Source organism: Oncorhynchus clarkii, unplaced genomic scaffold (assembly GCF_045791955.1).
Source record: "Oncorhynchus clarkii lewisi isolate Uvic-CL-2024 unplaced genomic scaffold, UVic_Ocla_1.0 unplaced_contig_11688_pilon_pilon, whole genome shotgun sequence".
Classification (NCBI taxonomy): domain Eukaryota; kingdom Metazoa; phylum Chordata; class Actinopteri; order Salmoniformes; family Salmonidae; genus Oncorhynchus; species Oncorhynchus clarkii.
This window is the reverse complement of record NW_027258788.1, coordinates 1-54,245: the sequence shown is the minus strand read 5'-3', so window position 1 is coordinate 54,245 and position 54,245 is coordinate 1. Positions and strand designations below refer to the sequence as shown.

Here is a 54,245-nt window from a genome sequence, read left to right as displayed (position 1 = left end):
CATGGACAACCCTATTATACCACATGCACAACCCTATTATACCACATGGACAACCCTATTAAAACACATGGACAACCCTATTATACCACATGGACAACCCTATTACACCACATGGACAACCCTATTAAAACACATGGACAACCTTATTAAAACACATGGACAACCCTATTACACCACATGGACAACCCTATTACACCACATGGACAATCCTATTACACCACATGGACAACCTTATTAAAACACATGGACAACCCTATTAAAGCACATGGACAACCCTAATACAACACAGGAACAACCACAATACAACACACGTTTAAATACGAGCTTACATGAATGCATCAACACATACACATTCACACATACACACACTGCATTGTTGGGAATGGCCCGTCAGTAAGCATTTCACCTTTTGTCGACACCTGTTGTTTACCAAGCATGTGGCAAAAAAGATTGGATTTGATTTGATTTGAAGCACCCAAACAAACACTCAGATGTAAGGCTTAGTACACACACACACACACACACATACACACACACCATTCATATACACACACCTACTCTATATACCAGCCTAGATACAGTACATGGAGTCATCAGACACACATTCCCATGTGAATTCTGAAGCATCCACTGGGAGTGATAAGTAATACAATTTCAGAGTGTGGCTGTGTCTGCTGGGCTGAAGGTCAGACTAGCCACCTCTCTGAGGCTCATTTGGAGCCGTTCACCGTGACCAAACAGGAAGCTAAGCCTGAGCACGCTTTAGTAATATTATATCAAGATGAGGAGGGAATGCTGCTGACAGCTGTGACCGCCTATTAATTATCCTTTCCTAAAACTGTGACTGTGTGTGTGTGTCATTCTCGCTCTGTGAGAAAGCGAAAGAGCATCATGCCTGTTTGCGTGTCACAATGCTCAATCATTCGCATCAAATCTGTTCTTCCCATAAATATACAGTATTTTACCAGGATAGTTGACTGAGAACACATTCACATTTATAGCAAAAACCTGTGGAATAGTTCGAGGGGAGAGGAGGGGCGAGAAATGAGACAATTGGAAGCTAGGGATGATTAGGTGACCATGATGGTATGAGAGCCAGATTGGGAATTTAGCCAGGACACCGGGGTTAACATCCCTACTCTTATGATAAGTTTCATGAGATCTTTAGTGACCACAGAGAGTCAGGATACCCGTTTAACAGCACCCTTTTGACCATAGAAAATAGTGCCTCCGACTGGCCCTCCAACACTAAGAGAGAATGGAACACTAAGGGAGAATGGAACAATAAGGGGGAATACAATACTAAGGGGGAATACAATACTAAGGTAGAATGGAACACTAAGGGAGAATGGAACGCTACGGGGAGAATGGAAAACTAAGGGGAGAATGGAACACTAAGGGGAGAATGGAACACTAAGGGGAGAATGGAACACTTAGGGAAAATGGAACAGTAAGGGAGAATGGAACACTAAGGGAGAATTGAACACACAGGGAGAATGGAACACTAAGGGGAGAATGGAACACTAAGGGGAGAATTGAACACTAAGGGAGAATGGAACGCTAAGGGGAGAATGGAACACTAAGGGGAGAATGGAACACTAAGGGAAAATGGAACAGTAAGGGAGATTGGAACACTAAGGGAGAATGGAACACTCAGGGAGAATGGAACACCAAGGGGAGAATGGAACACTTAGGGAGAATGGAACACTAAGGGAGAATGGAACACTCAGGGAGAATGGAACACCAAGTGGAGAATGGAACACTTAGGGAGAATGGAACACTAAGGGAGAATGGAACACTAATGGAGAATACAATGCTAAGGTTCAACAAGAGCAAGTTCTATATACTGTCCATCTGTCTGTCCCTTCTCTCTCTCCTTCTTTCGCTCCCTTCCTCCTTCTCTCCCTCCTATCTCCTTATCTCCTCTCCTTCCCTCCTCCTCCCATCTCCCCTGGTCCTTCTGATAGTGAGCGGGGCCTCAGCTCAGCGTGAATAAGATGTTGGGTGCATGGTAATTGAATAGGTATTGATTGCACTGCAGCGTGGCATACGAGAGGCAAATGAAGGCCCAAGGAACAGAATGAGGCACCACCGACCGACTGACTGTGCCGCTCATCCCACCTTCCGCAGGAAACACACAAACCCAGTACGTCTTACAACACACTGACCAGCTCACAGAGACAAGTAATTGTAGATGACGTTGTATTGATACGCTACATCACCAAAAGTATGTGGACACCTGCTCGTCGAACATCTAATTCCAAAATCATGGTCATTAATATGGAGTGGTCCCCCTTTAACTGCTTTAACAGCCTCCAGTCTTCTGGGAAGGCTTTCCACTAGATGTTGGAACATTGCTGGGACTTGCTTACATTCAGCCACAAGAGCATTAGTGAGGTTGGGCACTGAGGTCAGGCACTGATGTTGGGCAACATCAGTCGGGCTTCAAAATCATCCCAAGGGTGTTCGATGGGGTTGAGGTCAGGGCTCTGTGCAGGCCAGTCAAGTTCTTCCACACCGATCTCGACAAACCATTTCTGTATGGACCTCGCTTTATGCACGGCATTGTCATGCTGAACCAGGAAAGGGCCTTTCCTAAAAGGTTGCCACAAAGTTAAAAGCACAGTATCGTCTAGAATGTCATTGTATGCTGTAGCGTTAATATTTCCCTTCACTGGAACTAAGGGGCCTAGCCCTAAACATGAAAAACAACCCCAGACCATTATTTATCCTCCACCAAACTTTACAGTTGGCACTGCATTCGGGCAGGTAATTTTCTCCTGGCATCCGCCAAACACAGATTCGTCCGTCGGACTGCCAGGGTATTTGGAAATAGCCAAGGGATGGTTTTTGAGCACCTTCAAACTATTTACCTAATACATTTGAATATTTGTAGCTACTTTTTAAGGAAATACCTGCAATTAACTTGTGCAATACAAAATCATGGTGGTCCCCAGTCACGTGTCACATCATTATGAAGCTCATGGTGGTCCCCAGTCACGTTTCACATCATTATGAAGCTCATGGAGGTCCCCAGTCACGTGTCACATCATTATGAAGCTCATGGTGGTCCCCAGTCACGTTTCACATCATTATGAAGCTCATGGAGGTCCCCAGTCACGTGTCACATCATTATGAAGCTCATGGTGGTCCCCAGTCACGTGTCACATCATTATGAAGCTCATGGTGGTCCCCAGTCACGTGTCACATCATTATGAAGATCATGGTGGTCCCCAGTCACCTGTCACATCATTTTCAAGCTCATGGTGGTCCCCAGTCACGTGTTACATCATTATGAAGCTCATGGTGGTCCCCAGTCACGTGTCACATCATTATGAAGCTCATGGTGGTCCCCAGTCACCTGTCACATCATTATGAAGCTCATGGTGGTCCCCAGTCACCTGTCACATCATTATGAAGCTCATGGTGGTCCCCAGTCACGTGTCACATGGTATTTGTTTACAAGCACACAACAACAAGAGACCGGAGCCTTGTCACTCACTGTTGTGCAGCATGCACCAAGTGATCTAGTTACAGTATGGAATTCACTACTATATGTTTTCCTGCTAGATATCTTACAACTATTAAGTTAACTGTTTCAAATGTGCTAAATGCTCTGCAGTTGGGCATTTGATTTGCTAAGTGGTTAGCTTCTTTCAAAATCAAGCATTCACTTGGTAACAGCAGAGAATCCCCTTCTGGATCAAGAGCCTTGCTGGCTAATATTTGTTTTGTGCATGCAGAATACTGTGAGTAGCATTTTGTTGTTACTTGTATACCAGTGGTGGTCGGTGCTGTTTAAGATGAGTGAGGATAATATATTTTTTTTATGAGCATAGCATTATTTCTATTACAGCATATTGGATGACTGTCATTCATATTCCATTCACCCAGCTCAATGTAAAATGGATAGGTTTAGGCTACTTACTACATGATACAAACGTTTTCCTAATACCCATCATGAGGTTTTACAACCTAGCCTATGAATGAAAGTTTACAACATAGGGGCACAGGTCGAGATAAATTTGAGTAATCAAGGTGACAGACATCGACACATTCAATACCACCGTGCACAATCTTGCTTGCATCTAGCTGATCTAAGGTGTAATCATTAGTCCAACAGTTCAAACAAGAGTTTATATTGGTCAAATTCTGGTATGTTCCATTTGCATCTGTTTAATATTTTCTTTTCAACAGAATTGGCGGAATGAATACACCCTTGATCACATGCAAACACAGTTCACTTTCATAGCAGCCAGATCATTGTATAATTGCTTCTTGCATCTACGCACTCTCCTCCGCTCACCTTTTCCCTTTGCTTGTGGACTTCAGTGCACAATGCATCAGCTGTCTGTGAACAGGCGAAAAACCTTTCCAAGCCAAACCTTCATATCATAACCGCTACACACCACTTACATCGTTGTCACCATATTAGCTAACGTCAAGTCAACAACATAGCTAATAGAACTAACGCATTAGTAAACCCCCTACAATCATGCAGTAGTACAGTGTACTTAGCAGTTAAACCGGTGGGCCCCTGTGACAATAAATTAATAAAACCAAAAGATTACCTTGACTTGGAAGAGTTCCAGTGTTGGATAGCCATAGCCAGCTAGCTAACATAGCATCCCTCTCTGTTTCAGCCGGGTGAGTAGGCTAAACTAGTTAGCTTGCGGCATTTGCTAGCTAAGTGAAAGGGGGGAAATGAAATATAGCCAGCTCTTTCTCTCTCTCTCTCTCTCTTGCTTCTCCTTTATTTTTAATGAAATGTATTTGTTCAAAACTGTTCAACTATTGTCTTTCTCTCTCTTTGAGTCAACTACTCACCACATTTTAAATACTGCAGTGCTTGCTAGCTGTAGCTTATGCTTTCACTGCTAGTTTCATTCTCTGATCATTTGATTAGGTGGACAACATGTCAGTTCATGCTGCAAGAGCTCTGATAGGTTTGAGGATGTCCTCTGGAAGTTGTCATAATTACTGAGTAAGACTATGGAATCCCAAGTCTCATAGGTTTTGTATTGAAGTCAATATACTAGAGGAGGACGGAAACTAGCTGTCCTCTGGCTACACCATGGTGCTCACCTACAGAGTGCTGTTGAGGCTACTGTAGACCTTCAATGCAAAATGATGTGTTTTAATCAATTATTTGTGACATGAATATATTCAGTATAGTTTCATCATTTTTTCACTATTTTTCCATACACTTGTTAGCATTACTAAACATTAGATTACATAGTGTTAGTGAGGTTTGAAAACAGCACCCCTTGTGTTCAGTGTCGGTATTACCAAATATCCCGGTATGGCACAAGGTCGGTATGAAGGTATGACAATGTGGATACCGCCGAAGCCTACTAGGTACTGTAGGGAAGGTTAAGATTGACTCTATTGGTCTTGGACACACCATGTCTATATATTAGTAATCAGCACGAATGAGTGAAGGCAGAGGGAAAGCATCTCCTAATGGTACACATATCTTCAGACAGAACAGCCTCCATTACCCTGTAATGGATCAGAGGCACTGTCATATTTCACTGTGATGTTGCCATTAGACTGCCATACAGGGCTGCCATACAGTATCAGTGTGCTCTGTAAAGGAGGATGGAGATGTCTGCTAAGGAACAATAACCTATTGTCTTGTCAGCATCTCGTTGCTATGCACATGCCAAACCCTCCTGTACCCCAGGGAACTCAAGGAGTTAAAAACACCATAGAAATACTGCTGCATGAGGAGGAGCTTGGATTTCATTTGAGGCGTGGCCTCGCTATCTATTGCAGTGCCAACATATGACATCATCATATATAGGATAATATTGTTTGTACTTTATTTTACGATACTGTTTTCACTGGTATTCACATGGTAATAATGTAGGTATTTTCATGCAATTATTCAGAGAATGAATCGTAACTGTATTGAAAAATCGTGAATGAATCAGATTAACAATTTAAAGGTGTAGCATCACACTTCATTCACAAAAGAGGATTTTTTAGTTGTACTCTAGCTAGGTAGTGGAGACAGAGGGCGTGTGGGCTCTAATTGCCCGTATTTAGTAGAGATCTGTAACCAGCATAACTGACCGTCTCTCCCCAAGACAGACCATTCCTGCTGGCCCCTCTGCTGTTTCATTCATTCATTGCAGGGGGAGGATTGTAGCTACAGTCCTAATGCGATGTGGACAGACAGGCAGTGTGCAGGCAGGCCAGCCAAGCTGATGCTGAGCCCCTGGCCACGCATGTGTGACAGAGACGCATAAGCTGCAGTCAGCGTCCTGAGAGGTGAACCAGGGAGAGGCAGCTAAGCGGGCCGCGTAGCCAATGCGGGGCGAGCACTGGTTGTCATGGGAACACATTGATTATTTAACAATTTGGACGAAGCCTGTGCCCTACGCTTGCCAAGGTTTAGTGGGAGTCTTTGTAGCTTTGCAGTCCCGAGCCAACTCAGTGCTGTAAGGTGCAGTGCTGTTTTGAGATAATACATGAGGAAACAAGAATCATAGATTAATAGATGGACAGATGGAAGGAAGGAAGGAGGGATGGATGGATGGTTAAGAGAGGGAGGGAGGGAGGGAGGGAGGGAGGTGTGGATGGAGAGAGGGAGGGATGGATGTATGGAATAAAGGGTGGATGGATGGAACAAGGGATGATGGATGGATGAAAATAGGGAGTGAAGGAAGGAAGGAAGGACGGGTGGATGGAGGGAACGAGAGATGTATGGAGGGAGGACAGAAGGGAGGATGGATGGATGGAAGGAGAGATGAATAAATCGATAGATAACAATTTGGAGGACACTAATGTGAACACATGGATGTATACAGATAGACATGGGGGGTTTTGTATAGTATGTTTGTCATTTGGGATTGGTTGGTTGTAATAGTTGTACAGTCAGTCCTGTTGGGAGAGCAGCCTGAGCAGGGTGTGTGTGTATGTGTTTGTCTTTATGTGTGTGTGTCCTCTCCAAGCCTGAGCTGCAGGTGGACAAAAGTGAACAGAGACAGATGGCTGGGAAAACAGCATTTAATGATGACTGTTTGAATTAAAAGGAAATTACGGGATTTTATGATAATCTTATCCAGATTTGGTTAATTCCCCCCATGCAGCTCAGTCACACCCTTATACCACATTTGGACGGTCGCCAACCTTTTTAACCGGCGTCCTCCCCTGTTACCCTCTGCCCTTTCACCTCATTCGCCAGCCATCCCCATTTAACCTCCACAATCCCTGATGCACACACACACACATATTTACACACACACACACACACACACACACACACACACACACACACACACACACACACACACACACACACACACACACACACACACACACACACACACACACACACACAGCACTGTACCCAGGCATTGTAAATGTGTGTTTATCTTGACCTCTGTGAGCCTAGAGATCAGACTGTGTAAGCTTCTCTCTCAAGGACGTGGCCTGTACAGGGCTCTCTTAGTCCCAGCAGAAAGAACAAGCTGTCTGCTATCTATGTCATAAAGCTGTGTGCGGCCAGGCCCACGCTGTTGCCCTGGCCCCACGGCCCCACACTGTTGCCCTGGCCCCAAGCTGTTGCCCTGGCCCCACGGCCCCACGCTGTCGCCCTTGCCCCACGGCCCTGGCCCCATGCTGCTGCCCTGGCCCCACGCTGTTGCCCTGGCCCCACGCTGTTTCCCTGGCCCCACGCTGTTGCCCTGGCCCCACGGCCCCACGCTGTTTCCCTGGCCCCACGCTGTTGCCCTGGCCCCACGGCCCCACGCAGTTTCCCAGGCCCCACGCTGTTGCCCTGGCCCCACGCTGTTGCCCTGGCCCCACGACCCCACGCTGTCGCCCTTGCCCCACGGCCCCAGGCTGTTGCCCTGGCCCCACGGCCCCACGCGGTTGCCCTGGCCCCACGCTGCTGCCCTGGCCCCACGCTGTTGCCCTGGCCCCACGCGGTTTCCCTGGCCCCACGCTGCTGCCCTGGCTCCACGCTGCTGCCCTGGCCCCACGCTGCTGCCCTGGCCCCACGCTGCTGCCCTGGCCCCACGCTGTTGCCCTGGCCCCACGCTGTTGCCCTGGTCCCACGCTGCTGCCCTGGCCCCACGCTGCTGCCCTGGCCCCACGCTGCTTCCCTGGCCCCACGCTGCTGCCCTGGCCCCATGCTGTTGCCCTGGCCCCACGCTGTTGCCCTGGCCCCACGCTGCTGCCCTGGCCCCACGCTGTTGCCCTGGCCCCACGGCCCCAAGCGGTTGCCCTGGCCCCACGCTGCTGCCCTGGCCCCACGCTGTTGCCCTGGCCCCACGCTTCTGCCCTGGCCCCACGCTGTTGCCCTGGCCCCACGCTGTTGCCCTGGCCCCACGGCCCCACGCTGTTGCCCTGGCCCCACGCTGCTGCCCTGGCCCCACGCTGTTGCCCTGGCCCCACGGCCCCACGCAGTTGCCCTGGCCCCACGCTGCTGCCCTGGCCCCATGCTGTTGCCCTTGCCCCACGGCCCCACGCGGTTGCCCTGGCCCCACGCTGCTGCCCTGGCCCCACGCTGCTGCCCTGGCCCCACGCTGTTGCCCTGGCCCGACGGCCCCACGCTCATCAGCCCTCTCCTCCTCCAGCCCAACTCCCACTTCAGAGACAACACACCACTCTATGGCGGAGTTAGGATTACACAGACAGATTATCTTCCCCTTTCTTTTTGTTAGCTTGTTAAGGGTGATACAGATACTGGGATTACCCACTTCAATCCCAGACAAGGATGCCATTTTTATTTTCAGACAGACAGTTTTGAAACCCTATGAGGTTTATAGTGCTATTTTGATGTTTATTTATTTTTATCATTGATTAGCCAGCTAGGAAGTAACCTCTCTGCTGCTTTTGATAAACTAATTTGTTCCTGCTGTTGTGCTTGTCTTTTGTGGTCCCTTGGCTGTGGCACTGGATTCAGTTCGCTAGTTTAGTCCAGTACAGTGACAGAGCAGAAATAGTCCCCACTGTGGCCCTCAGGCTTCGTCTCTCCACTGGGACCTATTGGCTGTGGGGGATGAATAGACCTCTTAAAAGCCTGGGTGTCTCCCCACAGTCTATGGTGTTGTGGCACACTGTGCATATCTAAAACACACACGCATACTTCTAAAAGCATGTAAAGGGAGCTGCTGCTACCTTAAACCTTTTGGTTTCGGTCTGATAAGAACATGTCTGCCCTGTATTTTTATGATAAACAGGAAATGCCTAAATGTGTGCAGGTCATGAAAGACGTGCACACACAAGCACTGTCGCGAGCATCTGTTCATCCGTATGCAGGTTACAAGCCATGATTGTGCCAGGTGAGGGACGTTTGTGCCGAGTGAGGGACGTCACAGCTCGCCATGAAACTATACTGCAGATCTGAGGAAACGGTCACGTCTACAGTACGTAGCTTTAACGCTGGATTTTAAGAGGCGTTTGCGTGATAAGAGAAGTCACTGAGTGAAAATGAAATAACGAAGCTCTGGAACGACAACGAGACAAACTGGGGTTTAACAGCTTGCATGTTGGATAATGAATGATGCCAATCGAAGGGAGTGAGGCTTAAATACACACACATACAGCTCTAATTGTATGTCTGTGTATTTATATACCATGGCCCAGCATCAAAGGACATAACTCAAGCTGTGTAATAAATTGTGTGGTTCTTTTCTCTCAGGCTGTGACCTGTTATATTGAAGTGTTGCACCGCGCGTGCACCTCCTGTGAGTCCTGTGTGAAAGAATTGCCATTTAGGAATAAAAGAGCCGTGTACGTAAGGGAAAAAACGTTTCAAAACTTGTCTCAAGTGAACCTTCGATGCCGTCACTAAGGTGGAGAGACGCTACGGAAATAAATGAACGAACGAGAGTCTGTGCCACGAAAGCAATCAGCCCGTAGCTGCAACGACCCCTTGACACATTTAAAGTAGTTAGGTCATATGTAATATCACAGGCCATAGGCTGCCACATCACGCTGCCAAAACATGGAGAGTGCATGTGTGCTCATCGTGTGTGGCGATAGAGGTTGGTGGAACAAGATTAGAATCAATGGGGATCCATAGGAGTGGCTCCACATCAAAAAGCCCTAAGAATCTGGTAATGTGTGAATAGTGAATACTAGAGGGAGACAGTAAGGGGAGGCAGGGGGATGTGGAGGTAGTGAGGGACCAGTAGCTCCTTTCTGCTGGACTTCAGGCAGCCTTGGTCCATCCCCTTACCCCCACAGCTCAATCAGATCAATAGAGAGAACAGCCAGTGGTCCAGCATTCCAGACTTATAAGGAGAGGCCATTACGCTCTGTGTCCAGTCCAGTCTACTGGTACTGTGTCCTGCTCCTCCTCTGTCTTCTTCTCTACTGAGAGCTGCTAGTCTTTCTGTAACATTTAACTGAGAACAGCATTCACATCAGATCCTTGCGAGGGGACGTTTTCGAAGAAGAAATGATGTTGATAACTGCCGCTGTGAGATGCATGTCTTTGCAGTGCCCTCTCACTGCCCCCTCCACAGGACCAGAACATCTCCTCTGATACAACATGCATGAGATGTTGAGAAATGAACGCCAGCCACTAGGGGGCGTAATGGAGCCTGAACAGCCGGATTGAGATCTATTTCGGATCAAATCCAGGAATGGATCAGTTTTTGTGTCTTACTGACCTTATAGGCCAGCCATATTCAACAGGGGGACTGCGGTCCGGATCCAGACCCAGAATGAGGTCAATACGGGCCACGGGGTCACGATTTCTTTTTGAACTCAGTCAGATCTCAACCCCTGGTATTATATGAACACACATAAGACATGGCAAAATGTTTAAAATTGCAGGAAATTAGCTTTAAAGGGTAACTCTCAACTCCGATTTCAGCCTTGCCCAACCTCTTCAACAAGAAAAAAAATGCTTTCAAGTGAGAAGTTGTGGGTGGGGGGGAATTGCTCATAAATATTCATTTTGGGTGTGGTTAAATGTAGTAGATCCCAACACTTTCTCACTAAAACATACTTACCAGAAGTCCACTGTCAGACTCAGATAATAAAATGATGTGCATCGTGAGCATATACGTCTCACATTGGTAAGCCGCCGAGTTCCTGCCATCTATTGCCACTTGCAGTGTAAGTTGGAATCCCCCGTGTAGATTTACATTTAGTGCGGTATTGTGTTGGGAAGAAAAGTGCAATCATCATCTTGAAAATGAATATTAGTAGCTCAATTCAATCCAACCTGCACTGCAGTATTTACGCAGTAGCTCTTTTTTTGGCAGATTGGTCGTGGGTACTGTATAAAAACAAGTATGCTTTCACTTTTCAGAATTAGAAGTGTGGGCACGGGATGAATATTGTAAATTAACGATTTGAGAAACAAAAAAGATAACTAACCCATGTGGGATTAGAATTCTCAACCATTGAACTATGAGCCTATTGCACCACAATTCATAGCCATTAAGAAATAATACGAGTTGACATGACCACCGTTGTCGTGTACATCTAGAAGGGAGTGTATTTCATACTGAACCCCTCCCTTGAGATGACGTAAACATCATGATGTCAATGGTAGAGTTCAACTACTAGGGGCAAAAAGAGCTAGATTTACTACTAACAGACCAAAATATATCACTTTTGCAATGAACTGTCGAAATGAAGACCAGATTGACGTGTTTCACAATAACTAATAACTTAAACATCTGGTTTTCCCTGGAAGAAATCGCATTGCTAGAGGCGTTACTACAGACCCGGGTTCATTCCCAAAGGACGGCGCACAATTGGCCCAGCGTCGTCCGCGTTATGGTAGGCCATCAAAACATAGACGTGGGGTTGGATGCCAGACTTCAAGTTGTCATTTCCAGCGATTTAGAACAGGTAGTGAAAGTAGCGGACAGGAAAAGATGATTGTGATATCCTAGGTGATGGCCCAATGGTCCCAACACACACACAGTTTGTTCAAATGGAGTCTAACACAGGAAGCAGGCAATAATAACACCACTGGTCTCTTTTCCCCCACTTCTCATTCTCAGTCCTCACACCTACTGTAGCCATCATCCACCCATCCCCAGCGAGACACACACAACGACTGTTCCCATGGTATTCACTTACTGGGTCCTAGCTGCCACACACACACACTGAGGTAATGTTGTATCTCTTCATCTATCTTTGCAGGCGAACCCTCCCCCTGTCATCGTCAACGCAGACTCACTGGATGCAGGCCCTTATGTAAGTATCCATTCTGTTGTCTCTCTGTGTGGATGGAGTATCTATTCTGTTGTCTCTCTGTGTGGATGGAGTATCTATTCTGTTGTCTCTCTGTGTGGATGGAGTATCCATTCTGTTGTCTCTCTGTGTGGATGGAGTATCTATTCTGTTGTCTCTCTGTGTGGATGGAGTATCCATTCTGTTGTCTCTCTGTGTGGATGGAGTATCTGTTCTGTTGTCTCTCTGTGTGGATGGAGTATCTATTCTGTTGTCTCTCTGTGTGGATGGAGTATCCATTCTGTTGTCTCTCTGTGTGGATGGAGTATATATTCTGTTGTCTCTCTGTGTGGATGGAGTATCCATTCTGTTGTCTCTCTGTGTGGATGGAGTATCTATTCTGTTGTCGCTCTGTGTGGATGGAGTATCCATTCTGTTGTCTCTCTGTGTGGATGGAATATCTGTTCTGTTGTCTCTCTGTGTGGATGGAGTATCTATTCTGTTGTCTCTCTGTGTGGATGGAGTATCCATTCTGTTGTCTCTCTGTGTGGATGGAGTATATATTCTGTTGTCTCTCTGTGTGGATGGAGTATCCATTCTGTTGTCTCTCTGTGTGGATGGAGTATCTATTCTGTTGTCTCTCTGTGTGGATGGAGTATATATTCTGTTGTCTCTCTATGTGGATGGAGTATCCATTCTGTTGTCTCTCTGTGTGGATGGAGTATCTATTCTGTTGTCTCTCTGTGTGGATGGAGTATCCATTCTGTTGTCTCTCTGTGTGGATGGAGTATATATTCTGTTGTCTCTCTATGTGGATGGAGTATCCATTCTGTTGTCTCTCTGTGTGGATGGAGTATATATTCTGTTGTCTCTCTATGTGGATGGAGTATCCATTCTGTTGTCTCTCTGTGTGGATGGAGTATCTATTCTGTTGTCTCTCTGTGTGGATGGAGTATCCATTCTGTTGTCTCTCTGTGTGGATGGAGTATCCATTCTGTTGTCTCTCTGTGTGGATGGAGTATCTATTCTGTTGTCTCTCTGTGTGGATGGAGTATCCATTCTGTTGTCTCTCTGTGTGGATGGAGTATCCATTCTGTTGTCTCTCTGTGTGGATGGAGTATCTATTCTGTTGTCTCTCTGTGTGGATGGAGTATCTATTCGGTTGTCTCTATGTGTGGATGGAGTATCCATTCTGTTGTCTCTCTGTGTGGATGGAGTATCTATTCTGTTGTCTCTATGTGTGGATGGAGTATCTATTCTGTTGTCCCTCTATGTGGATGGAGTATCTATTCTGTTGTCTCTCTGTGTGGATGGAGTATCTATTCTGTTGTCTCTCTGTGTGGATGGAGTATCTATTCTGTTGTCTCTCTGTGTGGATGGAGTATCCATTCTGTTGTCTCTATGTGTGGATGGAGTATCTATTCTGTTGTTTAAATGTGTGGATGGAGTATCTATTCTGTTGTCTCTATGTGTGGATGGAGTATCTATTCTGTTGTCTCTATGTGTGGATGGAGTATCTATTCTGTTGTCTCTCTGTGTGGATGGAGTATCTATTCTGTTGTCTCTCTGTGTGGATGGAGTATCCATTCTGTTGTCTCTATGTGTGGATGGAGTATCTATTCTGTTGTTTAAATGTGTGGATGGAGTATCTATTCTGTTGTCTCTATGTGTGGATGGAGTATCTATTCGGTTGTCTCTATGTGTGGATGGAGTATCTATTCTGTTGTCTCTCTGTGTGGATGGAGTATCTATTCTGTTGTCTCTGTGTGGATGGAGTATAAATTCTGTTGTCTCTCTGTGTGGATGGAGTATCTATTCGGTTGTCTCTATGTGTGGATGGAGTATCTATTCTGTTGTCTCTCTGTGTGGATGGAGTATCTATTCTGTTGTCTCTCTGTGTGGATGGAGTATCCATTCGGTTGTCTCTATGTGTGGATGGAGTATCCATTCTGTTGTCTCTCTGTGTGGATGGAGTATCTATTCGGTTGTTTAAATGTGTGGATGGAGTGCCTATTCTGTTGTCTCTCTATGTGGATGGAATATCTATTCTGTTGTCTCTCTGTGTGGATGGAGTATCTATTCGGTTGTCTCTATGTGTGGATGGAGTATCTATTCTGTTGTCTCTCTGTGTGGATGGAGTATCTATTCTGTTGTCTCTCTGTGTGGATGGAGTATCTATTCTGTTGTCTCTCTGTGTGGATGGAGTATCTATTCTGTTGTCTCTCTATGTGGATGGAGTATCTATTCTGTTGTCTCTCTATGTGGATGGAATATCTATTCTGTTGTCTCTCTATGTGGATGGAGTATCTATTCTGTTGTCTCTCTGTGTGGATGGAGTATCTATTCTGTTGTTTAAATGTGTGGATGGAGTGCCTATTCTGTTGTCTCTCTGTGTGGATGGAGTATATATTCTGTTGTCTCTCTGTGTGGATGGAGTATATATTCTGTTGTCTCTCTGTGTGGATGGAGTATCTATTCGGTTGTCTCTATGTGTGGATGGAGTATCTATTCGGTTGTCTCTATGTGTGGATGGAGTATCTATTCGGTTGTCTCTATGTGGATGGAGTATCTATTCTGTTGTTTAAATGTGTGGATGGAGTGTCTATTCTGTTGTCTCTCTGTGTGGATGGAGTATCTATTCGGTTGTCTCTATGTGTGGATGGAGTATCTATTCGGTTGTCTCTATGTGTGGATGGAGTATCTATTCGGTTGTCTCTATGTGTGGATGGAGTATCTATTCTGTTGTTTAAATGTGTGGATGGAGTATCTATTCTGTTGTTTAAATGTGTGGATGGAGTGCCTATTCTGTTGTCTCTCTATGTGGATGGAGTATATATTCTGTTGTCTCTATGTGGATGGAGTATCTATTCGGTTGTCTCTATGTGTGGATGGAGTATCTATTCTGTTGTTTAAATGTGTGGATGGAGTATCTATTCTGTTGTTTAAATGTGTGGATGGAGTGCCTATTCTATTGTTTAACTGTGTGGATGGAGTATCAATTATGTTGTTTAACTGTGTGGATGGAGTATCTATTCTGTGGTTTAACTGTGTGTATGGAGTATCTATTCTATTGTTTAACTGTGTGGATGGAGTATCAATTATGTTGTTTAACTGTGTGGATGGAGTATATATTCTGTTGTTTAACTGTGTGGATGGAGTATATATTCTGTTGTTTAACTGTGTGGATGGAGTATATATTCTGTTGTCTCTCTGTGTGGATGGAGTATCTATTCTGTTGCCTCTGTGTGGATGGAGTATCTATTCTGTTGCCTCTGTGTGGATGGAGTATCTATTCTGTTGTCTCTCTGTGTGGAGGGAGTATATATTCTGTTGCCGGTCTGTGTGGATGGAGTATCAATTCTGTTGCCCTCTCTGTGTGGATGGAGTATCAATTCTGTTGTTTAACTGTGTGGATGGAGTATAAATTCTGTTGTTTAACTGTGTGGGTGGAGTATCAATTCTGTTGTTTAACTGTGTGGGTGGAGTATCTATTCTGTTGTTTAACTGTGTGGATGGAGTATATATTCTGTTGTCTCGCTGAGTCAATGGAGTATCTATTCTGTTGCCTTTCTGTGTGGATGGAGTATCTATTCTGTTGTTTAACTGTGTGGATGGAGTATCTATTCTGTTGTTTAACTGTGTGGATGGAGTATATATTCTGTTGTTTAACTGTGTCGATGGAGTATTTATTCTGTTGCCGGTCTGTGTGGATGGAGTATCAATTCTGTTGCCTCTGTGTGGATGGAGTATCTATTCTGTTGTCTCTCTGTGCGGATGGAGTATCTATTCTGTTGTCTCTCTGTGTGGATGGAGCATCTATTCGGTTGCCTCTGTGTGGATGGAGTATCTATTATGTTGCCTCTGTGTGGATGGAGTATCTATTCTGTTGTCTCTGTGTGGATGGAGTATCTATTCTGTTGCCTCTGTGTGGATGGAGTATCTATTATGTTGTCTCTCTGTGTGGATGGAGTATCTATTCTGTTGTCTCTCTGTGTGGATGGAGTATCAATTCGGTTACCTCTGTGTGGATGGAGTGTTTATTCTGTTGTCTCTCTGTGTGGATGAAGTATCTATTCTGTTGTTTAACTGTGTGGATGGAGTATATATTCTGTTGTTTAACTGTGTGGATGGAGTATATATTTTGTTGCCTTTCTGTGTGGATGGAGTATCTATTCTGTTGTTTAACTGTGTGGATGGAGTATCTATTCTGTTGTCTCTCTGAGTCAATGGAGTATCTATTTTGTTGCCTTTCTGTGTGGATGGAGTATCTATTCTGTTGTTTAACTGTGTGGATGGAGTATCTATTCTGTTGCCTCTCTGTGTGGATGGAGTATCTATTCTGTTGTTTAACTGTGTGGATGGAGTATATATTCTGTTGTCTCTCTGTGTGGATGGAGTATATATTCTGTTGTCTCTCTGTGTCGATGGAGTATCTATTTTGTTTCCGGTCTGTGTGGATGGAGTATCAATTCTGTTGCCTCTCTGTGTGGATGGAGTATCAATTCTGTTGTTTAACTGTGTGGATGGAGTATCTATTCTGTTGCCTTTCTGTGTGGATGGAGTATCTATTCTGTTGTTTAACTGTGTGGATGGAGTATCTATTCTGTTGTTTAACTGTGTGGATGGAGTATATGTTCTGTTGTTTAACTGTGTCGATGGAGTATCTATTATGTTGCCCGTCTGTGTGGATGGAGTATCAATTATGTTGCCTCTGTGTGGATGGAGTATCTATTCTGTTGTCTCTCTGTGCGGATGGAGTATCTATTCTGTTGTCTCTCTGTGTGGATGGAGTATCTATTCTGTTGTTTAACTGTGTGGATGGAGTATCTGTTCTGTTGTCTCTCTGTGTGGATGGAGTATCTATTCTGTTGCCTCTCTGTGTGGATGGAGTATCTATTCTGTTGCCTCTCTGTGTGGATGGAGTGTCTATTCTGTTGCCTCTCTGTGTGGATTGAGTGTCTATTCTGTTGTTTAACTGTGTGGATGGAGTATCTATTCTGTTGTTTAACTGTGTGGATGGAGTATCTGTTCTGTTGTCTCTCTGTGTGGATGGAGTATCTATTCTGTTGCCTCTCTGTGTGGATGGAGTGTCTATTCTGTTGTGTCTCTGTGTTGATGGTGTGTCTATTCGGTTGTCTCTGTGTGGATGGAGTATCTATTATGTTGCCTCTGTGTGGATGGAGAATCTATTCTGTTGTCTCTGTGTGGATGGAGTATCTATTCTGTTGCCTCTGTGTGGATGGAGTATCTATTCTGTTGTCTCTCTGTGTGGATGGAGTATCTATTCTGTTGTCTCTCTGTGTGGATGGAGTATATATTCTGTTGCCTCTGTGTGGATGGAGTATCTATTTTGTTGCCTCTGTGTGGATGGAGTATCTATTCTGTTGTCTCTCTGTGTGGATTGAGTATATATTCTGTTGCCTCTCTGTGTGGATGGAGTATCTATTCTGTTGCCGGTCTGTGTGGATGTATAATCTATTCTGTTGCCTCTCTGTGTGGGTGGAGTATCTATTTTGTTGCCTCTCTGTGTGGGTGGAGTATCTATTTTGTTGTCTCTCTGTGTGGATATAATTTCTATTCTGTTGTCTCTCTGTGGATGGAGTATATATTCTGTTGTCTCTCTGTGTGGATGGAGTATCAATTCTGTTGTCTTTCTGTGTGGATGGAGTATCAATTCTGTTGTCTCTCTGTGTGGGTGGAGTATCTATTTTGCTGTCTCTGTGTGGATGGAATATCTATTCTGTTGTCTCTCTGTGTGGATGGAGTATATATTCTGTTGTCTCTCTGTGTGGATGGAATATCTATTCTGTTGTCTCTCTGTGGATGGAGTATCTAGTCTGTTGTCTCTCTGTGTGGATGGAATATCTATTCTGTTGTCTCTCTGTGTGGATGGAGTATCTATTCTGTTGCCTCTCTGTGTGGATGGAGTATCTATTCTGTTGTCTCTCTGTGTGGATGGAGTATATATTCTGTTCTGTCTCTCTGTGTGGATGGAATATCTATTCTGTTGTCTCTGTGGATGGAGTATCTATTCTGTTGTCTCTCTGTGTGGATGGAATATCTATTCTGTTGTCTCTCTGTGTGGATGGAGTGTCTATTCTGTTGCCTCTCTGTGTGGATGGAGTATCTATTCTGTTGTCTCTCTGTGTGGATTCAGTACATATTCTGTTGCCTCTCTGTGTGGATGGAGTATCTATTCTGTTGTCTCTCTGTGTGGATGGAGTATCTATTATGTTGTTTTACTGTGTGGATGGAGTATCTATTCTGTTGTCTCTCTGTGTGGATGGAGTATCTATTCTGTTGCCTCTCTGTGTGGATGGAGTGTCTATTCTGTTGTCTCTCTGTGTGGATGGAGTATCTATTCTGTTGTCTCTCAGTGTGGATGGAATATCTATTCTGTTGTCTCTGTGGATGGAGTATCTATTCTGTTGTCTCTCTGTGTGGATGGAATATCTATTCTGTTGTCTCTCTGTGTGGATGGAGTGTCTATTCTGTTGCCTCTCTGTGTGGATGGAGTATCTATTCTGTTGTCTCTCTGTGTGGATTGAGTATCTATTCTGTTGCCTCTCTGTGTGGATGGAGTGTCTATTCTGTTGTCTCTCTGTGTGGATGGAGTATCTATTCTGTTGTTTAACTGTGTGGATGGAGTATCTGTTCTGTTGTCTCTCTGTGTGGATGGAGTATCTATTCTGTTGCCTCTCTGTGTGGATGGAGTATCTATTCTGTTGCCTCTCTGTGTGGATGGAGTGTCTATTCTGTTGCCTCTCTGTGTGGATTGAGTGTCTATTCTGTTGTTTCTGTGTGGATTGAGTATCTATTCTGTTGTTTAACTGTGTGGATGGAGTATCTGTTCTGTTGTCTCTCTGTGTGGATGGAGTATCTATTCTGTTGCCTATCTGTGTGGATGGAGTGTCTATTCTGTTGTGTCTCTGTGTGGATGGTGTGTCTATTCTGTTGTCTCTGTGTGGATGGAGTATCTATTATGTTGCCTCTGTGTGGATGGAGAATCTATTCTGTTGTCTCTGTGTGGATGGAGTATCTATTCTGTTGCCTCTGTGTGGATGGAGTATCTATTCTGTTGTCTCTCTGTGTGGATGGAGTATCTATTCTGTTGTCTGTGTGGATGGAGTATCTATTCCTCTGTGTGGATGGAGTATCTATTCTGTTGTGGAGTATCTCTGTTGTCTGTGTGGATTGAGTATATATTCTGTTGCCTCTCTGTGTGGATGGAGTATCTATTCTGTTGCCGGTCTGTGTGGATGTATAATCTATTCTGTTGCCTCTCTGTGTGGGTGGAGTATCTATTTTGTTGCCTCTCTGTGTGGGTGGAGTATCTATTTTGTTGTCTCTCTGTGTGGATATAATTTCTATTCTGTTGTCTCTGTGTGGATGGAGTATCTATTCTGTTGTCTCTCTGTGTGGATGGAGTATCAATTCTGTTGTCTTTCTGTGTGGATGGAGTATCTATTGTTGCCTCTGTTGCTGTCTCTGTGTGGATGGAGTATCTATTCTGTTGTCTCTCTGTGTGGATGGAGTATATATTCTGTTGTCTCTCTGTGTGGATGGAGTATCTATTTTGTTGCCTCTGTGTGGATGGAGTATCTATTCTGTTGTCTCTCTGTGTGGATTGAGTATATATTCTGTTGCCTCTCTGTGTGGATGGAGTATCTATTCTGTTGCCGGTCTGTGTGGATGTATAATATATTCTGTTGCCTCTCTGTGTGGGTGGAGTATCTATTTTGTTGCCTCTCTGTGTGGATGTTGTCTCTCTGTGTGGATATAATTTCTATTCTGTTGTCTCTGTGGTGGAGTATCTATTCTGTTGTCTCTCTGTGTGGATGGAATATCTATTCTGTTGTCTCTCTGTGTGGATGGAGTATATATTCTGTTGTCTCTCTGTGTGGATGGAGTATCTATTCTGTTGTCTCTCTGTGTGGATGGAGTATCTATTCTGTTGTCTCTGTGTGGATGGAGTATCTATTCTGTTGTCTCTCTGTGTGGATGGAATATCTATTCTGTTGTCTCTCTGTGTGGATGGAGTATATATTCTGTTGTCTCTCTGTGTGGATGGAATATCTATTCTGTTGTCTCTCTGTGTGGATGGAGTATCTATTCTGTTGTCTCTCTGTGTGGATGGAGTATCTATTCTGTTGTCTCTCTGTGTGGATGGATATCTATTCTGTTGTCTCTGTGTGGATGGAGTATCTATTCTGTTGTCTCTCTGTGTGGATGGAGTATCTATTCTGTTGTCTCTCTGTGTGGATGGAGTATCTATTCTGTTGCCTCTCTGTGTGGATGGAGTATCTATTCTGTTGTCTCTCTGTGTGGATTGAGTATCTATTCTGTTGTCTCTCTGTGTGGATGGAGTGTCTATTCTGTTGCCTCTCTGTGTGGATGGAGTATCTATTCTGTTGTCTCTCTGTGTGGATGGAGTATCTATTCTGTTGTCTCTCTGTGTGGATGGAGTGTCTTTTCTGTTGTGTCTCTGTGTGGATGGTGTGTTTATTCTGTTGTCTCTGTGTGGATGGAGTATCTATTCTGTTGCCTCTGTGTGGATGGAGTATCTATTCTGTTGTCTCTCTGTGTGGATGGAGTATCTATTCTGTTGTCTCTCTGTGTGGATGGAGTATCTATTCTGTTGTCTCTGTGTGGATGGAGTATCTATTTTGTTGCCTCTGTGTGGATGGAGTATCTATTCTGTTGTCTCTCTGTGTGGATTGAGTATATATTCTGTTGTCTCTCTGTGTGGATGGAGTATCTATTCTGTTGCCGGTCTGTGTGGATGTATAATCTATTCTGTTGCCTCTCTGTGTGGGTGGAGTATCTATTTTGTTGCCTCTCTGTGTGGGTGGAGTATCTATTTTGTTGTCTCTCTGTGTGGATATAATTTCTATTCTGTTGTCTCTCTGTGGATGGAGTATATATTCTGTTGTCTCTCTGTGTGGATGGAGTATCAATTCTGTTGTCTTTCTGTGTGGATGGAGTATCAATTCTGTTGTCTCTGTGTGGGTGGAGTATCTATTTTGCTGTCTCTGTGTGGATGGAATATCTATTCTGTTGTCTCTCTGTGTGGATGGAGTATATATTCTGTTGTCTCTCTGTGTGGATGGAATATATATTCTGTTGTCTCTCTGTGGATGGAATATCTATTCTGTTGTCTCTCTGTGTGGATGGAATATCTATTCTGTTGTCTCTCTGTGTGGATGGATTATCTATTCTGTTGCCTCTCTGTGTGGATGGAGTATATATTCTGTTGTCTCTCTGTGTGGATGGAGTATATATTCTGTTGTCTCTCTGTGTGGATGGAATATCTATTCTGTTGTCTCTGTGGATGGAGTATCTATTCTGTTGTCTCTCTGTGTGGATGGAATATCTATTCTGTTGTCTCTCTGTGTGGATGGAGTGTCTATTCTGTTGCCTCTCTGTGTGGATGGAGTATCTATTCTGTTGTCTCTCTGTGTGGATTCAGTATCTATTCTGTTGCCTCTCTGTGTGGATGGAGTGTCTATTCTGTTGTCTCTCTGTGTGGATGGAGTATCTATTCTGTTGTTTTACTGTGTGGATGGAGTATCTATTCTGTTGTCTCTCTGTGTGGATGGAGTATCTATTCTGTTGCCTCTCTGTGTGGATGGAGTGTCTATTCTGTTGTCTCTCTGTGTGGATGGAGTATCTATTCTGTTGTCTCTCAGTGTGGATGGAATATCTATTCTGTTGTCTCTGTGGATGGAGTATCTATTCTGTTGTCTCTCTGTGTGGATGGAATATCTATTCTGTTGTCTCTCTGTGTGGATGGAGTGTCTATTCTGTTGCCTCTCTGTGTGGATGGAGTATCTATTCTGTTGTCTCTCTGTGTGGATTGAGTATCTATTCTGTTGCCTCTCTGTGTGGATGGAGTGTCTATTCTGTTGTCTCTCTGTGTGGATGGAGTATCTATTCTGTTGTTTAACTGTGTGGATGGATTATCTATTCTGTTGTCTCTCTGTGTGGATGGAGTGTCTTTTCTGTTGTCTCTCTGTGTGGATGGAGTGTCTATTCTGTTGCCTCTCTGTGTGGATGGAGTATCTATTCTGTTGTCTCTCTGTGTGGATTCAGTATCTATTCTGTTGCCTCTCTGTGTGGATGGAGTGTCTATTCTGTTGTCTCTCTGTGTGGATGGAGTATCTATTCTGTTGTTTTACTGTGTGGATGGAGTATCTATTCTGTTGTCTCTCTGTGTGGATGGAGTATCTATTCTGTTGCCTCTCTGTGTGGATGGAGTGTCTATTCTGTTGTCTCTCTGTGTGGATGGAGTATCTATTCTGTTGTCTCTCAGTGTGGATGGAATATCTATTCTGTTGTCTCTGTGGATGGAGTATCTATTCTGTTGTCTCTCTGTGTGGATGGAATATCTATTCTGTTGTCTCTCTGTGTGGATGGAGTGTCTATTCTGTTGCCTCTCTGTGTGGATGGAGTATCTATTCTGTTGTCTCTCTGTGTGGATTGAGTATCTATTCTGTTGCCTCTCTGTGTGGATGGAGTGTCTATTCTGTTGTCTCTCTGTGTGGATGGAGTATCTATTCTGTTGTTTAACTGTGTGGATGGATTATCTATTCTGTTGTCTCTCTGTGTGGATGGAGTATCTATTCTGTTGCCTCTCTGTGTGGATGGAGTGTCTTTTCTGTTGTGTCTCTGTGTGGATGGTGTGTTTATTCTGTTGTCTCTCTGTGTGGATGCAGTATCTATTCTGTTGCCTCTCTGTGTGGATGGAGTGTCTATTCTGTTGTCTCTCTGTGTGGATGGAGTATCTATTCTGTTGTTTAACTGTGTGGATGGAGTATCTATTATGTTGTCTCTCTGTGTGGATGGAGTATCTATTCTGTTGCCTCTCTGTGTGGATGGAGTGTCTATTCTGTTGTCTCTCTGCGTGGATTGAGTATATATTCTGTTGTCTCTCTGTGTGGATGGAATATCTATTCTGTTGTCTCTGTGGATGGAGTATCTATTCTGTTGTCTCTCTGTGTGGATGGAGTATCTATTCTGTCGTCTCTCTGTGTGGATGGAATATCTATTCTGTTGTCTCTCTGTGTGGATGGAGTATCTATTCTGTTGCCTCTCTGTGTGGATGGAGTATATATTCTGTTGTCTCTCTGTGTGGATGGAGTATATATTATGTTGTCTCTCTGTGTGGATGGAATATCTATTCTGTTGTCTCTGTGGATGGAGTATCTATTCTGTTGTCTCTCTGTGTGGATGGAATATCTATTCTGTTGTCTCTCTGTGTGGATGGAGTGTCTATTCTGTTGCCTCTCTGTGTGGATGGAGTATCTATTCTGTTGTCTCTCTGTGTGGATGGAGTGTCTATTCTGTTGTCTCTCTGTGTGGATGGTGTGTCTATTCTGTTGTCTCTCTGTGTGGATGGAGTATCTATTCTGTTGTCTCTGTGTGGATGGTGTGTCTATTCTGTTGTCTCTCTGTGTGGATGGTGTGTCTATTCTGTTGTCTCTCTGTCTGGATGGAGTGTCTATTCTGTTGTCTCTCTGTGTGGATGGTGTGTCTATTTTGTTGTCTCTCTGTGTGGATGGTGTTGCTATTCTGTTGTCTCTCTGTGTGGATGGAGTATCTATTATGTTTTTCTCTCTTTGTAAATGGATGTGTCTCACAGTTGCAGCATCCTGCTGTGTTCACCATGTGGATCTATTTCATGATTTCTATTGACACTGCCACTACAGCATGAATATGATGCAGTTATGCATTTAGTATGATAATGCAACATATTTAAATATCATATTTGTGTGTTCATTGCAAAAAATCTGGATATAATTGCCCAAACCAGTAATGCTATGTTTTATTTACAGGTACAGGGCCTTCAGAAAGTATTCACACCCCTTGACCTTTTCCACATTGTTTGTCTCTGGCCTACAACACACAATACCCCATAATGGCAAAGTGGAATTATGTTTGTAGAAATGTTTACCAATTCGTTAAAAATTTAAAGTTGAAATGTCTTGAGTTAATACTTGTTCAACCCCTTTGTTATGGCAAGCCTAAATAAGTTCAGGATTTCACCATGAGGCCAGTGGTGACTTTAAAACAGTTGCAGACTTTAATGGCTGTGATGGGAGAAAACTGAGGAACGCCAACATTGTAGTTACTCCACAATTCCAGCCTAAATGACAGAGTGAAAAAAAGGAAGCCTGTACAGAATAAAAAATATTCCAAAACATGCATCCTGTTTGCAACAAAGCACACAAGTGAAATGGCAAAAAATGTGGCAAAGCAATTATAAAGTGTAATTTTTGGGGGCAAATCCAATACAACACAATACTACTACCACTCTTCATATTTTCAAGTATATGGTATCAAACACATAGAAACCATGTTTGATGAGTTTGATAGCGTTCTATTTGTTCCGTTCCAGCCATTACTATGAGCCCGTCCTCCTCAATGCCACCAGCCTCCTGTGACAGAGCTTGATGGATGTGTCAGTATCGCTTATTGTGTGTAGATGGGTGAGAGAAAACAAATGCATTTAATCCATTTTGAATCCAGCCTGTAACACAACAAAATGTGGAATAAGTCAAGGGGTATGAATACTTTCTGAAGGCACTGTAACAGCCATAATGAAGGAAACACCAACATAGCATGTCTTAGTAGGGCGTTGGGCCAACACAAGCTGCCAGAAAAGCTTCAATCCACCTTGGCATAGATTCTACAGGTGTCTGGAACTCTATTGGAGGGGTGTGACACCATTCTTCCATGAGAAATTCCATCATTTGGTGTTTTGTTGATGGTGTTGGAAAATGCAGTCTCAGACTCCGCTCCAGAATCTCCCATAACTGTTCAAATGGGTTGAGATCTGGTGACTGAGACACACATCCTTTAAACTCCCTATGCTACTTTGAGACCCCTCTTTCAAAGTCACTGAGATCTCGTATTTAGCCATGGTAGGCCAAATAATGGCCTGCCCAGAATTTTTATACATGACCAGCAAGATGGGATGTTAATTGCTTAATTAACTCAGGAATCACACCTGTGTGGAATAGAGGTCGACCGATTAGGATTTTTCAACGCCAATACCGATAATTGGAGGACCAAAAAAAGCCGATACCGATTAATTGGCACATTTTTTTAATGTATTTGTAATAATGACAATTACAACAATACTGAATGAACACTTATTTTAACTTAATATAATACATCAATAAAATCAATTTAGCCTCAAATAAATAATGAAACATGTTCAATTTGGTTTAAATAATGTAAAAGCAAAGTGTTGGAGAAGAAAGTAAAAGTGCAATATGTGCCATGTAAGAAAGCTAACGTTTAAGTTCCTTGCTCAGAACATGAGAACATATGAAAGCTGGTGGTTCCTTTTAACAGGAGTCTTCAATATTCCCAGGTAAGAAGTTTTGGGTTGTAGTTATTATAGGAATTATAGGACTATTTCTCTCTATACCATTTGTATTTCATTAACCTTTGACTATTGGATGTTCTTATAGGAACTTTAGTATTGCCAGTGTAACAGTATAGCTTCCGTACCTCTCCTCGCTCCTACCTGGGCTCGAACCAGGAACACAACGACAACAGCCACCCTCGAAGCAGAGTTACCCATGCAGAGCAAGGGGAATAACTACTCCAAGTCTCAGACCGAGTGACGTTTGAAACGCTATTAGCGCCCACCCCGCTAACTAGCTAGCCATTTCACATCGGTTACACCAGCCTAATCTCGGGAGTTGATAGGCTTGAAGTCATTAACAGCTGCTGGCAAACGCACGAAAGTGCCGTTTGAATAAATGCTTACAAGCCTGCTGGTGCCTACCATCGCTCAGTCAGACTGCTCTATCAAATCATAGATTTAGTTATAACATGATAACACACAGAAATACGCGCCTTAGGTCATTAACATGGTCAAATCCAGAAACCATCATCTCGAAAACAAGATGTTTATTCTTTCAGTGAAATACGGAACCGTTACGTATTTTATCTAAAAGGTGGCATCCATAAGTCTAAATATTCCTGTTGCATTGCACAACATTCAATGTTATGCCAAAATTATGTAAAATTCAGGCAAATTAGGTGGCCCTAACTGTTGCATATACACTGACTCTGCGTGCAATGAACGCAAGAGAAGTGACACAATTTCACCTGGTTAATATTGCCTGCTAACCTGGATTTATTTTAGCTAAATATGCAGGTTTAAAAATATATACTTCTGTGTATTTTAAGAAAGGCATTGATGTTTATGGTTAGGTACACATTGGAGCAACGATATGCACCGCATCGATTATATGCAACGCAGGACACGCTAGATATGCTAGTAATATCATCAACCATGTGTAGTTAACTAGTGATTATGATTGATTGATTGATTGTTTTTATAAGATAAGTTTAATGCTAGCTAGCAACTTACCTTGGCTTACTGCATTCGCGTAACAGGCAGGCTCCTCGTGGAGTGCAATGAGAGGCAGGTGGTTAGAGCGTTGAACTAGTTAACTGCAAGGTTGCAAGATTGAATCCCCCGAGCTGACAAGGTAAAAATCTGTTGTTCTGCCCCTGAACGAGGCAGTTAACCCACCGTTCCTAGGCCGTCATTGAAAATAAGAATGTGTTCTTAACTGACTTCCTAGTCAAATAAAGATTAAATAAAGGTGTAAAAAAAAATTGGGCCAAATCGGTGTCCAAAAATACAGATTTCCGATTGTTATGAAAACTTGAAATCGGCCCGAATTAATTGGCCATTCCGATTCATCGGTCGACCTCTAGTGTGGAAGCACCTGCTTTCAATATACTTTGTATCCCTCATTTACGCAAGTGTTTCCTTTGTTTTGGCAGTTACCTGTATGTCTGTGTTCAAGTCTATGGTAATTAAAAATGATTATACTGAGATGAAAGATCACAGTCAATGTTCTTTTATCCTTTTCTGTTTCATATTATTTGTACGATGTTTTCATGAGGGATGATGATGATGATGATGGTGATGTAAATTACATGCATGTGTTCTGTGTTGACAGGTAAATGGCAGTGATGGGATGTATAAATATGACGAGATCATCTTGGAAAGGGTGAGGTTCACTAAAACCTTTATAACCACTTATTATGTTCACGTCTTGTGATCAGATGTGTTCTTCAAAGCATTTTGTTAAACACATCAGCTTTTCCCGCTAGATGGCAGTAAGCGGCTCTCTTTGGCTTGAAGGTTTCGCAGTACAGTAAATGTTGCATATAAACTGAACAAAAATATAAACGCAACATGTTGGTCCCATGTTTCATGAGCTGAAATAAAAGATTCCAGAAATGTTCAATGTGCACAAAAAGCTTATTTCTCTCAAATGTTGTACACAAATTAGTTGACGTTCCTATTAGTGAGCATTTATCCTTTGCCAAGATAATCCATCCACCTGACAGGTGTGGCATATCAAGAAGCTGATTAAACAGCATGATCATTACACAGGTGCACCTTGTGCTGGGGACAAATAAAAGGCCACTTTAAAATGTGCAGTTTCGTCACACAACACAATGCCACATATGTCTCAAGTTTTGAGGGAGATTGCAATTGGCACGCTGACTTCAGGAATGTCCACCAGAGCTGTTGCCAGAGAATTGAATGTTCATTTCTCTACCATCATCTGCCTCCAATGTCATTTTAGAGAATTTGGCAGTACGTCCAACCAGCCTCACAACCGCGGGGGGGGGGGGGGGGGGGGTGCTGAGGAGTATTTCTGTCTGTTTTGTGGGGAAATACAAATTCTGATTGGCTGAACCTGGCTCCTCAGTGGGTGGGCCTGGCTGCCTAGTAGGTAGGCTTATGCCTTCCAAGGCCCACCCATGGCTGCACCCCTGCCCAGTCATGTGAAATCCATAGATTATTGCCTAATGAGTTCATTTCAATTGACTGATTTCCTTCAATTGTAACTCAGTAAAATCTTTGAAAACCAAAGCAAATGATTTCTCTATCACATATGACATTTTGAATATATTACATATAGTAATTCTATACGTAGGAGCGACAAAGATTATGACGTCAGTATACATCAGTCTTCGTCAGACCCCAATATGCCTCGCATTGCATCTTTAAACAGCACACATATTCAATATTTCTTACGTCCTCTCCCCATACACACACACTCTCAGGAACATTGACAGTTGCACTTGTCAGTGGCAGAGTTCAGTCTATAGTGCAGGGCAGACATCCTGTATATTCCTACTCTCGTTATTCCACCCACAGAGAGATGCAGGGCTGTTTTCTCCATCTCCCCCTCTGAGTGGCATTTCTGCATGCAGAGGCTTAAATAAACTAGATAAAAATCACACTTTAAAAGGACTGTGGGTGGGTAACAGTTGATGGTCGGGCCCAGTGCACTCCTTTTGGATTGGGAGAAGCGCACTGGGAGGCCTCAGCCTCCCTCTGTCCTAATTGGTTGCGACCGTTGCTCATTAATTATAGAAAAGAATAAAGCGAAGTCTTCTCAGCTGTCTTGTTTGGAGCCTGTCTCTGCAGCTGTCAGATAGAACAGCACGCCTGGGCCCACTGGATCCAAATGGGTGCTTTGTCATGCTGAGGGAGAGGTGGGGGGGGGGGGGGGGGGGGGGGGGGGGGGTGAAGGGGGGTGCATAGATATATCGAGAGAAGAAAGGAAAGTTGTGTGCCAAGTCTTTAGAGAAATGAAACTTCCCTGAATCTTCTCTTCCACTTATGAATCCGTCCGTAAAAAAAAAAAAGATTAGACCCACACCATTTGGACTGCTTTGTCTTACATTTAGAGTTAAGTGACCTGATCTCAGTATGTACTGTATACTGAACAAAAATATAAACGCAACATGCAACAATTTCAATTATTTTACTGAGTTACAGTTCATATGAGGAAATCAGTCAATTGAAAGAAATGAAATTGGGCCCTAATCAATGGATTTCACATGACTGGACAGGGGTGCAGCCATGGGTGGGCCTTGGAAGGCATAAGCCTACCCACTAGGCAGCCAGGCCCACCCACTGAGGAGCCATGCCCAACCAATCAGAATGAGATTCTGCCAACAAAAGGGCTTTACTACAGAATAAATACTCCTCAGCTCATGAAACATGGGACCAAGACTTTAGATGTTGTGTTTATATTTGTGTTCAGTATAGTATAAAGCACACTGAATGTATGAGAAAGTGCCGTGGTCATCAGCAATGTTGAATTCCCCAAAGGGGTCTGCATAGATCTCATGTTCCCCTGAACGGTCTGCATAGATCTCATGTTCTCCTGAATGGTCTGCATAGATCTAATGTTACCCTGAACGGTCTGCATAGATCTAATGTTCCCCTGAACGGTCTGCATAGATCTAATGTTCCCCTGAGCGGTCTGCATAGAGCTAATGTTCCCCTGAGCGGTCTGCATAGAGCTAATGTTCCCCTGAGCGGTCTGCATAGAGCTAATGTTCCCCTGAGCGGTCTGCATAGATCTCATGTTCTCCTGAACGGTCTGCATGGATCTAATGTTCCCCTGAACGGTCTGCATAGATCTCATGTTCCCCTGAGCGGTCTGCATAGAGCTCATGTTCCCCTGAGCGGTCTGCATAGAGCTCATGTTCCCCTGAGCGGTCTGCATAGAGCTCATGTTCCCCTGAGCGGTCTGCATAGAGCTCATGTTCCCCTGAGCGGTCTGCATAGAGCTCATGTTCCCCTGAGCAGTCTGCATACAGCTCATGTTCCCCTGAGACTCCTATACCATTAAGAAGCCCATTATCCCACTGACCTTGAGTCCACACTCCTAGAGTGGGACGCAAACCCATCACTTATGCAGTAGAGCTGTGTCTGTGTGTGAACGTGTGCACGGCTGAACGCTCACGTGTGTGTTTGTGTGTGTGTGTGTCTATTGTGCCTCTCTACTGTATGTGTAATCGAATCAAATCAAGCTTTATTTACACAGCATATTTCAGACATGGAACGCAACGCAATGTTCTTCACAAGAAAAAAACAAATATAAAACAATGAAAGTAAAAGCTGAAATATTTACTACACAACAAACAAAAGATTAAAAATATGATCCCTGCCTCATAACCCTTCTGCAGGGTAACTCTGGCCTGGGCTTCAGCATCGCTGGGGGGATGGACAATCCACACATCCCAGATGACCCAGGGATCTTCATCACCAAGATCATCCCTGGTGGAGCTGCAGCTATGGACGGCAGGCTGGGGTAAGTTAGTCCCCCTCTCTCTTTCTCTCTCTCTCTTTTTCTCTCTCTCTCTTTCACTATACCATGTCCCGCCAGGCAGCCAGAGCTCTGTGTGTGTGTGTGTGTGTGTGTGTGTGTGTGTGTGTGTGTGTGTGTGTGTGTGTGTGTGTGTGTGTGTGTGTGTGTGTGTGTGTGTGTGTGTGTGTGTGTGTGTGTGTGTGTGTGTGTGTGTGTGTGTGTGTGTGTGTGTCTACAGCTCTCTGCCACCGGGCTCTGTTTGTGTTTCCACTAAGTTATGATTCACTGGGAAACCAAAGCCTAAAAAAATGTATATGATATTGAGTGCTTTTGGTGTGGGGCTGGCCTGTGTTTGTGTGTGTGTGTGCGTGCGTGTGTTGTGTGCGTGGATTGACATTTTTGACAATTGCCTGTGGAGTCATGTATTTGAACAGTTGATTCAGTCCATATTGTAGAGCCTGTGGATTGACTGGGGGTGCATGTATTTGATTCAGTCTGTATTGTTGAGCCTGTGGATTGACTGGGGGTGCATGTATTTGAATCAGTCTGTATTGTTGAGCCTGTGGATTGACTGGGGATGCAAGTATTCGATTCAGTCTGTATTGTTGAGCCTGTGGATTGACTGGGGGTGCATGTATTTGATTCAGTCTGTATTGTTGAGCCTGTGGATTGACTGGGGATGCAAGTATTCGATTCAGTCTGTATTGTTGAGCCTGTGGATTGACTGGGGGTGCATGTATTTGATTCAGTCTGTATTGTTGAGCCTGTGGATTGACTAGGGTTGCATGTATAGATAGCATGCATGTGTTTTTACAGTACTAACAGCATTGTCAAATATGAACTTTTTTTCCCCTCATCTCACCAGGGTGAATGACTGTGTGCTGCGTGTGAACGAGGTGGATGTCTCTGAGGTAGTCCACAGCCGGGCGGTGGAGGCCCTGAAAGAGGCTGGCCCTGTGGTCAGGCTGCTGGTCAGGAGAAGACAGGCCCCTCCTGAGACCATCCTGGAGATCAACCTGCTCAAGGGGCCCAAAGGTCAGCGATATACACTATGTACATGAATTAATCCTCATTGGGAGGGACAGGATTTTCTAGGCCCCTATAACTTAACTAAACCCCTGTTTCCTTGGGAAATTCCAGTTCAACTCTGAAATTGGAACATAAATTGAGATTATTTCCGAGAACCTGAATGTAAGTTTCTATTCTTTACTTAGCTGTCTAAAAGGAAGTGGAATTGACCCCAACCCCTAGAGATCAGCCTGTGAACCAGTACTGACTGTCCTCTGTGTGCTTCTTACCCCAGGCCTTGGCTTCAGCATCGCTGGGGGGATCGGCAACCAGCACATCCCTGGAGACAACAGCATCTACATCACAAAGATCATCGAGGGCGGGGCCGCGCAGAAAGATGGACGGCTGCAGACCGGAGACCGCCTGCTAGCTGTAAGAACACATCTACTCTGGACCTTCCTTCATTAACTGAGTTTAGCCCTGCTTTGATGTAGCAGAGGCGGTTTGTCTTAAGCTCAGCAGCCTAACACAGTCTTGTTCCATACCCAGTCAATCACACAGATACTGAGCTCTGATGGATGCCCAAGGACACTCTTGATTCTCTTACTGTAATGTTATGATATACTTTATTGTCCCCGAGGAGAAATTTGACTCGTCAAGTGTGCTGCTGCTTCTACGTAAGTACATAGAATCAATTGACACAACCCCCCAACATGAATAAGTTCATGTCAGGCAAGGCTGTGACGAGGGGGCAGTTCCACATGATGAAGGCCTACAGTTTATATCTGTTCAGCCTGCGTATAAACACCCTGTAGCCTCCTCGATGGCATCAGCTGGAACTCTGTGTTCAGTGCAGGTGTGGGGTCCGATTTGACCTTTCTGGCCGGTCTGATGACGGTATCCTGTATAATGTCCTGGAGGTCATGCCTATTATCTTCCCTGCTGTCTTGGTCATTCTCAAGGTTTAGGCTTTGAGCTGTCAGGTTAGCAAACCATGTGAACATGCTGTAGTGTAGAGGATTGACTTAATGGAGGATCTATAGAAGAGGAGATGATCTTCTGGTTGACTCCATAGATCCTGAGTCCAAGCAGGAAGTGGAAGTGCTGTTGGAGGCCGCTGCCATCGCTCTGCTCCCCGCCGGTGTAGCAGCTCCTCTGGCACTTCGCTCAGCAGGCCGCCCGGCGGTTAATCTCCATAGTCCCGTAGTGCTAGGAGCTCCTTCCTGGTGTATGTCCATGAAGCCCGATCACCCTGTGCCAGGTGTGGCGTCGTAGCAGTGGAACATTGCGTGATGCTGAAAATAATCAGCCATGTTAGTAGTAGTCCAGGAATCCTTGCCAGTCACTCGTGCGTTTAATGCATAATAGTGCGCATTACTTCACCCAGTTTGTGACAAAACAAACAAACAACGTTTCGCAGCAGCAACACTCGTGTCCATGGCCACTTGCAGAACAGCACCAGAGTTCTTTTTTACACTCCATCCCCACCTACATTCATACCCTGCACACATCAGGACACTGATCTACATTCATACCCTGCACACATCAGGACACTGATCTACATTCATACCCTGCACACATCAGGACACTGATCTACATTCATACCCTGCATACATCAGGACACTGATCTACATTCATACCCTGCACACATCAGGACACTGATCTACATTCATACCCTGCATACATCAGGACACTGATCTACATTCATACCCTGCACACATCAGGACACTGATCTACATTCATACCCTGCACACATCAGGACACTGATCTACATTCATACCCTGCACACATCAGGACACTGATCTACATTCATACCCTGCATACATCAGGACACTGATCACATTCATACCCTGCACACATCAGGACACTGATCTACATTCATACCCTGCACACATCAGGACACTGATCTACATTCATACCCTGCACACATCAGGACACTGATCTACATTCATACCCTGCACACATCAGGACACTGATCTACATTCATACCCTGCACACATCAGGACACTGATCTACATTCATACCCTGCACACATCAGGACACTGATCTACATTCATACCCTGCACACATCAGGACACTGATCTACATTCATACCCTGCACACATCAGGACACTGATCTACATTCATACCCTGCACACATCAGGACACTGATCTACATTCATACCCTGCACACATCAGGACACTGATCTACATTCATACCCTGCACAAAAGGCCTCTAGGTGCTCTTCCCTGGCCGTTTCTCAAGAGAGCCAGGCGACACTCTTCAGCGTTTATGGCCATGTGTGTGACTGAAATGGTGCTGCAGACTGGGCTCAAACTTCCCGGCTGCTCCCCGGGCATATTCTGTTCCACACTGGCAGAAGATAAATTGGACCACCTGTCAGGCTGAATGATTGACAACGCTGTTTGAAGAATTTGAGATGTGTTTAAGGCTGTCATACATAAAAACAAAGTAATTAAGGCACTACAACCTTTGTGGGGGGAAAGCTGTGCGGACGGCCGTATTGATCATTTATGCTATTTGATTAAAGTGTTTTCCCAAATCCATGACTTTATCTGTAGACACAATGATGCAGACGTGGTGGCTCCCGGAGTAAACAATCTCTATTATAATATAGAGCAGCTCTCTTCAAAACCTTCAAAAGTATTTTCAAATCAAATCCAATGTTATTTGTCACATGCCCCGAATACAGGTGACTTTACCGTGAAATACTTACTAACGAGCCCTTTCCCAACAATGCAGAGTTAAAAAGTACGAAAATGTGTACAATAAAAATCAGAAATAGTAACACAATAAATAACAATACGGAGGCTATATACAAGGAGTACCGGTACCGAGTCAGTCGGGTTGGAGCACGTAAGATGTGGACCATCTCCGTCGGCGTCATCTTATGCTCGCATATCACACGCGGTATCTTAGTAGGACACAGCAACAGTAGTGTATGATTGATTTGGGTGTGGCTCAGGCAAACTAAGAGAGGTAGCTATAAGCCTCGGTGTTGTGGACCTGAGGATTTCCCTGTGGTCTGTGTGCTCCAGGTGAACAACATCATCCTGCAGGACGTGCGTCACGAGGAGGCGGTGGCGGCGCTGAAGAACACCTCTGACATGGTCTACCTCAAGGTGGCCAAGCCCGGACCCGTGCACCTCAACGACATGTATGCCCCTCCAGACTACTCCAGCAGTACGTACCTTCTTCTGCTAGCAACTGTAGTCCACTGTAGCTCACACTAAACACTCCCACTCTCCTACCCTCATACTGCTTATAATGCATCCAACTACACTTTTATATCCCAGGCCTTGCCTCAATGGTACCAGCAGACAGTTTTTATAAATCATTTTTTTCATGTTTGTACTTTTTGCCCCTTTTTATCCCCAATTTCATGATATCTAATTGGTAGTTACAGTCTTGCCCCATCGCTGCAACACTCAGGAGAGGTCGAAATCTCTGCGTCCTCCGGAACACGACCCCGCCAAACCGCACTGCTTCTTGACACAATGCTCGCTTATTCCGGAAGCCAGCCACACCAATGTGTGGGAGGAAACAATGTACACCTGGCGACCGTGTCAGAGTGCATACGCCCGGCCCGCCACAGGAGTCGCAAGAGCGCGACGGGACAAGGACATCCCGGTCGGCCAAACCCGGACGACGCTGGGCCAATTGTCCACCGCCTCATGGGTCTCCCAGTCGCGGACGGCTGCGACACAGCCCGGTATCTAACCCATCGCCGCTAGCACTGCGATGCAGTACCTTAGACCGCTGTGCCACTCAGTTGGTCCACAGTTTGTTTTAATGGAAGACCACAGGAACCCTGCAGTAATAACACTGGCTCTCTATTCACACCGCTCATTATCATTTCATACCTCAACCTCAAAAACAAACCCCGGCAACAGTTGTGTGAAGAATGCTCTGTTGATTAGCATTAAGTCTAGGTGTATGTCATTGTCCCTGTAACAGGGATGATTATAGATTATCCTAGTGAGTGGTAGAGCTGCTTCAGTGTGTTCTCCTCAGCGCAGCTGTGCCCAGACTCCTACATGGTGAGCACACACTGCTGCCCACTGCAACAGCTCTGTCTGTCTGTCTCTCTCTCCCACTGAGTGGGGAGGCTTTCTCACATCCACACATGCCTGCTCAGGAGAACCCACGGCCTGGGGCTCTTGCCAGACACACACATCGATTTACAGAAGAGCCACACACAAACACACACACACACCTGTACTTGACTATATGTAATTAATACAGGTATCCTGTATGGCACCAAACAATATGCATGTCAACCAGTGGTTTATTATCAAAGGGCCTGTACAGTAGGACTGTATATTAAAACAAACAAAATAAACTAATTTAAATATACTGTGTCCGTAAAATGTATGTAGTGTGTATAAGCTGGAAGTAGAAGCCTAAGTATGGTTGTCTATTAGTTTACTCCAATTAGGGGAGGGGTGGTAGGGTTAGGGGAAAATAATAAAGGAAAATACATACAAAATATGATATGTTATATTTGTATATATATATATAATATATATATATATATATATATATATATATATATATATATATATATATATATATATATATATAGTACCAGTCAAAGGTTTGGACACACCTACTATTTCAAGGGTATTTCTTCATTTTTTTACTTTTTTCTACATTGTAGAATATAGTGAAGACATCAAAACTATGAAAAAACACATATTGAATCATGTAACCAAAAAGTGTTAAACAAATCTAAATATATTTTATATTTGAGATTCTTCAAAGTAGCCACCCTTTGCCTTGATGTCAGCTTTGAACACTCTTGGCATTCTTTCAACCAGCTTCACCTGGAATGCTTTTCCAACAGTCTTGAAGGAGTTCCTACATATGCTGAGCACTTGTTGGCTGCTTTTCTTTCACTCTGGTGTCCAACTCGTTTATTCTAAATACAGTACATCACTTACAGTGTCACCGGCAAAGCACCCCCACACCATCACACCTCCTCCTCCATGATTCACGGTGGGAACCACACATGCGGAGATCATCCGTTCACCTACTCTGCGTCTCACAAGGACGCGGCAGTTGGAACCATAAATGTCATATTTGGACTTATCAGACCAAAGGACAGATTTCCACTGGTCTAATGTACATTGTTCGTGTTTCTTGGCCCAAGCATGTCTCTTCTTCTTATTGGTGTCCTTTAGTAGTGGTTTCTTTGCAGCAAATCAACCACGAAGGCCTGATTCACGCAGTCTCCTCTGAACAGTTGATGTTGAGATGTGTCTGTTACTTGAACTCTGTGAAATATTTATTTGGGCTGCAATTTCTGATGCTGGTAACTTTGATGAACTTATCCTTTGCAGCAGAGGTAAATCTGGGTCTTCTTTTCCTGTGGCGTTCCTCATGAGAGCCTGTTTCATCATAGCGCTTGATGTTTTTTGCGACTGCACTTGAAGAAACTTTAAAGTTCTTGAAATGTTCCGTATTGACTGACCTTCATGTCTTAAAGTAATGATGGACTGTCATTTCTCTTTGCTTATTTGAGCTGTTAATGCCATAATATGGAGTTGGTATTTTACCAAATAGGGCTATCTTCTGTATACCACTCTTACCTTGTCACAACACAAATGATTGGCTCAAACACATTAAAAAGGAAAGAAATTCTGCAAATTAACTTTTAACAAGGCACACCTGTTAATTGAAATGCATTCCAGGTGACTACCTCATGAAGCTGGTTTAGAGAATGCCAAGAGTGCGCAAAGCTGTCATCAAGGCAGAGTGTGGCTACTTTGAAGAATCTCAAATATAACATATATTTTGATTTTAAAATGAAGAAAAACCCTTGACTGAGTAGGTGTGTCCAAACTTTTGACTGGTACTGTATATATTTAAAATAATATACAGTATATATTTACAAAAAATATATATGGGGGATTGGAAATGATGCAGATAATTACATTGATAGAAGCTGCAATCTATTTGAATGATTAAATCTGATCCACCCCCTCAAGAAAAGGACTGTATACAGTGCATTCAGAAAGTATTCAGACCCCTTGACTTTTTCCACATTCTGTTACGTTACAGCTTTATTCTAAAATGTATTAAATTGTTTCCCTCATCAGTCTACACACAATAACCCATAAGGACAAAGCAAAAATAGGTTTTTAGAAATGTGTGCAAATTTATATACAGTTTATAAAAATAAAATAAAAATATTAAATTTATATAAGTATTCAGACCCTTTACTCAGTACTTTGTTGAATCACCTTTGGCAGCGATTGCAGCCTCTTCTTGGGTATGACGCTACAAGGTTAGCACACCTGTATTTGGGTAGATTCTCACATTCTTCTCTTCAGATCCTCTCAGACTGTCAGGTGGATGGGGAGCGTCGCGGCACAGCTATTTTCAGGTCTCTCCAGAGATGTTCGATCGGGTTCAAGTCCAGGCTTTGGCTGGGCTACTCAAGGACATTCAGAGACTTGTCCCGAAGCCACTGCTGCGTTGTCTTGGCTGTTAGCTTAGGGTCATTGTCCTGTTGGAAGGTGAACCTTCGCCCCAGTCTGAGGTCATGAGTGCTCTGGAGCAGGTTTTCATCAAGGATCTCTCTGTACTTTGCTCCGTTCATCTTTCCCTCGACTGGTCTCCCAGTAACTTCCGCCTGAAAAATTATTCCCACAGCATGATTCTTCCACCACCATGCTTCACGGTAGGAATGGTGCCAGGTTTCCTACAGACGTGACACTTGACATTCAGGCCAAAGAGAATCTTGTGTCTTATGGTCTGAGAGTCTTTAGGTGCCTTTTGGCAAACTCCAAGTGGGCTGTCATGTGCCTTTTACCGAGGAATGGCTTCCGTCTGGCCCCTCTACCATAAAGGCCTGATTGGTGGAGTGCTGCAGAGATGATTGTCCTTCTGTAAGGTTCTCCAATCTCCACTGAGGAACTCTGGAGCTCTGTCAGAGTTACCATTGGGTTCTTGGTCACCTCCCTGAAAAAGGCCTTTCTCGCCTGATTGCTCAGTTTGGCCGGGCGGCCAGCTCTAGGAAGAGTCTTGGTGGTTCCAAACTTCTTCCATTTAAGAATGATGGAGGCCACTGTGTTCTTGGGGACCTCCAATGTTGTATACATTTTTTGATACCCTTCCCAGATCTGTGCCTCGACACAATCCTGTCTCTGAGCTCTATGGACAAATTCCTTCGACCTTATGGCTTGGTTTTGCTCTGACATGCACTGTCAAGTGTGGTACCTTATACAGACAGGTGTGTGCCTTTCCAAATCATGTTCAATCAATTTAATTTACCACAGGTGGACTCCAATCATGTTGTTGAAATATCTCAAGGATGATCAATGGAAACAAGATGCACCTGAGCTCAATTTCGAGTCTCATAGCAAAGTTTCTGAATACTAATGTAAATAAGGTTATTCTGTTTTTTTTTATTTTGAATACATTTGCTAAAAAAAAAATTAAAAACTGTTTTTGCTTTGCCATTATGCACAATTGTGTGTAGATTGATGAGGATTTAAAAAAAAAAAACATTTTAGAATAGGCTGTAACGTAACAAAATGAGGAAACGGTCAACGGGTCTGAAAACTTTCCGAATGCATAGTAGGTTGTTGTTTAGTATGTATGGTTGCCATGGTTTGGGCAAGCCCTTCATACTGACTTAAAGCAGCTCTGACAGTCTTGTCTACAGCAGGGGTGTCAAACTCATTCCATGGAGGGCCTAGTGTCTGCAGGTTTTTCCTTTCAATTAAACCCAGACAACCAGGTGTGGGGAGTTCCTTACTAATTCGTGACCTTAATTCATCCATCAAGCACAAGGGAGGAGCGAAAACCCGCAGACACTCGGCGCTCCATGGAATGATATTGACACTTGTGTTCTACAGTATAGTCAGATGATCTATAGTTGATTTTTAAAGCCATGGGTTATAAGTACTGTATCCCCCCATGGGTTATAAGTACTGTAGCCCCCCATGGGTTGTAAGTCCTGTAGCCCATCATAGGTTAAAAGTACTGTAGCCCACCATGGGTTAAAAGGACTGTAGCCCCCCGTGGGTTAAAAGGATTGTAGCCCATCATGTAGTGGGTTGTAAGTCCTGTAGCCCATCATGGGTTAAAAGTACTGTAGCCCCCCATGGGTTAAAAGGACTGTAGCCCCCCGTGGGTTGTAAGTACTGTAGCCCCTCCGTGGGTCATAAGTACTGTAGCCCCCCATGGGTTATAAGTACTGTAGCCCCCTCATGGGTTATAAGTACTGTAGCCCCCCATGGGTTATAAGTACTGTAGCCCCCCATGGGTTGTAAGTACTGTAGCCCCCCATGGGTTATAAGTACTGTAGCCCCCCATGGGTTGTAAGTACTGTAGCCCCTCCGTGGGTCATAAGTACTGTAGCCCCCCATGGGTTATAAGTACTGTAGCCCCCTCATGGGTTATAAGTACTGTAGCCCCCCATGGGTTATAAGTACTGTAGCCCCCCATGGGTTGTAAGTACTGTAGCCCCCCATGGGTTATAAGTACTGTGGCCCCCCATGATGGAATGTAAATCTGGGGACTCAGGTATAGACACTACCCACACTGACTAATCTAATGTAGAGAGAATACTGTATTTTCTGGGCCATAAACAGGCATCGTCACATGTATGATAGTGGAATGAGTTGATCCGTCCTGGCAGGCCTTCAGTGGACCACTGTTTTAATCATCCCTCCTTTCCATCTACTGGTCTGGCCCTCCCCGCCCTCCCTCCAGCCTTCCCCACCATGGTGGACAACCACGTCAGCCACAACTCAGGCATGGCCTACATGGGAGCTATGGAGCCCAAGCCCGTCTACAGCCAGCCCCCCCAGGTCACGCCCTCCAGGTACTCCCCAGACCCCCGTCACATGCTGGGGGAGGAAGACTTCACCAGGTCAGTACCATTTTTGCATGTTTTCTTATTATCTCATTCTTGTACAGCACATTCATCTTTTAACAGAATGATATAATGTAAAATTCACACAAAAATGTATTATATTGTTTTCACCATGTGAATGTAGGTTTAATAGTATTTTTTACAATCTAGGGTTAGTCACTTTCTCATGACAAAACAGAGCAATCAGAGAGAGCAGTAAAAGGCTTTTTGTCGTGAACTTTAGAATATTCCTTATTTGATTTTGGTGTGGTGACCGTTGCTTTACCTGGCATTCCAGGTTGGTGTTGGTGTTGTGGCTTTCTTTGGTGATAAGCACAGTGCCTTCGGAAAGTATTCAGACCCCTTGACATTTTCCCAAAAAATTTACGGTACAGCCTTATTGTAAAATGTTATTTTTTAAATCTCAATCTATACACAATACCCCATAATCACAAAGTGAACCCTGTTTTTTAGATTTGTTTGCAAATCAAAAGTACCTTATTTACATAAGTATTCAAACCCTTTGCTCTGAGACTCGGAATTGAGCTCAGGTGCATTGAGTATCCTTGAAATTTTTCTACAACTTGATTGGTCCATTTGTGGTAAATTCAATTGATTGGACATGATTTGGAAAGGCACACACCTGTCTATATAAGGTACCACAGTTGACAATGCATGTCAGAGCAAAAACCAAGCCATGAGGTTGAAGGAATTTGTCCATAGAGCTCAGAGACAGGATTATGTCAAGGCACAGATCTGGGGAAGGGTATCAACAAATGTATGCAGCATTGAAGCTCCCCAAGAACACAGTGACTTCCATCATTCTTAAATGGAAGAAGTTTGGAACCACCAAGACTTCCTAGAGCTGGCCGCCTGGCTAAACTGAGCAATCCGGGGAGAAGGTCCTTGGTCAAGGAGGTGACCAAGAACCCGATGGTTACTCTGACAGAGCTCCAGAGTTCCTCTGTGGGGATGGGAGAACCTTCCAGCAACACTCCAACAATTAGGCCTTTATGGTAGAGTGGCCAGACAGAAGCCACTCCTCAGTAAAATGCATGACAGCCCACTTGGAGTTTGCCAAAAGGCACCAAAAGGCACCTAAAAGACTCTCAGACCATGAGATTATCTGGTATGATGAAACCAAGATTGAACTCTTTGGCCTGAATGCCAAGCGTCATGTCTGGAGGAAATCTGGCACCATCCCGACGATGAAGCATGGTGGTGGCAGCATCATGCTGTGGGGATGTTTTTCAGGGAGACTAGTCAGGATGAAGGCAAAGATGAACGGAATAAAGTACAGAGAGATCCTTAAAACCTGCTCCAGAGTGCTCAGGGCTGTATACTGGGACAAAGGTTAACCTTCCAACAGTACAACGACCCTAAGCACACTGCCAAAACAATGCAGGAGTGGCTTATGGACAAGTCTCTGAATGTACTTGAGTGGCCCAGCCAGAGCCCGGACTTGAAACCGATTGAACATCTCTGGAGATACCTGAAAATAGCTGTGCAATGACGCTCCCCATCCAACCTGACAGAGCTTGAGAGGTTCTGCAGTGAAGAATGGGAGAAACTGCCTAAATACTGGTGTGCCAAGCTTGTAGCATCATACCCAAAAAGACTAGAGACTGTAATCGCTGCCAAAGGTGCTTCAACAAAGTACTGAGTAAAGGGTCTAATAAATTAGCAAATAATTCTAAAAAACAATTTTTGCTTTGTGATTATGGGGTATTGTGTGTAGATTGATGAGAAAGATATCAATTTTTGAATAAGGCTGTAACATAACAAAATGGTGAAAAAATACTTTCTGAAGGCACTGTTTGTAGATAGATGTAGTTAAGTGGGATTCCCAACGGTGTGGCAATGTGTTTGTCTCTGGTTGACTAGCTGTGCAAGGAGGGTTCAGTTCTGTCTGAGGTGGCACTGTATAGCCCAAATACCTCAAAGAAGCCCCAAATACCTCAAAGAAGCCCATCCCATACTCCCTCATTCTGCCTTACGACCTCTTGGCCAAACAGTGAAACATCATTCACTTGATTTGAAAGCCCCAGAGGTGCAGAGTCATCTTAATACCCAAGCTATTGTGTGTGTGCGTAAGTGAGGGTGCGTGTGCATCTGTGTGTGTATGTGGGATGTGCGTGGCAATGACTGTACGGCGCGTGTGGGCGTGCAGTTCTACAATGTTTGTGTGTAATAGTTGCTATGAATGTGCACGTACATGTGTGTATTTCTCCTGTGTATTTGTCCTGTGAATTGGCCTGTGTGTTGTCCTGTGTATTGTCCTGTGTATTTGTCCTGTGTATTGTCCTGTGTATTTGTTCTGTGTATTGTCCTGTTTATTTGTCCTGTGTATTAGCTATGGCCCTGCCTTCACCCCCTACACCACATCTGCATGTGGCTGCACTTTTGAGACCAGAGGAGGAGAGATGGCAGAATGAAGAGGGAGGGAAAAGGGGGAGGGAAAAGGAGGAAAGAGTGCTGTCTGAGTTGACAGAGCTCCCTTGTAAGGGAGGGCCTCTCATCTGTGTCTGATAGATAGCCACTTAGAATCTGTATGTCTGTCTGTAACAGTCTATACATGTCTTACCTCTCCATGTCCATGTCAGCTCATGCTTGTTATGTTGGTGGTCATACTCACAGTTTACATCTATACAATCCTTTACCGGGCTATGTGTCACTGCCCTAATTTAATGACGGTAACCACAGTGGCTTAGATAATTATCTGCTTTGACTACCTGTCTAACATCAAAGTGTGAACGTTTTCCACTGATGTTTGTTTTATCCTCTCCATCGACACATCTAGATTTGTATTTCCAGAGTTAACATATTAAACATTGTTTTCCCTACACATACACACGACAGTCTCTCTCAATTCAATTCAATGTTCTATTCAATTCAATTTCAATTTCAATTTAAGGGCTTTATTGGCATGGGAAACATATGTTTACAGTGCCTTGTGAAAGTATTCACCCCCTTGGCATTTTTCCTATTTTGTTGCCTTACAACCTGGAATTAAAATAGATTTTTGGGGGGGTTGTATCATTTGATTTACACAACATGCCTACCACTTTGAAGATACAAAATATGTTTTATTGTGAAACAAACAAGAAATAACACAAAAAAACTGAAAACTTGAGCGTGCATAACTATTCACCCCCCCAAAGTCAATACTTTGTAGAGGCACCTTTTGCAGCAATTACAGCTGAAAGTCTCTTGGAGTATGTCTCTATAAGCTTGACTTTTGCCCATTCTTCAAGGCAAAACTGCCCCAGCTCCTTCAAGTTGGATGGGTTCTGCTGGTGTACGGCAATCTTTAAGTCATACCACAGATTCTCAATTGGATTGAGGTCTGGGCTTTGACTAGGCCATTCCAAGGCATTTAAATGTTTCCCCTTAAACCACTCAAGTGTTGCTCTAGCAGTATGCTTAGTGTTATTGTCCTGTTGGAAGGTGAACCTCCGTCCCAGTCTCTAATCTCTGGAAGACTGAAACAGGTTTCCCTAAAAAAATTCCCTGCATTTAACGCCATCCATTATTCCTTAAATTCTGACCAGTTTCACAGTCCCTGCCGATGAAAAACATCCCCACAACATGATGCTGCCACCACCATACTTTAATGTGGGGATGGTGTTCTCGGGGTGATGAGAGGTGTTAGATTTGCGCCAGACATAACGTTGTCCTTGATGGCCAAAAAGCTACATTTTAGTCTCATCTGACCAGAGTACCTTCTTCCTTATGTTTAGGGAGTCTTCCACATGCCTTTTCGTGAACACCAAACGTGTTTGCTTATTCTTTTCTTTAAGCAATGGCTTTTTTTTGGACACTCTTCCGTAAAGCCCAGCTCTGTAGAGTGGACGGCTTAAATTGGTCCTATGGCCAGATACTCCAATCTCCGCTGTGGAGCTCCTTCAGGGTTATCTTTGGTCTCTTTGTTGCCTCTCTGATTAATTCCCTCCTTGCCTGGTCCGTGAGTTTTGGTGGGCGGCCCTCTCTTGGCAGGTTTGTTGTGGTGCCATATTCTTTCCATTTTTTAATAATGGATTTAATGGTGCTCCGTGGGATGTTCAAAGTTTCCGATTTTTTTATAACCCAACCCTGATCTGTGCTTCTCCACAACTTTGTCCCTGACCTGTTTGGAGAGCTCCATGGTCTTCATGGTGCTGCTTGCTTGGTGGTGCCCCTTGCTTAGTGGTGTTGCAGACTCTGGAGCCATTCAGAACAGGTGTATATATACTGAGATCATGTGACAGATCAGTTGATACTTAGATTGCACACAGGTGGGCTTTATTTAACTAATTGTGTGACTTCTGAAGGTAATTGGTTGCACCAGATCTTATTTAGGGGCTTCATAACAAAGTGTGTGAATAAATATGCACGCGCCACTTTTCCGTATTTTTGTTTTGTTTGTTTTAAACAGGTATTTTTTTAAATTTCACTTCACCAATTTGGACTATTTTCTGTATGTCCATTACATTAAATCGAAATAAAAATCAATTTAAATTACAGGTTGTAATGCAACAAAATTGGAAAAACGCCAAGGGGGATGAATACTTTTACAAGGCACTGTACATTGCCAAAGCAAGTGAAATAGATAATAAACAAAAGTGAAATAAACAATAAAAAATGTACAGTGAACATTACACAAAAGTTCCAAAAGAATAAAGACATTTCAAATGTCATATTATGTATTTATACAGTATTGTAATGATGTGCAAATAGTTCAAGTACAAAAGGGAAAATAAATAAACATAAATATAGGTTGTATTTACAATGTTTTTTGTTCTTCACTGCTTGCCCTTTTCTTCTGGCAACAGGTCACAAATCTTGCTGCTGTGATGGCACACTCGTATTTCACCCAATAGATATGGGAGTTTATCAAAATTAGATTTGTTTTTGAATTCTTTGTGGGTCTGTGTAATCTGAGGGAAATATGTTATCTCTAATATTTGGCAGCTCAGTTTCCACCTCATTTTGTGGGCAGTGTGCACATAGCATGTCTTCTCTTGAGAGCCAGGTCTGCCATCTGCGACCTTTCTGAATAGCAAGGCTATGCTCACTGAGTACATAGTCAAAGATTTCCTTAATGTTGCATCAGTCACTGTGGTCAGGTATTCTGACACTAAGTACTCTCTGTTTAGGGCAAAATAGCATTCTAGTTTGCTCAGTTTTTTGGTAAATTCTTTCTCTCTCTCTCTCGACCTCTGAATGCTCAGCTATGAAAAACTGACATTTACTCCTGAGGTGCTGACCTGTTGAACCATCTAGAACCACTGTGATTATTATTTGACCCTGCTGGTCATCTATGAATGTTTGAATATCTTGAAGAACGGTCTGGCCTTAATGGCCATGTTAATTTCCACCGGGCACAGCTAGAAGAAGACTGGCCACCCCTCAGAGCATGGATTCTCTTTGGGTTTCTTCCTAGGTTCCTGCTCTTCTAGGGAGGTTTTCCTAACCACCGTGCTTTTACATCTGCAACGCTTGCTCTTTGGGGTTTTAAGTTGGGTTTCTGTATAAGCACTCTGCTGATGTTAAAAGGTATTATAAATACATTTGATTGATTGTTTTGTTTAGAGGGGAGACTTCCATTCTAACCTCCATTCAATTATTGCAAATGTTCATAAATACCATTTCACGTTAATTAAGAGTGAAAATACTACGTGCTAATAGTGTTAAATACATTTAATGAGTCATCAAACTGATCATGTATATGAATTAGAAACAGTAACATCCCTCCAGTCCTGAGGCGAGGTCGAGGCAGAGTCGGCTAACTGAGAGTTAAAGATGAGAGAGTCCTACCTGCCCTTCACGGAGACACACGTCTCCACAGGAGTATGACTGACAGAGCCGCTCGCTCCCACATGCTGCTCAATCCCATCTGTCAGGAGCTGAGTTTAACCCAGAGCTGAGTCCCCAGCCAAGCCACTGTCATTGTCCTAGCTGCCCTACTGAAAACCTCTACAGTGGATATATGGATAGAATTTTAGTTTGTGCCTGTGTGCTTTATGATTGTGTATTTTAAGTCATCTACCTGTCTCTGTGTCTGTTTAGTTGATTTGTTTTATGTGTTGTCATACACTGAGTGTACAAAACATTAGGAACACCTTTCTAATATTTGAGTTTCACCCCCTTTTGTCCTCAGAACTGCCTCAATTCATCAGGGCATGGACTCTACAAGGTGTCGAAAGTGTTCCACAGGGATGCTGGCCCATGTTGACTCCAGTGCTTCCCACAGTTGTGTCAAGTTGGCTGGATGTCCTTTGGGTGGTGGACCATTTTTGATACACACGGGATACTGTTGAGAGTGAAAAATTGTCTCAATGGTCTCAAGGCTTAAAAATCATTTTTTAACCTGTCTCCTCCCCTGATCTACACCGATTAAAGTGGATTTAACAAGTGACATCAATAAGGGATCATAGCTATCACCTGGATTCAACTGGTCAGGCTATGTCATGGAAATATACTGGGGTGTCCCGCGTGGCTCGGTTACAGCGCCAGGGTTGTGGGTTCGATTCCCATTGGGGACCAGTACAAAAAAGTATGTAAATTGTATGCACTCACTACTGTAAGTCACTATGGATAAAAGCATCTGCTAAATGACTCAAATATAAATGAAGGAGCAGGTGTCCTTAATGTTTTGTACACTCAGTGTATATTTATGTTGCATGTCCACTCCACTGTCTGCACTTCCCTTATCAATCACAATGTCATCTTGGAGGCCTTTATGCTGCTGGGTGCATGCCACTGTATTTGTGAGGTCTTGCTGTAGGTAGACTGTGGGGGTAAAGTGAACACAGTATTGGGAGGAGGGGTAACTGGAGGCTGTCATCACACACCACACACACACACATACACGCAGCTCTGCAACACAGGAATGTTTTGCCTGCTGCTGTCCTTATGTAAATATAAACACTGGGCCGTGGTCTTACCATAAATGTACTGGGAAATGAGTGGCTGATCCGGCACGGGGCAGTAAATGAGGAGCGGCAGACGTCGGACATTCCTGCAGCTGTCATGATTCATCTGCACTCTGGGAAAACCAGGCCATGGCACCCAGGTCCACCACCCCCCTCCACCCCTCACACAGGCAGCCCACGCTGCCAGCACCAATCAAACACACTGATCTACTCAGACATTCCCTCATAATGTGCTGACTCATAGACACACACGTTACTGCAGGCTCCCTCACGATGCAACTTATACATGCAAACCCACCCAGACAACACATAAATCAACACACATGGTCTACAAAACGCATCCATGGACCTGCTCTGTTTTCCAGGGTCTCTGCAGTATGTCACGTCTGCTTCAAACCTAAATAGAGGGACGTTGTCATGGAAGACATCATGCCAACAGACTTCCAGTCCAGTCAGAGTAGATCAACGTCCAGATCAATCCAGATTCCCTGCTGTCAGATAGGAGAGAGACCTCTCTGCAGCCCAGGAGGATTTCCATAGGGTTATATTCTCTGGGTTTGTTGAAGTTTGAGAATTCTTGTGTAAAGTGGCGGCACAGGAGGTTGGTGGCACCTTAATTGGGGAGGGCGGGCTCGTGATAATGGCTGGAGCAGAATAAGTGGAATGGTATCAAAAACATCAAACCCAGCCATTATTATGAGCCGTCCTTGTCACGCTCGTTTGAATGATTGGACCAAGGCGCAGCGTGCGTAGAATTCCACATGCTTAATAAATATGAAACTCACCAAACAAAACAGATTGGGAACCATACTAGGCCAACAAAGAAATAGAAACATAGATTTGCCCACCCAAGTCACACCCTGACCTAACCAAATAGAGAATAAAAAAAGTCTCTCTAAGGTCAGGACTGGGGACCCTCGCTGGAGGCTCCTGCCTGGGAACCCTCGCTGGAGGCTCCTGACTGGGAGCCCTCGCTGGAGGCCTGATGCGTGGGGCAGGCACAGGGCGTACCGGGCTCTGAAGGCGCACTGGAGGCCTGGTGCGTGAGGCAGGCACAGGACGTACCGGGCTCTGGAGGCACACTGGAGGCCTGAAGTGTAGAGCTGGCACAACCCGTCCTGGCTCGATACCCACTTTAGTCCGGCAAGTGCGGGGCACTGACACAGGACACACTGGGCTGTGCAGGCACACTGGAGATACCCTGCGTAGAGCTGGCACAGGATATCCTAGACCGTGGAAGCGCACTGGAGGTCTGGAGCGTAGAGCTGGCACAACGCGTCCTGGCTTAATACCCCCCTGTAGCGCGGCAAATGCGGGGAGCTGGCACAGGCCGCACTGGGTTGTGCTGGCGAACTGGGGATACCGTGCGTAGATCTGGCGAAGGATATCCTGGGTCAAGGAGACGCACTGGAGGCCAGGACCGCTGAGCTGGCACAATCCGTCCTGGACAGATGCTCACCTTAGCACGGCAAGTACAGAAAGCAGGCACAGAACGCACTGGGCTAAGGGTGCGCACTGGAGGCACGGTGCGCAGAACCGGAAAACATGGTATCTGAACCGTGACCAACTCCTCAACGTAATTACGGGGAGTTGGGTCTTGTTCCCACCTTTGCTCCGCTCGCCACCCCATGTGCCACCCCCAAAAAATTGGAGGCTGCCTCTCGGGCTTCAGTCGTTTCCTTGATTCCTGGTCTCGTCGCCGTTCCTCTCTCGCAGCCTCCACCTGCTTCCATGGCAGGGTCTTGTCCCCTGTCATTACCTCCTCCCAGGTCCAGGATGTTCTCCACTCCTGGGCACGCTGCTTGGTCACTTGGTGGTGGGATCTTCTGTCATGCTCGTTTGAATGATTAGACCAAGGCTACACGTTTAATAAATATGAAACTCATCAAACAAAACAGAAGAAAACATAACGTGACGTTATGGGCTGTTCACAGGCAGCTATACAATAACAAGATCCCACAATCTAAGGTGGGAAAAAGGGCTGCCTAAGTATGATCCCCAATTAGAGACAACGATACACAGCTGCCTCTGATTGGGAACCATACTAGACCAACAAAGAAATAGAAACATAGATTTGCCCACCCAAGTCACACCCTGACCTAACCAAATAGAGAATAAAAAAGTATCTCTAAGGTCAGGGTGTGACAGTCCTCCCCTCATCAGCCTCCACTGGTGTGAGGGTGAGTCAGAGAGAGAGGGCCGGTATCGTCGGCCCTGTGCCCATCCGCGCCGCAATGCGTCGCCCTCAGTGGTGCTACAGACAGTCACCTCACAGACCCATTCCCCTCTCCATATGACACTACTAGTTCACTGGAATCATACGCAGAGATCTTAATATACAGTCGTGGCCAATGACACAAATATTAATTTTCAAAAAGTCTGCTGCCTCCGTTTGTATGATGGCAATTTGCATATACTCCAGAATGTTATGAAGAGTGATCAGATGAATTGCAATTAATTGCAAAGTCCCTCTTTTCCATGCAAATGAACTGAATACCCAAAAAACATTTCCACTGCATTTCAGCCCTGCCACAAAAGGACCAGCTGACATCATGTCAGTGATTCTCTCTTTAACACAGGTGTGAGTGTTGACAAGGACAAGGCTGGAGATCACTATGTCATGCTGATTGAGTTCGAATAACAGACTGGATGCTTCAAAAGGAGGGTGGTTCTTGGAATCATTGTTCTTCCTCTGTCTACCATGGTTACCTGCAAGGAAGCACGTGCCGTCATCAAAGGGCTTCACAGGCAAGGATATTGCTGCCTGTAAGATTGCACCTAAATCAACCATTTATCGGATCATCAAGAACTTCAAGGAGAGCATTTCAATTGTTGTGAAGAAGGCTTCAGGGAGCCCAAGAAAGTCCAGCAAGCGCCAGGACCGTCTACTAAAGTTTATTCAGCTGCGGGATCACGGCACCACCATCACAGAGCTTGGTCAGGAATGGCAGCAGGCAGGTGTGAGTGCATCTGCAAGCACAGTGAGGCGAAGACTTTTGGAGGATGGCCTGGTGTCAAGAAGGGCAGCAAAGAAGCCACTTCTCTCCAGGAAAAACATCAGGGACAGACTGATATTCTGCAAAATGTACAGGGATTGGACTGCTGAGGACTGGGGTAAAGTGATTTTCTCTGATGAATCTCCTTTCCGATTGTTTGGGGTATCTGGAAAAAAGCTTGTCCGGAGAAGACAAGGTCAGTCCTGTCAGTCCAGTCCTGTTGGCATGACACATCAGTCCTGTGTCATGCCAACAGTAAAGCATCCTGAGACCATTCATGTGTGGGGTTGCTTCTCAGCCAAGGGAGTGGGCTCACTCACAATTTTGCCTAAGATCACAGCCATCAATAAAGAATGGCACCAACACATCCTCTGAGAGCAACTTCTCTCAACCATCCAGGAATAGTTTGGTGACGAACAATGCCTTTTCCAGCATGATGGAGCACCTTGCCATAAGGCAAAAGTGATAACTAAGTGGCTCGGGGAACAAAACATCGATATTTTGGGTCCAAGGCCAGGAAACTCCCCAGACCTTAATCCCATTGAGAACTTGTGGTCAATCCTCAAGAGGCGGGTGGACAAACAAAAACCCACAAATTCTGACAAACTCCAAGCATTGATTATGCAAGGATGGGTTGCCATCAGTGGTCGAGAAGTTAATTGACAGCATGCCAGGGCGGATTGCAGAGGTCTTGAAAAAGAAGGGTCAACACTGCAAATATTGACTCTTTGCATCAACTTCATGTAATTGTCAATTAAAGCCTTTGACACTTATGAAATGCTTGTAATTATACTTCAGTATTCCATAGTAATATCTGACAAAAATATCTAAAGACACTGAGGCAGCAGACTTTGTGAAAATGTATATTTTTGTCATTCTCAAAACTTTTGGCCATGACTGTATCACTTTGGTTTCTGTAGGCAAGGGCTCTCCAACCCTGTTCCTGGAGAGCTACCCTCCTGTAGGTTTTCACTACAACCCCAGTAGTAACTAACCTGATTCAGTCTGCCAAAAAGCTAATTATTAGAATCAGGTGTGCTAGATTAGGGTTGGAGTGAAAACCTACAGGATGGTAGCGCTCCAGGAACAAGGTTGGAGCCCTGCTATAGGCTATGTGAGTTTTATTAATCCAGGTTAAATGAGACCTTGTGAACAGCTCGTGTGTGTTTGTCTCAGCTGACCAATACTGCCACCTGAACTGTGTAACTGGGCACTATCAGAATGCTATGGGCCAGGACTGTTTTCCCAGAGACTAGCTACTGTAAACACAACAGGAATCCACAGAGCCTGCAGCAGGTGAGCTAATCAGTGACTTGACATTGTTCTTCACTTGGGATTCTGATCAACCTTTGACCCGATAAGCTTTTAGAGAGGATCACAAGGATTTATACACATTAGCAGCAGGGTCTTCAATGGCCACTGGAAACCATTCATAGCACAGATAAGAGTGAGTCTGGACAGAGACAGCTGGAAGGTTAGAAAAAAGTCATCATTGTTCCTTGTAAATAAAAAAAATAAAATTGTTCAGTTGTACTCCAGAGTGAGTCTAAACTGTTAATCATTCATTGCGTCTGGTTTATTCTTAGCTGCTCTGAGAGGCTTGAAATATATTTAACCGTCTGTTGCCTAAGCAGTGAGGACTTTCTTTTCCATATCAAATTAGAACAGTGGTATTCAAATTCAGGGACGCGGCCCCACTACTGCAGTGGGGTTGCCAAAATGTTTTTTATTTATTTATTTGGGAACAAAAAATTAAGAGTACAGATTATTGTATAGGACAATATAAACGTTTTTGAGAAAGATAATTTGAAAGATACAACGATATTGAGTAAATGTATTTGTTTGTTTTTTCATTTTGATAAGAGATGGAAATGCTACTAATTGAGATGTATTTGTTGTCGTTAACAATCTAAGTGTACAGATTTAAACTTGTGTCATTAGATTTGGGGTGGGGTCGCAAGAAATTCCTTGGGGAAAAATGGGGTACCCAGAAATTCTGCCGGAAAAAAGGGGGTCCCCGCTGAAGAAATTTGAACACCTCTGAATTCGAATGAAATAGAAAGAGAGAGTGGGAGGAAGTAGCGGTACAATCCACTGGAGAATGTGAAGGAGAGAACTAAAAGAGGGACGAGAGAGCAGTCTTTCTTACATCTGTACACGCCAGCCCTGCACGCAACAGGCTTGTGATCCTGCCAGAGAGAAAGAGAGGGAGCTAATGTTTTCCACTGAGACTTGGTCTCTCTGGGTTCATGGAAAATGGCGGTCCACAGTGTCCACTATTAATCAGCCAAACAGAGCCAATTACTGGGCTGAGGAGAGGGAGACTGCCAGAGCAGAGCAGCACAGTACTGGGGAGGCACGACCTGCTGAACCCCACATCTCCATTCAGAGCATTAGGACTGAGCTGCCTCAGCCTCACAGCCTCAGCCAAAACATTGAGGGGAAGAGGATGGCTGGGGCAGTGATATATATAGAGAGTGAGTGAGGCAAAGAGAGAGAGACAATGAAAGAGAAGGAGAGAGAGACAGGGTGAACAGGAGAGAGAGGCCCATAGACAGGCATAGAGAGTAAAGGTTTTACAGCACCATAACTGTTTACATTCCTGCCGTGGATGACAAGACGAGGGGGGAGGAGGTCATATGATAGGGAGGGAGTGCTTGATCCCTGTGTTCATAACCTTTGGAATTCACTGCCTAAGCCTTTTTTCTGTTATCAGGATTCCATACACACGTGTGCTGGCACACAAAACAAACTCACACCTTTACTTAGAGATCACCAACACTCAAATAACTTTAGCAAAGCTCCTTGTCACTTTGGTTATTCACATTTTCTCCTGAGTTGTATCCTGCTGTTTTACTGAAAGACAACTTTGGGCCTCTATGTTATTTCCGGGTCCTGACTGTCATCAATTCTTTGAGGATGTGATGTCAGGAGTTTGTAAGTTAAGTTCACGACTTCCTCAGCTTGTTTATTCTATCACAAATTAGCAGGGAGCTGCTGGGAGACTGTCTGCCTAATCTCCAGAGCGCTGGGCTGATGGACAGGAATGCTGGTGTGCTGTTGCTGCGTCTGGGTGGGCTGGCCCAGGACACCACCGTCAGATAAGCGATGAGGGACAGCATGTAGTCTGGAGGTCCTCCCGACAACATCCCACTCCCGTCACCTTTTGCTGTGACACACAGCCCTCTGAGCCACTCAAGGGAAGCCTGGGCGATGTGAGGAGGAAGCTTGGCATGGGGGAACCTACCCTGGATGTTTCCTGTAGGATGTGGTTCTGTTCTTTAGAGATGTCTCTGGTCTGCTCTGTGGGGGCGGGTGAGGGTTAAGTCTTGTCCTGTTGCTGATGATGAGATGTGGATTTTGACAGGCCAAAGTGGAGCTGTTTCCCATCACACAACAGCCTGCGATTCCGTCGGTACACAGTGAGACTCAACCAGAGCTCCTCTCACCAGCAAGGGAGAGATAGAGAGCGGTGTTAGAGGGATAGCTAACTTCTCCCTGGAGTTAAAGTAATAATGCCTGGGGTTTGAGTAATAATGTGCCACAGTCAGTAGCCGCCATGTTCACGGTGAACATCTCCTCCTCCATGTCGTTTGTGAGAGCTCACCCCGAGCGGCTGAGGAAGCGACTGTCAATCAGGAGCAAACATAGGAACCTCAGGTAACCATGGTGATGCGGGTGTCTGAGTTGGAATGGGAGGGTCTTTTCAGAATGAGCACATAGAGCTCCTCTGGATGATCAAATACTTCCTTGTCCGCTTTTTTTTTGGGGGGGGGGGGTACAACGGTCCTCTTGTTTTGCTGCTTGCTGCTATTTTATGAAGTATTTTAAAGATAATTTCTCATGTGCTATACTCATGTCTGTTACTCAATTGTGTATGTAAGTATTATGTCGTTTTTCAAAAAGGTATTCATCCTTTAGAAAGATATATAGAAAAGAGCCACTGCTAAGCAGAATTGTGGATGGATGACCGAAAGAGGAGTGTGTGTATGTGGTCAGTATGGGCTTAATGAATCTCTGACTCACCCTCCCATGTGGGAACAAACCTAATGCAGTCATTTGAAAAAGACTGCCTTATTCAGACCCAGACCTACTGCACTGCCACTATTGTTCATCAGGCTTTCACTGCCAAATAGGCTTTAGTCATACAGTATG

At 44.4% G+C, this 54,245-nt stretch overlaps 1 protein-coding gene across 1 annotated transcript; it reads left to right on the top strand.

Moving 5' to 3' along the window:
* Positions 1–9,256: 9,256 nt before the first annotated feature.
* LOC139398540 (disks large homolog 3-like) lies at positions 9,257–40,559 on the top strand. Its single transcript, XM_071144490.1, has 8 exons — positions 9,257–9,380; positions 12,124–12,177; positions 27,144–27,194; positions 30,184–30,308; positions 31,171–31,340; positions 31,609–31,745; positions 34,353–34,497; positions 40,039–40,559. Exons 1-8 carry the CDS (start codon positions 9,339–9,341, stop codon positions 40,272–40,274), a joined length of 960 nt encoding a protein of 319 aa, XP_071000591.1. The 5' UTR covers positions 9,257–9,338; the 3' UTR covers positions 40,275–40,559.
* Positions 40,560–54,245: the final 13,686 nt, after the last annotated feature.

Bases quoted from the DNA above. Each gene is read 5' to 3' on its own strand.
- LOC139398540 (XM_071144490.1), top strand. From the start codon at position 9,339: ATGAAACTATACTGCAGATCTGAGGAAACGGTCACGTCTACA. The intron at 9,381-12,123 runs GTACGTAGCTTT...CTATCTTTGCAG, and splicing joins AGGAAACGGTCACGTCTACA to GCGAACCCTCCCCCTGTCAT. The intron at 31,341-31,608 runs GTCAGCGATATA...TTCTTACCCCAG, and splicing joins CCTGCTCAAGGGGCCCAAAG to GCCTTGGCTTCAGCATCGCT.